This window comes from Vicia villosa, linkage group LG7 (genome assembly GCF_029867415.1).
Source record: "Vicia villosa cultivar HV-30 ecotype Madison, WI linkage group LG7, Vvil1.0, whole genome shotgun sequence".
NCBI lineage: Eukaryota > Viridiplantae > Streptophyta > Magnoliopsida > Fabales > Fabaceae > Vicia > Vicia villosa.
The window spans coordinates 92,852,738-92,923,128 of NC_081186.1; the positions used below are offsets into that span (position 1 = coordinate 92,852,738).

At 36.4% G+C, this 70,391-nt stretch overlaps 12 protein-coding genes and 1 pseudogene across 14 annotated transcripts; 6 read left to right on the top strand and 7 right to left on the bottom strand.

Moving 5' to 3' along the window:
* The first annotated feature begins 1,791 nt into the window (after positions 1-1,791).
* Positions 1,792-10,010, top strand: LOC131619709 (uncharacterized). Its single transcript, XM_058890776.1, has 5 exons — positions 1,792-1,864; positions 2,094-5,270; positions 6,589-6,879; positions 7,756-8,109; positions 9,766-10,010. Exons 1-5 carry the CDS (start codon positions 1,792-1,794, stop codon positions 10,008-10,010), a joined length of 4,140 nt encoding a protein of 1,379 aa, XP_058746759.1.
* Positions 10,011-23,774: 13,764 nt separating this feature from the next.
* On the bottom strand, positions 23,775-25,354 carry LOC131615869 (putative UDP-glucose flavonoid 3-O-glucosyltransferase 3). The gene has a single exon (XM_058887046.1). The coding sequence runs from the start codon at positions 24,573-24,575 to the stop codon at positions 23,919-23,921; it is 657 nt and encodes a 218-aa protein (XP_058743029.1). The 5' UTR covers positions 24,576-25,354; the 3' UTR covers positions 23,775-23,918.
* A 1,435-nt stretch (positions 25,355-26,789) lies between these two features.
* On the top strand, positions 26,790-28,613 carry LOC131615870 (anthocyanidin 3-O-glucosyltransferase 2-like). Its single transcript, XM_058887047.1, has one exon. The coding sequence runs from the start codon at positions 27,035-27,037 to the stop codon at positions 28,469-28,471; it is 1,437 nt and encodes a 478-aa protein (XP_058743030.1). The 5' UTR covers positions 26,790-27,034; the 3' UTR covers positions 28,472-28,613.
* A 1,057-nt stretch (positions 28,614-29,670) lies between these two features.
* On the top strand, positions 29,671-31,550 carry LOC131615873 (UDP-glucose flavonoid 3-O-glucosyltransferase 6-like). The gene has a single exon (XM_058887050.1). It carries the CDS (start codon positions 29,987-29,989, stop codon positions 31,424-31,426), a length of 1,440 nt encoding a protein of 479 aa, XP_058743033.1. The 5' UTR covers positions 29,671-29,986; the 3' UTR covers positions 31,427-31,550.
* A 3,787-nt stretch (positions 31,551-35,337) lies between these two features.
* LOC131615874 (UDP-glucose flavonoid 3-O-glucosyltransferase 6-like) lies at positions 35,338-37,105 on the top strand. The gene has a single exon (XM_058887051.1). The coding sequence runs from the start codon at positions 35,521-35,523 to the stop codon at positions 36,952-36,954; it is 1,434 nt and encodes a 477-aa protein (XP_058743034.1). The 5' UTR covers positions 35,338-35,520; the 3' UTR covers positions 36,955-37,105.
* Positions 37,106-37,251: 146 nt separating this feature from the next.
* On the top strand, positions 37,252-40,483 carry LOC131615871 (anthocyanidin 3-O-glucosyltransferase 6-like). The gene has a single exon (XM_058887048.1). The coding sequence runs from the start codon at positions 38,609-38,611 to the stop codon at positions 40,064-40,066; it is 1,458 nt and encodes a 485-aa protein (XP_058743031.1). The 5' UTR covers positions 37,252-38,608; the 3' UTR covers positions 40,067-40,483.
* Positions 40,484-40,608: 125 nt separating this feature from the next.
* LOC131615872 (anthocyanidin 3-O-glucosyltransferase 2-like) lies at positions 40,609-42,135 on the bottom strand. Its single transcript, XM_058887049.1, has one exon. The coding sequence runs from the start codon at positions 42,133-42,135 to the stop codon at positions 40,687-40,689; it is 1,449 nt and encodes a 482-aa protein (XP_058743032.1). The 3' UTR covers positions 40,609-40,686.
* Positions 42,136-44,884: 2,749 nt separating this feature from the next.
* LOC131615877 (anthocyanidin 3-O-glucosyltransferase 2-like) lies at positions 44,885-47,465 on the bottom strand (annotated as a pseudogene).
* A 251-nt stretch (positions 47,466-47,716) lies between these two features.
* Positions 47,717-50,017, bottom strand: LOC131615875 (UDP-glycosyltransferase 82A1). Its single transcript, XM_058887052.1, has 2 exons — positions 49,516-50,017; positions 47,717-49,117 (listed from the first exon to the last, which is right to left on the bottom strand). Exons 1-2 carry the CDS (start codon positions 49,985-49,987, stop codon positions 48,246-48,248), a joined length of 1,344 nt encoding a protein of 447 aa, XP_058743035.1. The 5' UTR covers positions 49,988-50,017; the 3' UTR covers positions 47,717-48,245.
* A 5,137-nt stretch (positions 50,018-55,154) lies between these two features.
* On the bottom strand, positions 55,155-56,812 carry LOC131615881 (anthocyanidin 3-O-glucosyltransferase 6-like). The gene has a single exon (XM_058887059.1). The coding sequence runs from the start codon at positions 56,721-56,723 to the stop codon at positions 55,293-55,295; it is 1,431 nt and encodes a 476-aa protein (XP_058743042.1). The 5' UTR covers positions 56,724-56,812; the 3' UTR covers positions 55,155-55,292.
* A 1,132-nt stretch (positions 56,813-57,944) lies between these two features.
* LOC131615880 (anthocyanidin 3-O-glucosyltransferase 6-like) lies at positions 57,945-59,711 on the bottom strand. The gene has a single exon (XM_058887058.1). The coding sequence runs from the start codon at positions 59,709-59,711 to the stop codon at positions 58,275-58,277; it is 1,437 nt and encodes a 478-aa protein (XP_058743041.1). The 3' UTR covers positions 57,945-58,274.
* Positions 59,602-67,146, top strand: LOC131615878 (protein NUCLEAR FUSION DEFECTIVE 4-like). Of its 3 annotated transcripts, XM_058887053.1 has the most exons (4): positions 59,602-59,741; positions 60,201-60,300; positions 64,153-64,911; positions 65,203-67,116. In XM_058887053.1, exons 3-4 carry the CDS (start codon positions 64,456-64,458, stop codon positions 66,322-66,324), a joined length of 1,578 nt encoding a protein of 525 aa, XP_058743036.1. In that variant the 5' UTR covers positions 59,602-59,741; positions 60,201-60,300; positions 64,153-64,455; the 3' UTR covers positions 66,325-67,116. The 3 variants fall into 3 exon arrangements, with proteins under 3 accessions (XP_058743036.1, XP_058743037.1, XP_058743039.1); XM_058887054.1 differs by lacking the exon at positions 64,153-64,911 and having other exon boundaries at positions 65,203-67,144; XM_058887056.1 differs by lacking the exons at positions 59,602-59,741; positions 64,153-64,911 and having other exon boundaries at positions 60,208-60,300; positions 65,203-67,146.
* LOC131615879 (anthocyanidin 3-O-glucosyltransferase 2-like) lies at positions 61,170-63,332 on the bottom strand. The gene has a single exon (XM_058887057.1). The coding sequence runs from the start codon at positions 62,911-62,913 to the stop codon at positions 61,471-61,473; it is 1,443 nt and encodes a 480-aa protein (XP_058743040.1). The 5' UTR covers positions 62,914-63,332; the 3' UTR covers positions 61,170-61,470.
* Positions 67,147-70,391: the final 3,245 nt, after the last annotated feature.

Consider the following 70,391-nt stretch of genomic DNA (forward strand, 5'->3'; position numbering starts at 1 on the left):
AAGACTTATGGCCACATTCTGCTTATGTTAACTACTCGTATTGATGAGTGGGGTCTCTATACTCTTCTTCAGTTTTATGATTCTGAGCTGCGCTGCTTTACCTTTCAAGATTACCAACTAGCCCCTACCCTCGAAGAGTATGCACACATTCTTCAAATCAAAGTTCAACATAAGGTTCCTTTCGTGTGTGCACCCGAGAAGCCCAAAATGGATCGCATTGCTGGTGCTCTTTATTTGAGCATGAAGGACGTTAAGGATAACTGGAAGCCTAATGGTGGGACCCATGGATTCTATGTGAAATTTCTGATGAGGGAAGCTGAAACCCTTGCTGATAAGGAAAAGTGGAAAGAATTCAATGCTCTCCTGGCCGTCATGATCTATGGATTAGTGATGTTCCCGAATATTCCAAATTTTGTTGATCTCACTGCCATTTGTCTCTTCATGGATCAAAATCCTGTACCCACTCTGTTGGCCGACACTTATTATGCCATCCATTCTAGGTATGGAAAAAAGGGATCAGTTGGGGGTTGTTTGCCAATACTGTACGAATGGTTTTCTTCACATCTGCCTAAAAGCGGAGCATTTGTCACTACAAGAGATTCACAGAAGTGGCCCCAAAGGATTATGGGACTTACTGCAAATGATATTGTTTGGTATCACCTCCGAACGGACATTGAGCAAGTTATAACCAGATGTGGAAGTTTTGGCAATGTTCCTCTCATAGGGACAAAAGGAGTTATCAACTATAATCCGAAGCTAGCACTGCGCCAGTTGGGTTTTGTACTGAAGGACAAGCCGTTGGATAAAGAGATATTTGAGTCCGTTTGCTTTGAAAAAGGAACCGATCCAGATGGTTTGGAGAAAGTAAGGAGTGCGTGGAACAAAATTCATACAGAAGACCGAACTACCTTGGGGGGAAAGAATGCTATTGCTAAGAAAGCTTATACTGAATGGGTTGAAGAAAGAGTTAAGGAGCGCCTGCTGCCTTTCCCGAAGGTTAGCCCTCTATATGAACAACCACCTGAGATTTTAACTGCCACTGTACCAGCTGAGGAGTACAACCAAGTACATGTGGAGAATATCAGGTTGCGAGAAAAAGGGGAATACGCTAAAATAAAGTACTTCTTGGTGGATCAGAAAAGGGCTGAATTAGCACATGAGGTTAAAATACTGAAAGGAGGATCTTCCAGAGTTCAAAAAAGGGCTAGAACTGAAAAGGGTGAAAGAGTTACCACTGTTCGTATTGAGGACCATCAAAGGGTTATAGAAGAAGCGGTAAAGAAAGCAGAAGAAAAGCTCAAGCAAGAGTACAGAGAAGATTTAAGGGCTCACAAGCTCAGAGTAGAGAAAGAGGCTAGGGCCGAGGTAAAGGGTTTGAAAAAGAAGCTTGAAGAGGAAACCACTCAGAGGGTAGCAATCAAGAAGAAGCTTGAAGAGGAAATTACTCAAAGGTTAGCCGTGGAGACACAACTCAAAGGTAGTCATCTCCGTTCCGCTCGACTAACAGAAGAGAATGCAAAGCTCAGAAACCAGATAGCAGAAATGGAAAGCACATCTGAAAAGAATACCCTCCCGGATTGCAAAGGATGTGAGAGCTTGGTGGCCCACTGTGATATGTTAGATGGGCAGTTGTTTCGTAAAGATGTGGTGATTCAAAGTTTTGTCAAAGGAAGAGATCGAGAAGTGACTAAGAAAATGTTTGATGAAACTAAGAAGTGGAGCGACGAGCACTTTAAACAAGGAGGACCTTTGTTTTACACCAAGATGGATTAGTGTTTGAGCTTGTATTTCATGACCACCACCAGGCTTGTTGGATGGGGTCCTTTGTCTTTTCTGTTGTTTGAACTATCTTGTCAATGTATGGGTATGCCCAAACTCAAAAAGAGATTATTAATGAAATTTGAGTCTTTTTTGTTTCCTCTTGATGCTTATCTTTTGTCACATTGTTAAACATTCTTGATTAATATTAAATATTTTGGATACTCTGAAAATGGCACCTCACATCATATGCACACATGCACCTCATGCACATCATGCACAAACAGGTACATCAGATGGTGTTCTTATCTGACTGATCAAGTTTTCCCTTTCAGCAATTGCACCTCCGCCTACACATCGCTACTACACAAGGGCTAATCACTCACTGCAAATGGATCAGTTAAGGGACGATCTTATCCAGATGAGAACTCAGGTTACTGCTCAGATGGCTCAGTTCATGGAAGTCATGCAAAACATGGCTGATCGACAAGAAGAGCTCAGGATCCGAATGGACACAGTTGCTCAGGTTGTTGCGGACCCCCCGCAAAGAAACCCTGCTGATATTCGTGTCAATGGTGAGCCTGTGATCGGAGGACCTGGTGTGATTCCTCCTGCTACTAATCAAGGTAATCCTTATGGGCCTCCCCAGCCCATTCCTGAAGGACAAGCCACACAACAAATCAGAAGAGCTGCTGCCATCCCCGTGTTGGAAGAGGATCGACATGAGGATCTGTTTCCTGAAAGTGAGTTGGGATTTCCACATGATGCTGGAAGGTTGTTCAGAGGACTGGAGGAAAGGATGAGGGCCATGGAAGGCCAAGGACTTGGTATGGACATTAATGACTTGGGTTTGGTTCCTGGGGTCCGCGTGCCGCCGAAATTCAAAGTGCCAGATTTTGAGAAGTACAAGGGGAATACTTGTCCCAAGACCCATGTTCGAGCTTACTACCGCAAGATGCATGTCTATTCTGAAGATGAGGGGCTGTTGATGCATTTCTTCCAAGATAGCCTAACTGGGGCATCCTTGGAATGGTATATGAGATTGGAGAGAGCTAATATCCGAAGTTGGAGGGACCTAGTTGATGCTTTCATAAAGCAGTATCAGTATAATGTTGACATGGCACCAAATCGCACTCAGTTACAGAATCTATCCCAGAAAGCTAATGAGTCCTTCAAAGAATATGCACAGAAGTGGCGCGAGTTGGCAGCTAGAGTCCAGCCACCTATGTTGGAAAGAGAAATGATGGATTTGTTCACCAACACTCTGGAGGGCCAATACTACTCCGCCTGCTCTGCATCCTCAAGTTTTGCCGAGTTGGTTATGATTGGTGAGCGAATTGAAAGTGGGATTAAGGCTGGTAGAATACAGAATCCAAGTACTGCTAGTTCCTCTTCTGGGGCAGGAGGGAAGAAACCATATAACGGATTTGCTAAGAAGAGAGAAGGTGAAACGAGTGCTGCTTACTATGGTAAAGGTAAAGGTCATGTTTATCAACAGGTAGCCGCTGTTACTATACCGAGTACTCCTCTTCAACAACAACCACAACAACAGCAGAGGCATCCCCCACGTCAGTATCAGCAAAAGTCGAGGCCACCAAGAATTTTTGATCCCATACCTATGACATATGCACAATTACTCGCTCATCTCTTACATGGGGACTTGGTGCAACTTCGTACCATGGGCCCTCCACCTGCTAAGCTTCCTCCTAACTATGATGCTAATGCCCACTGTGAGTTTCATTCTGGGGCTGCCGGGCATGATATTGAACATTACATAGGATTCATGCATAAAGTACAGGATCTGCTCGATTCAAAAGCTATTGAGTTCACCCCTACTCAAGGACCTAACGTTGTACAGAATCCTATGCCTTCCCATGGAACTCATGCCGCAAATGCCATCGATATTGTTGAAGACATTTACTTGGTCAGGGATGTTATCGAATTGGGATCGTTGTTGCCATTATTGAAAAAGGAATTATTGAGGATGAGACTATACGCTGGTTGTGGAGAATTCTGTACTGATTGCATGGTCACCTCCTTAGTTTGTGACAAGGTGAAAGATGGGATTCAACAGTTGATAGATAGTGGGTATCTACAGTTTGAGCATGTGCGACATCCAAAGTCAGTCAAGGATGAAATCAATGTGCTATCCATCCCGTATACTCCTACTAAGATCCCGATTCCTGCCAGAGCGCCGCCTTTGGTCATCACGTTGCCTGGTCCCATCCCATATACTAGTGAGAAAGCAATCCCATGGAATTATGGCGGAGAAGTTTTCTACCAAGGGGCCAAGTATGAGATTAAAGCACCAGTTGAGAAAGAAGATGTTGATAATGTTGTTGGCATTGGAAGAATGACAAGAAGTGGTCGTATTTTCAATCCTCCCCAGAATACTCGCGATGACAATGCAGAAGCTCTAGCTCAAGCAAAAGGGAAAAGAGTGGTAGAAGATACGGTAGATCCGGGGCAAAGCTCTAACTCTGAAGATACTGTGGCCAAAGAGATGGAAGAGTTCCTAAAGATCATCAAGAAAAGTGAGTATAAAGTGGTTGACCAATTGAGTCAAACTCAATCAAAGATTTCGATCTTGCAGTTGCTCTTGTGTTCGGAGACACATCGAAACGCTTTGCTGAGACTTTTAAGTACTGCTTTCGTCCCTCCAGAGATCTCAGTGAATCAACTTGAAGGGGTGGTGTCAAACATCAATGCTGGTAACGGATTGGGATTCACTGATGCAGACTTGCCCTCCGAAGGTAGAAACCATAATAGAGCTTTGCATATATCAGTGGAATGTAAAGGGACTATGTTATCTCGTGTTCTCGTGGATAATGGATCTTCTCTGAATGTATTACCGAAGTCGTCTTTGATGAGGCTGGATTACTCTGGTGTCGAGATAAGGCCGAGTGAATTGACAGTGCGAGCCTTTGATGGGTCAAAGAGATCAGTATTTGGGGAGGTTGACTTGCCAATAATGATAGGCCCTCAGCTTTTCACTATTACCTTCTTTGTGATGGATATCCACCCGTCTTACAGTTGTCTCCTGGGACGTCCATGGATCCATGCTGCTGGGGCCGTGACTTCCACATTGCATCAGAAACTCAAATTCGCGACTCAAGGAAAGATAGTCACAATATGTGGGGAGGAAGAACACGTGGTAAGCCATCTTGCGTCCTTCAGGTATATTGATGTGGAAGGAGAGGTCCATGAGACGCCGTGCCAAGCCTTTGAGGCTGTCCAAACTATCAAGATCCCTTATGTTGAAAAGAAGAAGTTGGAGGCTCCTATGTCTTCACTAAAGGAAGCCAAAGCTGTGGTTGAATCTGGTCATCCTGAAGGATGGGGCCGAGTCTTGGATCTACCAATCAAGCAGGATAAGTGTGGGATTGGATATCAGTTGGGGCAGAGTTCTTCTAATGGGTCCTTCAAGAAGCCCGGAACCTTCATTCCGATCAAGTTCTCTAGTGCTGGCATCGTCAAGGATCATATTTGCGCTGCTGATGATGATGTGGATAGTGATTATGACATTGAAGAATGGATCAAGCCGTGTGTCCCGGGACAGAAGCTTCTCAACTGGTCATCCGAAGACATCATCTCAATTGCTCTTGATCAAAAGTAATAATGTTTGTTTTTGTTTATCATGCAATAATTCCTGTGTTCTGCCCAAGACACAGTGAACATATGTAGGGCCTCATTTGTTGTTTTTCAATGTTAAAATCATTAATAAAAGGACGTTTTTGCATTCAAATATTTTGTTCCCTGTCTTTCGTTTTTACTTTTATATTTATAATTAATCAAAAAAAATGGCAACGTTTCTTATTCATCATCATCCCTCCATTCTAAAATAAAGCATAAATCATAATCCATGCAGATCCACTTCTCCTCCAGATTCTATTGACAACGATCTTGCTATGCCTCGTCATGACTTTGACAAACCTATCTACGCCGCTGAAGAAGGGGATGAAGAAGATTGTGAATTGCCCGATGAGTTGGCCAGATTGTTGAAACAAGAAGAGAAAGTGATCGAGCCACATCAAGAGCCTATTGAGACGGTGAATCTTGGCACCGAAGAGACGAGAAGGGAGGTTAAAATAGGGGCCTCTTTGAATGAGAATGTGAAAGAAAAGTTGATTGGAATGTTGAAGGAGTATTCTGATATCTTCGCATGGTCTTACGAAGATATGCCTGGATTAGATACTGATATTGTTGTGCACAGGCTACCCCTTAAAGAAAATTCTCCGCCCGTCAAACAGAAACTCAGGAGAACACGTCCTGATATGTCCAAGAAAATCCAAGAAGAGGTTCAGAAGCAGTTTGATGCAGGTTTTCTTGCTGTAACAGTTTATCCACCATGGGTCGCCAACATTGTACCTGTACCTAAAAAAGATGGGAAGGTACGAATGTGTGTCGACTATCGAGATCTGAATAGGGCGAGCCCGAAGGATGATTTCCCGCTTCCTCACATTGATGTATTGGTAGATAATACTGCTCAGTTCTCAGTTTTCTCCTTCATGGACGGTTTTTCTGGTTACAATCAAATAAAGATGGCACCCGAGGACATGGAAAAGACAACATTCATTACACCTTGGGGCACCTTTTGTTACAAGGTCATGCCATTTGGGTTGAAGAATGCTGGGGCAACCTATCAAAGAGCTATGGTGACTTTGTTTCACGACATGATTCATAAAGAGATTGAGGTCTATGTGGATGACATGATCGCAAAGTCCCATACAGAAGAGGAGCACCTTGTTCACCTGAAGAAATTGTTCGAAAGGTTAAGAAAGTTCAGGTTAAGGTTGAATCCCAATAAATGCACTTTCGGAGTGAGATCAGGAAAGTTGCTTGGTTTCATCGTAAGTGAAAGGGGTATCGAGGTCGATCCCGCCAAGGTAAAAGCTATACAAGAGATGCCTGAGCCGAGAACTGAGAAACAGGTTCGTGGATTCTTGGGAAGGTTAAATTATATTGCAAGGTTCATCTCACACCTTACCGCCACGTGTGAACCTATCTTCAAGCTATTGAGAAAGAATCAGGCAATAAAGTGGGATGACAATTGTCAAAAGGCGTTTGATAAGGTTAAAGAGTATTTGCAAGAGCCTTCAATCCTCATGCCTCCAGTGGAAGGTAGACCTTTGATTATGTACCTGACAGTCCTCGAGAATTCAATGGGGTGTGTGCTGGGTCAGCATGACGAGTCCGGTCGAAAAGAGCACGCAATTTATTACCTTAGCAAAAAGTTTACCGATTGTGAATCAAGATACTCACTACTCGAGAAAACTTGCTGTGCTTTGGCATCGGCTGCTCGCCGACTGAGACAGTATATGTTGACTCACACCACTTTATTGATTTCAAAGATGGACCCAATCAAATATATATTTGAGAAACCGGCATTGACAGGGAGGATTGCCCGTTGGCAAATGATCTTGACAGAATATGACATCCAATACACTACTCAGAAGGCCATTAAAAGTAGTGTAATTGCTGATTATCTTGCACATCAACCTGTGGACGATTACCAGTCTATGTACTTTGAGTTCCCTGATGAAGATATAATGTGCATGGCAGAAACTTCCAAAAGTCAAGATCAAGAGGAAGGACCTGAACCAGGGGCGCGATGGACGCTCGTGTTCGATGGTGCCTCTAATGCATTGGGTAATGGTATTGGGGCTGTGCTTACTTCTCCAACAGGTTTTCATATTCCATTTACGGCCAGGATTTGTTTTGATTGTACTAATAATGTGGCTGAATACGAGGCTTGCATATATGGTATTGAGGCAGCCATTGATTTGAGGATTAAAAATCTCGCAGTTTATGGAGATTCTGCTTTGGTGATTAGTCAGATCAACGGAGATTGGGAAACACGCCACCCCAACTTGATTCCCTATAGAGAACATGTGGTGAAATTGGCTCAATACTTTGATGAGATCACCTTCGATCACATCCCTCGAGAGGAAAATCACTTGGCTGATGCTTTGGCCACTTTAGCATCCATGTTCAAAGTCAAATGGGACAATGAAGCGCCGTCAATTGTGATCAAAAGGTTGGATGAACCTGCATTCTGTGGCGTCATTGATAATGTGCCTGATGAGAAACCATGGTTTTATGACATTAAGAAATTTCTGGAAACCCAAGAGTATCCTGAGGGTGCTTCCCTCACAGATAGGAAAACTCTGAAGAGACTATCTGCCAAGTTCTTCATTGCTGGAGGTGTGTTGTACAAAAGGAACTTTGATTCTGTGTTGCTCAGATGCGTGGATAGACACGAAGCAGCAAAGATCATGCAAGAGGTACACGAAGGATCCTTTGGTACACATGCAAGTGGGCACACCATGGCTAGAAAAATATTGAGAGCAGGTTATTATTGGTCGACCTTGGAACATGATTGTTTCAACCATGTGGTGGTATGTTACAAATGTCAAGTGTATGCGGATAGGGTTCACGTACCTCCAGTTCCTCTGAATGTGTTGACATCTCCTTGGCCATTTGCTATGTGGGGCATCGATATGATTGGGGAAATTAAGCCCACCGCCTCTAATGGACATCGTTTCATCCTCGTTGCTATTGACTACTTCACCAAGTGGGTTGAAGCTGCGTCTTATGCAAATGTCTCCAAGCAAGTAGTGACTCGCTTCATCAAGCACCATATAATTTGTCGTTATGGGGTTCCTGAGAGAATTATCACTGATAATGGATCCAACCTCAATAACAAGATGATGAAGGAATTATGCGAGAATTTCAAGATTACGCATCATAACTCCTCCCCGTATCGGCCAAAGATGAATGGCGCAGTTGAGGCGGCCAATAAAAACATCAAGAAGATTGTGCAAAAGATGGTGGTCACTTATAAGGATTGGCATGAGATGTTGCCCTTTGCTTTACATGGTTATCGTACCTCGGTGCGTACTTCCACAGGGGCAACTCCCTTCTCGTTAGTATATGGCATGGAAGCGATTCTTCCGGTTGAGGTTGAGATTCCTTCATTAAGGGTATTAACAGATGTGAAGCTCAGTGAAGCTGATTGGGTCCAGACCAGATTTGATCAACTGAACCTTATTGATGAAAAGAGACTAGCAGCCATATGCCACGGGCAAGCCTATCAAAAGAAGATGAAAAGAGCCTTCGACAAGAAGATTCGACCTCGACACTTTCAGGCCGGTGACCTCGTACTCAAGAAGATCCTGCCTATTCACAACGATCCTAGGGGAAAGTGGACTCCGAATTACGAAGGGCCTTATGTCGTAAAGAAAGTCTTCTCAGGTGGCGCCATGATCCTCTCAACTATGGATGGCGAAGACTTCCCACTTCCCGTGAATGCCGACGCAGTTAAAAAATACTTCGCATAAACCTGATCAAAAATAAAAATAAAAGAAAAGGAAAAGATCAGGAAAAAGAATGAAAAAGAAATAAAGTACACCCGCTAAGTTGAAAACCCGAAAGGGAGACTTAGGCAAAAAAGGGGTCCTGGTGGATTGAAAACCCGAAAGGGCGATCCAGGCAAAAGAGGGACAAAAAGCGAATGACTGCGTCGTGCATTGGATCTCTGATCATAACTAGTCAGCACAATTGGAGGCCTCAGAAGGGTAAAGGACCAATTCATTCATCCATTTTGGAAGGCAAAGCAGAAGGAATGTCGAAGATCTGCGAGGCATAGCAAGATTGGAACCCAATGGAATCTTTTCTTACGTTGTCATGTTTGTAAATGCTGTTTATTTTCCTTTTTGGTGGCCACCTCCTTAAGGGGCCGCTTCCTGGTGTACTCGCCTATGTTAGGCATTTCTTTTCATTAATAAAAAGATATTTCACTCAAAATTCCTACATTGTTTTATTTTTACTGTTTTGTTTACAAAAACGTCCAATTATTTTGGTAAGCATTGCATTTCTAACATCGAAGTCCTACAAAAAGAACATGAGCTAAAACAAATAGAATTGCTTAAAGATTTTGAGTACTTGGGATGGTGGATGAGGTAGAACTATCATACCTGGGGCATATTTGCTTGTTTTGTTTTGCAGGAATCTCCGATCATTCAGCACAGTCAGATGCCAGTACCTATGCTTCAAGAACCGAAAGGTCTCCTTTCCTTCAAATACCAGAGTTTATTTCTCTGGGGGACCCTCATCCAAGGTTCAAATGCTCCGCAGTGTCGATTAGATCCCCTTATTCTTCGACAAAGATGCAGAAGTTCAAAAGGGGAGGTGCAATCTTCAAGCTTCAAAACAAGATGACGGTATTCATTATTCCATTTTTCAGTTTCTAAATCATCTTCACATACTCACCTTTCGATTTCTCTCTTCACTCTCTCCAAGATCCCATTTTTCTCTCATCACTCTTCTTTCTCTAACCACCATGTAACTAACCTCCAACACCAATCTTCATCTTCTCCTTCAATCATCAACAATCTTCACCATCAATCTCGTCCATCGTCATCTTCATCAAACTTCAACAACATAAAGTTGTCAAGATCCAAGATCCTCATCAAATCTGAGTTCTCCATATTCATCATCATCAAAGAGCAAGGAAAGCCTTCGGAGTTTCTCTTCAAACCTTGATCAAAGACCTTTCAAGTAAGTATTCGGATCCCTTGCATTAGAAGCATATAGGCCTGGAACCCGTCATCAGGGATTGGGTTAGGAATTAGACCACCATGTTTTCAAATGTGTGTTGCATTTTGTATATTGCTACGATTCTTGGAACGAAAAGCTTGCTGTTTGAAGGTATTGGTTGCATATATGATTTCTACTTGGAATGAGGAGTATTTTAGTGTAATGATCTTGTGTTTTCATGGAGGTAATAGAAGTTAGGGTTTAGAGTGTGAGATTCGGTTTGCAATATAGAGCAAGTATTAGGGAAATCTAGGGGCAGATTTGAACTCAGCGTGGAAAACCGAGTGGGGACGGTGGTTTTTTTTCTTTTTCCGGGCGCCTTCGCGCCAGCGCCGCCGTGGCTTCCGAGCTGCTCGTCGGAGAAGAAAGGGAATAGTGTTCCCGTTTGTTTTTTTGTGTGCATGAAGAAGGATTTACGTGGCATATTCTGATTGGGGCATGTTCCCATTATTTGGCAACCTTTGTTTTACTTAAATGATTAATTGGTAAGGTGGCAGGATCTGATTTGCTGAGGCAATTTGTTGTCTTATTCTACTTAAAATGCATATGACCAATTGATGTGTTTACATTACATAAAAGCCATGTTATGTACGTCACTTATGTGCTATGATATAATAAAAACCATGCTATATTACAATAAGCCACATATAAGCTGTGTAGAAAATGTATATGCTGTATAGTAATGTGACGTCACGTATCATGGAAAAGAAGTGGAGAAGATATAATAAATGACATGATGATAATGGAAATGAAATGAGATAAAACCTGGGCCACGAGTTTGATTTAGGCTTTGGAATTTTCGTTTTCCCACCCCCTGTTATAAGCCCAATGTGCTGATTGAAAGAACGTAGTTCAGTTGCTGATTACTATTGCACCCCCAGGTCTAGACAGATTTACATTTTGTTTTAAAAATTGTTTTCATCCAACCTTTGCTTAATAATTCAATTTCCACTGGAATAAAAAATAAATAAAAATATGTTTTAAATAGAATAATGTGTGTAGAAATTTTTGATATTTTTGTTAGATTTTTAGAACTTAGTTTGTTGTTTTTAATAAATCATTTTCTTTAGTGTGTTCATTGTGTTTTTTAAGTTTGATCGGTTCTGCAAATTAATTTTGTTTAATACCTTAGGAGTAGAATTTGATTGTCATTTTTTGTGTGATATCAGTAGACTCATATACCATATTGTGTGAAAAAAATAAAAGTCTAATTCTATGTTTTGGTTAGGTTTTCATTAGATTTTCTATACCCGATTTATGTACGTTCCCAAACGGATAACCGTGTGAATTTGACCTATAATTTGCTTTGCCTTTATGCAATTGACTTAGTTTCTTTTGGTACATATAAGTAGGGATGTTTAGAGGTCCTAAGACCTGGAGTTGAATTTTTCAAGTCATGTTTTCTTATTTTACTTGATTTTTCCGTTCTTACATGTAAATAACTTGCTTTTGATTAACGATTGTATCGTAACTTGTCCAAATGACCTATAATTTTGTATGAAACTTCTTGACTTGTTTTGTGATTGCTTAGACACCTTTTAGAGGTCATTATCTACTGACTCATAGCATTTGATTACATCTTTCTAACTTCACTCCTAATTTGAATTCTATTAACTAGTTTTGACCTAGTTTTGTATAGTTTTGTTAGAACTTTGTTTGTTTCAAGTTAATTGATTAACATAGATTGGTATGAGGTCTTGGACCTATAAATGAACTAATTGCTACTGACTTTAAGCTTTGTTCATGGTTTCATTTGCTTTTTGTTTTGATTAATGGATGTTTGTTCGCTAATTGTTAAGTGACGATTTATGCGATACTTTGGTAACTCTTTGTGAATATTTTCGTGTAGTGTCATGATGCTTTTGTGTTTGATTTAGGACACTTATTTCCTTGGTTTGCTACTGCCCTAGGGCTCTCTTCTCATCTTGTTGGAGTTGTAACTCCATTCTATTGCCATGTTCCCTTAGACTCTTCCTTCTTTGTTAAGAGGAATTGAGATAGGTTAGGATAGTTATCCTTGACCTTAGGGCCATTAGACTTAGAATAGAATAACTTAGATTAGAGAATAGGTTAGTTCCCTTTTGTTCATTTCTTTTTCTTTTCAACATTAAAACACTAATAAATAAAGATGCGAATCACATTAAGAAAGTGATAGAGAAATGAGTGGGATTCATTCCCTAATCTGTTTCTCAATCACTTAGTGGCATAGAAATGAGTGGGATTCATTCCCTAATCTGTTTCTCGGTCACTACTTAATGGGAGAGAAATGAGTGGGATTCATTCCCTAATCTGTTTCTCAAACATTAACTAATGGGATAGAAATGAGTGGGATTCATTCCCTAATCTGTTTCTTGAACATTATATAATGAGATAGAAGTGAGTGGGATTCATTCCCTAATCTGCTTCTCGATCATTATACATTTTATGTGATTCTAATCGCAAAGTAAATTCCCTTAAAAAATACCCAACCAAAAACATCCAAAACACTTAATAAAGGCTCGAATTAAAACATAGTGACGAAGTGGTGCGAAACCTTGTATTGGGTTTTGTTCATCATGTAGTTACATAAAAAACACAAACCCAAGATTCTTTTCTTTTGCCTTGTTAGGCGCTTAAGAACAAGTTAAGTCCTTTCCAAAACTAGGCGTATAAGTCTCCAAAGGTCGAGCATCGTGGATTGTGACCTTAACCGCTGTTCAACTAAAAAACACAAAACAAATGGAAACTATGGAGCCGAACTACGGTCGTTCTGATTCCTGAAAAGGATACGTAGGCATTGGGTCGCGGGGCCTAAGCGAACACATTTGTAAATAATTCCTTCTTTTCCCCGTATTTCTTTTGCATGCATTCGCATTTAGGTTTTAGACATTAGACACCCTTTAGATAGAAACAAACATAGGTGGATACCATCGAGTACGATGGGCGTGAGGGGTGCTAGCACCTTCCCCTCGCGTAACCGACTCCCATACCCTATTCTCTGGTCGAAAGACCTTGTTCTTATTCCGAGTTAGGTTTCTGATATTCCTTTCCCGCGATGGGATGAATATATTAGTGGCGACTCTGATTCCATTTTTCGCGGTAGCGACAGGTGGGTCCCTTATATTACCTCTCTCTGGATAATTTCATTTCAAACCAATAAGAAGAAATTAATGATTTCTCTTTAACAGACTGTGTAGTTTCTTTCTTCTTCTTCCTTTCTTTAACAAATTTACTAACTCTCCTTATTTTCCATTCCAACCACTCCAACATGAACCTTCCTCTTCTCCTCTTGTTCTCCCCATCATCTCTCCCTCACTTATGATGGACTACAACTCTCACGGCTTTGCAGATCTGGATTTCAGAAACCACAACCAAAGCTCATCTCCATTACCTTTCTTTATTGTTGCAGCCATCATTGCTCTGTTTCTGGTGGCCGTTGCAGTAGCTTATTATGTGAAGAAGCGCCAAGGTCAAGTTAGCGCGAATAATCCTTCGACATCGACATAAACAAATATGGTGGATATTCAGCATCCCGAGGAAGTGAGCCACTTTGTAGGCCCTTTTTCTTCCTTTTCAAAATTAGAATGAAAAAGTATATTAAAGTATCTATTATTAGTTTGTATCTTCATCAATTCTCTGTTTTTAAAGCGTCAGTTAAAGTCATCAAAAAAATTACTAGTGTGTTAAGGAATTTTATGTGGCAAGGAGATGCTGACAAGAAGGGTATTACATGGATGACTTGGTCTTCTGTATGAAGAGGTAAAAGGGAAGGAGGCATGGGAACTAAGGATGTATATATCTATGCGCGCCGTGCCTAAACCCACATATGTTATGGACTAAATACTTTATATATACATATATATATATATATATATATATATATATATATATATATATATATATATATATATATATATATATATATATATATACACATGTTAACTTAGTCAACTTTCCTTTTGTAATATTAGACAGTTAGAGTTTGTTATATGTTGTTTAAAGTAGTTAGTGCTGAGTTGGACTATATAGTATAGGAGCCACTCATATATAGTGTGCTATTTCTTTGTAAACTCTAACTTTTACAATATTGGGTAAAATGGTAAACATCATATCGTCCATAATGTGTAAAATAAACTAACAAACATATCAATTATGTCCTTACTTTTAGGTCTGTAGGTCCTTTTCTTTCTCATTAAAAGGAGAATAAACCTGTTATCTTAAAGTATCTATTAATAGTTTGTTTGTTCATCAATTCTCTTTTTTTAAACCCGCAGTTAAAGACATCCAAAAAAGGTACTAGTGTGTTAAGGAATTTTATGTGGCAAGGAAATGCTCAATATAAGGGTATTACATGGATGACTTGGTCTTCTATTTGAAGATGTAAAAAAGAAGGAGGCCTGAGAATTAATGATGTATATATTTGTGTGTGTGTGTGCGCGCCTAAACCCACATATTTTATGTAGTTAATAGTTTGTTTATATATATATATATATATATATATGTATAGAGAGAGAGAGAGGGAAGAAATATATCAAGTAGGAGCATTTTTAAAATGAGAGATGAGAGAAACAAGCAGACATGCTTTATAGATTTTTTAAACATACTTTAGGTAAAGCTATTCTTGAGTGTTTATATATGGTTGAAAACTGAATTCTTTAGTGATGAGATTAGACGAGCGTCGGAAAGGAAAATTATTTTGCAACATCAATCATGGTGGTGCAGAAAATTCTTTAGTGTCTATATATGGTTGAAAACTGAATTATTCAGTGCAGGCTACGACTAGTTTTCTCTTTATGGATTATTTGGAAATGCAATAGTAAGTAGTTTTAGCTCAGTTAACCCCTATCTAAAGTGAATGAATTAGTGATTTTCTTTATGAATATGGAATGATTAGAAGTGATTTGGTTGTAATTGTGTTTGAGAATAAATGAGGTGAGTTTCTCTTACCATTTCCTATTAGTTTATTTAAGGCCATAGATCGATTTTTAGTGAAAAATAAATAGAAAGAAGAGAGAATAGTTGAAAGAGGCTCAGGTTGATGTGCATAAGGTATATTCTTATGCACAGTGCATAAGTGTCGTACGAGTAATATTTAAATTGTTCCGAGTAACATTTTAGTTAGAAACGAGTAATAATATCAAAATCCATGAATAATATATACATTATTTGTACACATTTAGTAATTATGAGTAATTATTAATTATGAGTAATAAGTACAAATGTAAAATTAACTTATGATCTTTAATACCTGTAATCTTAAAGTATCTATTCATAGTTTAATTTTTCATCAATTCTCTTTTTTTAAACCCGCAGTTAAATAAATCCGAAAAAGTACTAGTGTGTTAAGGAATTTTATGAGGCAAGGAGATGCTGAATTTAAGGGTATTACAGGGATGACTTGGCCTTCTATTTGAAGATGTAAAAAAGGAGGCCAGGGAATTAATGATGTATATATTTGTGTGTGCGCGCGCGCCAAACCCACATATTTTATGTACTTAATAGTTTGTTTATATACAAAAAACCTGAGCCTCTTTCAACTATTCTCTCTTCTTTCTATTTATTTTTCACTAAAAATCGATCTATGGCCTTAAATAAAGTAATAGGAAATGGTAAGAGAAACTCACCTCATTTATTCTCAAACACAATTACAACCAAATCACTTCTAATCATTCCTTATTCATAAAAGAAAACCACTCATTCTAAAACTACTTAATAATTCATGAAACATATTTACTGATAAAAGCTTCATTCTCCTGCTGAAGAGGAAGAAGAAGGGGGCCCTGCAGAGTGACTCACCTCATCCTGATGCTGAGTAGTCACCATCTCCGCCTCCATCTCCGCCGACGTCGAAGAACCATCCGCGGTAGCTTGACCTCGCCGTTTTTTCACATGGTAAACCACCCCAATGCCCACCAGAAGCAGAGCGATGATGATGGCTGCAGCTATAAATAGAGGTAATGCAGAGGAGCTGCTGTGGTGGTGGTCACTCAAGTCCGATTTCCCTAACTTGTGGGAGTGCCCGTCCGGCATTGGTGAGGGAGAGATAACGGGGGAGAAGGGGATGAAGGCAGGGAGGTTCATAATGGTTATGGAAGAGAAGTAAGAAACAAAGAAGAATGGTTATCGAAGAGAAGTAAGAATGAAGAAGAAGATGAAGAAGATGAAAGAAATGTAAATTCTTCAAAATAGAAATGGTTGACATTTAAAATTACCATTTATGAATTTAAAATTAATAATAATAATAATAATTTAAATTTAAGGGGTTATTATTTAATTAAGAGGATATTACTCAAAAAAATATTATAAAATAATCATAAATTTAATTAATAATAATAATTCTAATTTATTTATAAAAAAAAACTAGAATCTCATGTTAACTCTCGATTTAACTTAATTAAATCTTTGAATAAGTGTACAAATATAAAATTAACTTATATTTAATACATTTGAACATTAAATTTACTTTGAATTTGAATGATTTTAGAAAAGAGAAATGCTCCTACTTGATATATTTCCTCTCTCTCTCTCTCTCTCTCTCTATATATATATATATATATATATATATATATATATATATATATATATATATATATATATATATATATATAGGGGACATATCAAATGAGAACTTTGGCTATAATGAGAACTGAGAACTTTTAATAATAACCGTACGATTTAAAATCAATGACTCAGATTTTACTTAAATTTTAAGAAACAGTAATTAATAGATAGATTCTTATTTAAATACAAATCACATTAAAGCAAATCTAAACTTTGATTTTAAATACAAATCACATTAAATCATATGGTTATTATTAAAAGTTCTCATTTTCATTATAGCCAAAGAGAGAGAGGAAATATATCAAGTAGGAGCATTTTTAAGATGAGAGAAACAAGCAGACACGCTTTATAGATTTTTTAAATATAATTTAGGTAAATCTATTCTTGAGTGTTTATATATGGTTGAAAACTGAATTCTTTAGTGATGAGAAAAGACGAGCGTCGGAATGGAAAATTATTTTGCAACATCAATCATGGTGGTGCAGAAAATTATTTAGTGTTTATATATGGTTGAAAACTGAATTATTCAGTGTAGGCTACCACTTGTTTTTTTTCTTTATGGATTATTTGGAATTGCAATAGTAAGTAGTTTTAGCTCAGTTAACACATATCTAAAGTGAATGAATTAGTGGTTTTCTTTATGAATATGGAATGATTAGAAGTGATTTGGTTGTAATTGTGTTTGAGAATAAATGAGGTGAGTTTCTCTTACCATTTCCTATTACTTTATTTAAGGCCATAGATCGATTTTTAGTGAAAAATAAATAGAAAGAAGAGAGAATAGTTGAAAGAGGCTCAGGTTTATTTGCATAAGGTATATTCTTATGCACAGTGCATAAGTCTCGTACGAGTAATATTTAAATTGTTCCGAGTAACATTTTAGTTAGAAACGAATAATAATATCATAATCCATGAATAATATATATATATATATATATATAATATATATATATATATATATATATATATATATATATATATATATATATATATATATATATATATATATATATATATATATATATATATATATATATATATTATTTGTACACATCTATTAATTATGAGTAATTATTAATTGTGAGTAATAAGTACAAATGTAAAATTAACTTATGATCTTTAATACATTTGAATCTTAAATTTACCAAATTATATTAGCATAGAGAAATAAAAAATAAAAAGATATTATAATTGAAAAATATAATAATTTAATAATCTTAGCTTATTTTTAAATATAACAAATAAATTAATAATTTATTACATATATTCACTCTTTTTTCAGTCAAGATAATGTATTCCCTTTTTAATCAAATAATGTCTTTTGTAAAGTTAAGTAATACATTAATTTTTTTTTAAATTATATTGAAATTTTAATCTAATTCCTCATATTTCTTATTTTGTTTCTTTGAAAAAACCGGCCCCTTAAATTTATAAATTGTAAATTCAATTATCAACCATTTTTATATATAAGAATTTACATTATTACTAAGTTCCAAGTTTCTTTCATCTTCTTCTTCTTCGTCTTATTTACTAAGTTTCTCTTCCATAATGAACCTTCCCCCCTTCAATCCTTTCTCCCCCATCATCTGCTTCTGGTGGGCATTGGGGTAGTTTATCATGTAAAGAAACGCCGAGGTCAAGCTACCGCGGATGATTATTTGACATCGACGGAGATGGAGGCGGAGATGGTGACTACTCAACATCCCGACGAGGTGAGTCACTCTGCAGGCCCTTCTTCTTATTTCTCTTCAGCAGAAGAGTGAGGCTTTTATGAGTGATATTTATCAGTAAAATATGTTAAGAGTTACGTGTTTTTGAATTAGTCTTTCCAGTTGCTAATAAAGTTCTTGAATGATAGGAGTAGAAGTTTTTGTTTAGTTTGAATTAGTCATTTACTGTAATCCAGTATCTCCTAATTATAAGGAGAAGTTAGCTTTTCTTTTGCACTATCCGTTATTTGTAAGGCTATTTAAATCCATGGTTGATTTTGCTATCAATAACAAATGTCTTTTGCATCTTGCTGCAAATAGCTTATTGTATTCAATAGTTAAGTATATAATGTGTTTCATAAATTTTGTATTACACAATTAATATGTTTTTGCATTACATAATTAATATGCTTTTGAATTACATAATTAATATTCTTGTGCATTGTGTTTATCTAACTGATATAAATTGTATGTCATCAATTTAGAATATAATGCAAATTATATATAGCAAGTGCTATCTCTTTAACACGGTCCTCATCGAAAGAACCTTTGCTCTCGAAGTAGAGGAATACTACTGAGGAAAGAGGATGATCATTGAGCCACTTCATGATATCATCATAATCAATTATGTCCTTGCTTTTAGGTATGCATGTCCTTTTCTTTCTCTTCAGAAGGAGAATGAACCTGTTATCTTAAAGTATCTATTAATAGTTTGTTTGTTCATCAATTCTCTTTTTTTAAACCCGCAGTTAAATAAATCCAAAAAAGTACTTGTGTGTTAAGGAATTTTATGAGGCAAGAAGATGCTGAATTTAAGGGTATTACAGGGATGACTTGGCCTTCTATTTGAAGATGTAAAAAAGAAGGAGGCCAGGGAATTAATGATGTATATATTTGTGTGTGCGCGCGCGCCTAACCCACATATTTTATGTACTTAATAGTTTGTTTATATATATATATATATATATATATATATATATATATATATAGAGAGAGAGAGAGAGAGAGAGAGAGGAAATATATCAAGTAGGAGCATTTTTAAAATGAGAGATGAGAGAAACATGCTGACATGCTTTACAGATTTTTTAAACATACTTTAGGTAAATCTATTCTTGAGTGTTTATATATGGTTGAAAACTGAATTCTTTAGTGATGAGAAAAGACGAGCGTCGGAACGGAAAATTATTTTGCAACATCAATCATGGTAGTGCAAAAAATTATTTAGTGTTTATATATGCTTGAAAATTGAATTATTAAGTGTCGGCTACCACTTGCTTTTTTCTTTATGGATTATTTGGAATTGCAATAGTAAGTAGTTTTAGCTCAGTTAACACCTATCTAAAGTGAATGAATTAGTGGTTTTCTTTATGAATATGGAATGATTAGAAGTGATTTGGTTGTAATTGTGTTTGAGAATAAATGAGGTGACTTTCTCTTACCATTTACTATTAGTTTATTGAAGGCCATAGATTGATTTTTAGTGAAAAATAAATAGAAAGAAGAGAGAATAGTTGAAAGAGGCTCAGGTTTATTTGCATAAGGTATATTCTTATGCACAGTGCATAAGTCTCGTACGAGTAATATTTAAATTGTTTTGAGTAACATTTTAGTTAGAAACGAGTAATAATATCATAGTCCATGAATAATATATACATTATTTGTACACATCTATTAATTATGATTAATTATTAATTGTGAGTAATGAGTACACTATTATGAGTGATATTTACACCATTCTGAGTAATATCGAATTTAACTATTTTGAGTAATATATTCATTGTTCTAAGTAATATTTATACTATTTTGAGTAATTTGTATATTATTTTGAGTAATAAATATAATATTTTGAGTAATATAAATAATATTTAGGTATTTATGCACCGTGCATGAGAATATACCTTATGCACATTAACACTTTTCATTGAAAGACATAATTCTTTCATTCTAGGGGTGATCGTATCCGAACCAATCCGAAAGGAAAATCGGAAACCGAACCAATCCAAACCGAAAACCGCAAAAACCGCGTTTGGTTTGGATGGTTTTGGATGATTTTTGGACCAAACCGCACGGTTCGGTTCGGTTTGCGGTTTTCATTTCACAAAACCGAACCAAACCGAACCAAACCGCATATTTAACTAAATTTTTGAATTTCTATAATTAATTTATTATATTTCCAATCAAATTGCAATATTGTACACTCACGTCACGTCACGTGACTCACTATTCCTTCATTCTTCCTTCCTATTCAACATTTCAACTTCATTCTCTGATTTCTCTCTCACTCATTCTAGAGAAGCATTTGGTGTATATGTAGTACTGATAATATTTAGTCCTGAAGTTGTAATGTTGTATTAATATTTAGAACTGAAGTTATCTAATACTTGTATATTTAGTATGTAGTTTATTAGTTAGTATGTAGTTTATTGGTATGAAAAACTGTATATAGTATGTAGTATGAATAACTGAAGTTATATTAGCAATTTAGTATGTAGTATATGTAAAATACATAGTATGGTATTGTAAAATACATGATACACTTATATGGTAGTAATTTTGGTGTAAAATACATGTATGGAAGAATGAATTATTTTGGTGTAATTAGTATGAAAAACTTCTTTTTAATGGTACTATAATATATGTAATATATGCATGGATGAATGAATTATTATTTTTTATTTCAGTATATTTTTATTTTATGGTGTAAACCGCAGTCCACCGAACCGATCCTAACCGCATTGGTTTGGTTTGGTTTGGTTTGGATGACTTTTTAAAAATTAACCGAACCAAACCGAACCGCATGCATTTTTATCTCGCGGTTAGGATGACTTTTATACTCAAAACCTAACCAAACCGCACCGCAAACACCCCTTTTAGTTAGAAACGAGTAATGATATCATAGTCCATGAATAATATATACATTATTTGTACACATCTATTAATTATGATTAATTATTAATTGTGAGTAATGAGTTCACTATTATGAGTGATATTTACACCATTCTGAGTAATATCGAATTTAACTATTTTGAGTAATATATTCATTGTTCTAAGTAATATTTATACTATTTTGAGTAATTTGTATATTATTTTGAGTAATAAATATAATATTTTGAGTAATATAAATAATATTTAGGTATTTATGCACCGTGCATGAGAATATACCTTATGCACATTAACACTTTTCATTGAAAGACATAATTCTTTCATTCAATGCTTGGATTATGAGTTTTTGTTTGGATTATGAGTTTTTGCAAGACCTGAAATGTACATGCCTGATCTTACTATCATTTGAAGTATTGGATCACCCGATTTCTTGGATTACAAGTCATTGGCTTTGGGTCTTATTCAAGAATTTGAGGTGAAGACGGTGTATCTTGGATCATTGATAAGATTAAGGGGCTTTGACAAGAGCTTTGACTTTTGGTCAAAGTCAACCTTAAAAGGTTGACTTTTTCACCAAAGTCATCTTTAAACCACTTTGTAATTTTCATCTTATTCTAATGCTACTTGGTTCAAGAGTGATAGAATTTGAGAATTTGAAAATTCAAGTTTTGAATTCAAAAGGTGGAGGGAAAATGGAAAGTCATCATTTGAAGAAATAAGTCATTACAAGCCAAAGCATTACAAGTTACATTCAAAAGCCAATGCAAAATACAATTTGAAATCCATGTCCGATTCATTGCATGTACAAAGAAAATTACACGAAAAAAAATACATTTTTCATTAGTTGACTTTTTGGTCAACTGTTACCCTTTGACTTTTGACCAAGACTTCCATTGACTTCCTAAACCTCTTCACCTTTATGCTTTTTCTCCCAGTTGTACCATGTTATCTCCAATTTCCAAACCTGCATAATTGAAACACAAAATCATATCAAGGAGCTACTCATGTAGTGGGTTTGGAACAGTATGGTTATATTCACCAAGAAAAACTTACCAGAACAAGTTCACATAATACCAATCCCAAATGCAGTAGTCGTGTGCCAAGGCAGTTTGATATCATGTAACATAATAGTGCCAAATATAAGACATATCCACCCACATGGAAGAGGAGCCTTTTGGAAGCCTTTAAAGCTGCATCAACGGTCATCGATGTTGCCTCTGTTGTCGAAGTTTTGGGGAGCTATGTCTGCATTGATACTGAGACAAAAAATTTGTTAGTGGCAGATAAACAGAATCTAGTGAGAGATGTTGAAATATTATCTCGTCCCGATGACATTCAAGACATACGCAACATTAGTCATTCGTAAACTCAAAGCAACATACCGAAACAAAAGCAAACTACATTCCTGCTCAGCCTGCTACATCATACAAACTCAGTTCAACATTTTGATCAAATGCGTGTATCATAACCCTGCAGCAAATCCAATCCAATTCAAACACATTTTGACATTTCAAGACAGTACCACATTCAATACGCAACTTGCCCGTGCCTGCATATATACACAATTAAAATTCAGCAACTTCACATACACAAACCACTTAGCCTTCAAGTAACACTAGATCCTAACATCTAACCAACAACAAGTCCACAACTAATCTAACAAGCATTGTTTCTAAGTCTAAGGGCCAAGATAATATGACTAGCACCAAAATAATATTTCTAAGAAGTTTTTATTTATATATGTGTACTGCAGCAATGAAAGCTAGCTTATTAGTTAAAGATGAACTTTTGTTTTTGTCAAATACTATTTATTTGTATGTTGTAAATTTGTAAGCAGACTAGAGGCATAAGCTTCATAATATGGTTGAAATTTCTTAATTTTAGAAACAGTCCTCTAAATGAAATTTCTCCACCTCATCACAAATGTACATAGTTATATAGGTTGATAAGTTAATCAAAACCTCTGAAGTAAGGAGGATTTCAATCTAATAATCATACATCATCAGGTGAGAAACATCAGGACTAGAAGAAGCAGAGTCAACTTTACTAATATTGTTTCTCTTGTATTCAAAAAACTTCAATTGAAAAGCAGCAGAACTTGAGTACAAAATCAAAATTTACAAACTAGCCCAACTCTAGGATAACAATCTAAGATTAACCTAATGTTTCTAAGTTCCATTTTTGAAAGTTTCAATAGCATACTAGATTATCATCAGTAGAACACTGCAACTGAGTGCTAGGATAATTTAACTTCAAACCTGATTCATAATATAATCAACCAAACGACCTAAATAAGCGTAGGAAGATCCACCCTTTAACAAAGCTGTCCTACTTTTTTCACTAATCTCTTTCACTTTCTTCCTTACTTCTCCATCCTTATCCAACACATTCCTTATTCCTCTCTCAATCTTATCAGCAGTTACAAAATAGTTAGGACTCATTAAACTGCACACTATAGTCTAACACAATCTCCACACCTATCTTCAACTCGCACACCAATTCAAAAGCATTTGTTTGTTGTTCAGCAAAGAGCGGCCACGTAGCAATAGGAACCAAGTTGGCGAAACTCAGGACAGCCAACTCATTGAGTTGCAGCAATTGAGTCGAGTCGAAGCTGTCTCTTTCAAAGAGAGTGTGAATATGAAGATTCAAACCAAGGAAAGCAACACCAGAAGTGAAGAAGACTATCGTAGGGACAGAGAATTCTTTAGCAACATCGATCATGGTGGTGCAGAACATGTCCACAACGAAAGCAGCAAGGTGTCCGTGTTTTTGTTCTACGGTGGTTAGATTAGAGACGGCTTGTTTGACGTTTGGTTTTTGAGCTTCGAGGAGAGCGGACATGGAGTAAGTTGGATCGGAGTTTGGAGAAAGAGAACATTCTGGAAGGTTGATGATGCTGAGTGAATCTGTGATGGGAAGGGATTTAGTATAGAGATCGGTTTCTGTGGCGAGTGGAAATTTCATAATCAAGACGGTTATTCGGAGACGGTTGTCACGGTTGATTAGAAGTTTTGCGAACTCGAGGGTTGAGACTATATGACCTACAAAGGGTGAAGGGATAAGCACCACCTGTGTTTTTTTCATATTTGAGTTTCTGTTGGCTGAATTGTTGTTTGATATAGATAGGATATAGGAATTGGAAAGCAAACAGCCAATTTCTGTAGGTTGAATTGGTATGATTTTTGAAGAGATATTTAGTGTTTATATATGGTTGAAAACTGAAATATTCAGTGCAGGCTACCACTTGTTTTTGTCTTTATGGATTGTTTGGAATTGCAATATTAAGTAACTTTAACTCCCTCAGATAACACCTTCCTAAAGAAAATAGATCATTTAGCAGCAGCCCAAAACCTTACTGTTAACTGATATGCACTTTGACTAAAGGCTTGGTTATTCACTTTTTTTCTATATTGTTGAATTGATTAATTATGCACTTGTTATGGGCCAACTTTATGGTGAATGATGGTGGGATTTTTGAGAAACTGATTTAGCTATTGGGGGATACTACTTTGCCTTTCTCCATGATTACTTTAAAATCAACAATTTAGACAAATTCAAATGCTTTCTTAGTATTGAAGTTACTGATTCAAAGCCAAAAATCTACACTTACCAAAAGAATTACTACTTGGATCTCATCTATTTCATCTATTGACACAAATAATAAAGTGAATGAATGAGTGGTTTTCTCTATGAATAAGGAATGATTAGAAGTGATTTGGTTGTAATTGTGTTTGTGAATAAATGAGGTGAGTTTCTCTTACCATTTCCTATTAGTTTGTTTAAGGCCATAGATGGATATTTAGTGAAAAATAAATAGAAAGAAGAAGAGAGAATAGTTGAAAGCATGAGAGAAATGATTCTTTTCAAAAATATGGTGTTATGGAATGAGCAGATGTCTCAATTATATAGGAAATAATTTGGTTAAAAAAATAATAATTTATGGATCAAATTAAATCACTATATAGTGTGTGTTTGACAAAGCAGTGATCCACCGCCACCTCGCATTTAGACTTTTTTTTACAGTAATTTTCTGAAGCAACTATTTGTAGCCTCCACCTAACGCACAGTTACACTATGACTTTTCACAAATCTCAAACATAGGCTTAATCGATTAAGGCACTCCAAAAGACAACAACCCTAATCCAAAATAGAAAATCCTAAACTACTTTAATCGATTAAAAGTGTTTCTAATCGATTAAGAATTCATTTACCTTACTCTAATTGATTAAACCATGTCCTTAATAGATTTGACAGTATAAAAAAATTCTAATTAATTAAAAATACTTTTTAATCAATCTCACACAAGCCTTGATAGGTTTTTAAGAGATTTTGAACAATAAAGAGAGATTTTAAGAGTTTTTTTTTTGTGTATGTGTGTATAACTGCCTTAGATCACTTACAATGGGGGTGTTGAATAATTTTTTCAATAGTTGAGTACCTTTTACAATAAACTGATCACTGTATGACCAAACAAACTTTCACATTTTATCTCTTTCACGACTCTAAAGCTTCAAGTCTCTTTGCTAGATTATCATACACTTAGCACTTCATATGGAACTTTGAATCTTGTAATTTATGAGGCTTGAGATATTTTCAAGATCGAATGACGTCATCAGAGTTTGTTGCTTAGATTCATCAAAGATTTCACTGAACGCCGTTTAATCATTTTGATTTTTGATGAGTAAAGACTTCAATGAATATTGTTTGACATAAAGAGTTATCATTATCAAAACCAACACGATTAAACAACAATTGCATACAATTGTACTTGCAAGCACATAGATTCGTATTCTTCTCATTTTTATGATGATAACACATCTTTCAAAGAGGTGGTAAAAGCATAAACAGCTAGATAAATATTACCTTTTACCCTTGATTATTTCTTAAATCAAACTCAATTTTCTTTGTAGTTCTCAAAATCGAGAGGCAATAATTATGTAATTTATTCTTTTTTACTGAGATTATATTCCAAAAATATTTCTTCAATTATAAAATTATTTCTTCTTAAAAAATTATCGCTTTTCCATGTGATCCTTCTTCATCTTGTTAATGAAGAACTTTTGAATTTCTCATTCCTCTGTCTCATTGATGAAGCAATCCATAACTTTCACTAATAAGGTTACATTGATGTTTTCATATGATAACTTAGTGAAGAGTATAAATGCAAAATGAAAACTTCAGTTTCTCTCACGAATTCAAGTAACTAGTAATAGCCTAAAGATTTTAGCACAAAATTTATTTTTTATTACACAATACCAACAAAAAATATATATAACTCGGCAATTGCCATGCATCCCACCATGTAACTTCAATCCACAACATGGTCATCCCATCCAGCAAAGCCATGACATCACTCACCTAATGTTTCCTTTTACTTTTCCAGTTTTCCTTCTTGGAAATATCCTCGAAGAATTGTATTTCTAACAAGGACATACAACAAACACCAATTATCATCCTAATTTTCTATTCTATACTATTCCTATTCCTGTATAAATAAAAATCACAGGATTATCAGAAAACAATTCAAACATAGTACCTCCAAGATGAAGAAAGCACAAGTTGTGTTTATCCCTTCTTCTGGTTTGAGCCATCTAGTTTCCACCCTTGAGTTTGCCAACCTTCTAATCAACCGTGATAACCGTCTCCGAATAACCGTTTTACTTATGAAACTCCCAAACACCTCAGAGGGTGAGTCATACATAGATTCCCTTACCATCCCTGATTCTCTTCACCTTATCAACCTTCCAGAAAGCTCTCTTCCTCCCAGCACGGATCCGGCTTCCGCCATGACCGCTCTCCTCGAAGCTCAAAAACCATACGTTAAACAAGCAGTCTCCAACCTCACTGCTGAAGAACAACAACATGGACCCCTGGCTGCCGTCGTTGTTGACATGTTCTGCACCACCATGATTGATGTTGCTAAAGACTTTTCCGTCCCTGCGCTCATATTCTACACTGCCGGTGTTGCTTCTCTTGGTCTAATGCTTCATCTTCACACTCTGTTTGAGCGAGATAACTTCGATTCCACTCAGTTACAGAAGCAAAATGAGTTAGCAGTTCCTTGTTTTGCCAACTCAGTTCCTGTAAACTCGCTGCCTAGTTTTATGCTAGACAAGGGATTTGAGTCGTTTTTTATGAGCTTTGTAGGAGGCCTCAAGAAGACAAATGGCATTATAGTAAATTCATTTGAAGAGCTTGAATCACATGCGGTCCACTCCTTTTTCTCTCATCCTGATCTAGCAGGCTTACCAACTATATATCCGGTCGGACCCTTATTAAACCCTGAGCCCAAAACAAAGAGTATAGTTGATTCAGACGATATCATCAAATGGCTTGATGATCAACCTCATTCCTCGGTAGTTTTCCTATGCTTTGGGACAAGAGGTGCTTTCTATGCAGATCAAATCCAAGAGATAGCACATGCTATTGAGAATAGTGGAGTTCGTTTCGTGTGGTCTCTACGCAAACCCTCACCAGAAGGTTTTATGTCCGCACCCTCTGATTATCCACTTTCAGATTTGATTTCACTTTTACCCGAAGGATTTTTAGATAGGACGGCTGAATTTGGAAAGGTCGTTGGTTGGGCTCCACAAGCTCAAATACTTGCCCACCAAGCTATCGGAGGATTTGTTTCGCATTGTGGATGGAATTCTATATTGGAGAGCATGTATCTTGGTGTGCCTATTGCGGCTTGGCCTCTTTATGCGGAACAACAGGCAAATGCTTTTGAGTTGGTATGTGAGTTGAAGTTGGGTGTGGAGATTGCATTGGACTATCGGGTAGAATTTAATGGTGCGCATAATTATGTTGTAACTGCAGAAAAGATTGAGAGAGGAATAAAGAGTGTCTTGGATAAGGATGGAGAGGTAAGGAAGAAAGTGAAAAAGATGAGCGAAAAAAGTAAAAAGACCTTGTTAGAGGGAGGGTCTTCCTACTCTTGTTTAGGTAATTTAATTGATTATATTATGAATCACGCTTGAAATTAAACATTTTTCCTCTATGAGTAGAACATATGAATGATTCACTTGTGCATTTGAATTGTTATTGTACTTGAAAAATATACATAACAGTATGTAACTCTATAAATTGCGGAATCAATAAAGCATGGTGTATTTGTTTGAATCCTTCTTCACGTCCTAACTCTTGACGTTTAATCTCTCGTTCCACTCTCCCATATGTTTATGATAGTTTACCTTATTTATGTCCATTAATGTTGTTGACCATCCTTTTAAGCTCAATGACTATAACGACAATTAACTATTGTCTCCATGTTAAGGAATAACATCAATAATGATCATTTAACAATTGTCTCATGTATTCCTAATTTATCATGAACGTTACTCATGTGCTATGGATGAAATGACATCAGCTTGCCATCACGCTTTTAGTTTAAGCCCATTATGAGACAAGACGAAGTGATCCATACTTACAACTCATTAATGTCGAATTGGTGTTTGGCCACTAGTTTAATCTGGGTACGAGCCAAATGCTCTTTCCGTTCACCATTACAGCGGGCACTTATAGACGTCGATCATTGATGAAGGTCGTAATGTTTCATGATTTTATGAAAGAACGTCGTAACGGAGAAATCATAATTTCATAACCGGTGAATGACTTTTGCATCCTTAGTTGTTACGGATGGGTGACCATCCCGACATAGGCATCGACCGGTCCTAATACCTATCTCGGCTATCCTAATCTTCTCGATGCTTGGTTTAACGATTCTAAACCTTAATCCGATCATAAGAATAAAATTCGAAATGTGTACGAAACTTGTCGTCCGACCTCATACTCTTATAAAAGAAAAACTCTATAAAAATATATATATATATATATATATATATATATATATATATATATATATATATATATATATATATATATATATATATATATATATAAATCATACAGGAATGCATTAATTTTATTTTAAATATTTATACATAATTTTTTTTATTTTAAATGTTATTTGTAATTTTAAGAAAATACGAAAAAAAATTTATTAGGGCCAAAATATTTTTATAATTGGAACAATATCTCCAAATTTCCAGAGACTATATATAAACAGTTTCCATGCATCACGCATCCCTCCATCTATCGTTTCTTTTTCCCAAGATACAAAACATATAAATAATCTCACTTCATTTTCACTCCACAAAGTGGTCATCCCATCCAGCAAAGCCATGACATCATTCCTCACATGATAAATCCTTACTTTTACTTCTTGGAAGTATTCTTCTTGGAAATATCCTGAAAATTGTACGCATACAATATTTCATTAAAAGTAGTCTTTTGCTAAATCTGGTGGCACCGAAGGCTCGTTGTAATTCCACTAATTTGGGTTGTACTTCCGACAAGGAGGTTTAAGTAACACAAGATTCATCCAAATTTTCTACACTATTATTCCTATATAAATAAGAATCAGAGGAATATCAAATACAACTCAAAACACTACTACTCATACTCTCATACTGAGTAACTGTATATCCATATCCATGATGAAGAAAGCACAAGTTGTGTTTATCCCTTCTTCTGGTCTGAGTCATCTAGTTTCCACCCTTGAGTTCGCCAAGCTTTTAATCAACCGAGATAACCGTCTCCGAATAACCGTTTTACTTATGAAATCCCCAAACACCTCTGAAGCTGATGTCTACATAATTGATTCCCTTTCCATCTCCGATTCTCTTCACATCATCAAACTTCCAGAAACTTCTCTTCCTCCAAACATGGATCGAGCTTCCGCCATGACAGCTTTTCTCGAAGCTCAAAAACCATACCTTAAACAAGCTGTCTCTAACCTTATTACTGAAGAAGAACAACACGGACCCCTAGCCGCTGTCGTTGTTGACATGTTCTGCACCACCATGATTGATGTTGCTAAAGAATTTTCCGTCCCTGCCCTCATCTTCTTCACTTCCGGCGTTGCTTCCCTTGGTCTAATGCTTCATCTTCACACTCTGTTAGAAAAAGACAATTTTGATGCGGCACAGTTACAGCAGAAGAACGAGTTAGCAGTTCCGAGTTTTGCCAACTTGGTTCCTGTAAACTCGTTGCCTAGTTTTATTCTTCACAAAGAATGGGAGTCGTTTTTTAAGAGCTATGTAGGAGGCCTCAAGAAACCAGATGGTATTATAGTAAATTCATTTGAAGAGCTTGAATCACATGCGGTTCAATCCTTTTTCTCTCATACTGATCTAGCAGCTTTACCTATATATCCGGTTGGGCCCTTATTAAATCCTGAGCCCAAAACAAAGAGCAGTGTTGATTCAGATGATATCATTAAATGGCTTGATGATCAACCTCCTTCTTCGGTAGTTTTCCTCTGCTTCGGGACTAGGGGTTCTTTTTATGAAAACCAAATCCAGGAGATAGCACATGCTATTGAGAATAGTGGAGTACGTTTCATTTGGTCTCTACGTAAACCTTCACTAAAAGGCACTATGCCCGCGCCTTCTGATTATCCACTTTCAGATTTGGTTACGCTCTTACCAGAAGGATTCTTAGATCGCACGACTGAAATTGGAAAGGTCGTTGGTTGGACCTCACAGGCTCAAATACTTGCTCACCATGCCATTGGAGGATTTGTTTCGCATTGTGGCTGGAATTCCATACTAGAGAGCATGTATTTTGGTGTGCCTATTGCGGCGTGGCCTCTTTTTGCAGAACAACAGACAAATGCTTTTGAATTGGTGTGTGAGCTGAAGTTGGGTGTGGCGATTGCATTGGACTATCGGGTGGCATTTAATGGTGAGCATAACTATGTTGTAACTGCAGAAAAGATTGAGAGAGGAATAAAGAGTGTGTTGGATAAAGATGGAGCAGTAAGAAAAAATGTGAAAGAGATGAGCGAAAAGAGTAAGAAGACTTTGTTAAAGGACGGATCTTCCTACATTTATTTAGGTAATTTAATTGATTATATTATAAATCAAGTGTGAAATTAAATTGTCTTAGTACCCATATCCAAAAATTCAAGAGTTATTGGATTACTTATCAATAGTAATAATTGTAATAAGGATTGATCACTTTCTCTAATATACTTTGGTTAGCAGACTTACAAAATTCTTGACTAAGAGGTTTTATTTTTGAACTTTTTGCATCTATAGATAGAACAGATGAATGATTCACTTGTTCATTTTAATTGTTCTTGTACTTGAAAAATTTACACATCAACATATAACTATGCTAAATACAAAATAGGTAGAGCATATTATGTGTTTCGGTCACAAATCCTTCTTCATGTCCTACCTCTCGGCCTTTTATCTCTCGCTCCACTCTCCCATTTGTTTATGACTATTTACCTTATTTATATACAATAATGTTGTTGTCTCTCCTTCTAGGTGTAACGGCCGTAACGGCCAATAACTATTGTCTATTTTTTTAGGAATAGTAGCCATAACGATCATTTGACTGTTGTCCCATGTATAGTTGATTTATCATGATCGTTACATATGAAGTATGAATGAAATGACATCGACTTGACATCATACTTTTAGCAATGGACAAACATGTATGCATCCCACCATCTATCATTCTCTCTTCCCCTTCGAACATTTAAATCGTCACTGAAATCTTTAAAAGAGAACATGCTCGATGAAGAGGCTTGTGAAAAAGGAACAAAGGTTTAATCAAGATCTTTCGCAAGTAGGACAGATTGATATGTGGAGCTTCCCTGAGTTGTAGGAGGTTAATCCTAACCCTCCAAATGACCCCTGTAGTTGAATATGATCGGATGACTCCCCACATAACATGCTAGATTAGACGGTGGAGGATCGCATTTTGAGGATCGCATTCTAATTAAGGATCGCATTTTGAAAACAAATTAAGTCCTAATCGATACTTAAAGCGTTCTCGCTCTCTTTAGGATTGAAGCCTAGTTTTTACTATCTGGTTCGACCCCCACGCTCTCGTAGTGTCGGTTCGAACTTTAATAGATTTCTCACTCTCGTGACGAAATCATGGTAAGTAAACTCTCACTCTCGTGACAAGGTTACCTAAATTAATATTAAAAACTAAAACCAAAACATAATTTAATAACATCTAACAAGCCAACAAAATAACCGAGTCCTGTCGAAACGAAGATCTTCACATACCGGGCTCTAACATATTTAGCCGGACATGGTTTTCGTAGAATTAATTTTAAACATGAATATAACTAAGGAAAAATATATGGAAGTAGAGATGAAGAGCATACAATAATACTTAATACTTAAAGAATATGCAATTAAAGAAACTTGGGAAAAACTGAATAGATGAAAACACTTGATCTCAGTGTACAATTTGCGTCTACAATTCGTCAGCGCTTTGCTAATACATTCCAAGATATCATCTCACTAATATCCTAGTCATATATATAGTGTTACAGTGTAAAGCCAATACAAAAATCGTGTGCCATATAGTTGAGAAAAATAAGGAAAGTAGGGGAAGAATGGGTCAGCTTCTATTTCTCTCAAATTCTGTCTCCGAGCAAAATGGCGACCACCATTCCTCTGACAGCGACCACCGTCTCAGCATATCTTCAATTTTTCTGCATTTTCTTTGTTCTTTATGCTCGTTTCCATTTCCGATGCGCGTTTCTTCTCGAACACGCAAAGTACCTGAAACACAATAGAAACATTAATAAAACATGATAACTATGCGAAATAAAACATTGATAACATGTGAATCAAGTCGTAAAATGTGATACGTTTTCAAGTTATCAAACTCCCCCATACTTAGACAATTGCTTGTCCTCAAGCAATCAACCAACTCATTAGCATTTAAAACTCGGGTTTGAAACATATTCAAAACAAAAATTCTTATCAAACATGTCTGCTAAGCTTTTGTTTAGTCGATAGGTACTAAAGGACGATACTAAGAATATCGTAATGACACAAGTCTCCGCTTTTACGGTCGAAATCTCCCTTCCTATGCAAATCAATCTGAATCATGTTATCATGGCTCAACCTATTTCCTATGTCTCGTTTTACCCTTTTTCATTCAAGCGCAATCACATCAAGCTCATTATCCTTGCACACTCATAGTAAAGAGACCGGTTAACAACTATGATCCTTCTTGCTTTAGGGGCTCTGGTACTACATTATTACTCTATTTATCCTTACTGCAAATGTGGGGGATCGGACCGTAATCCGCCATATCAAGTCCAGAACCAGTGACCTCTGGACCAACTAACAAGAGGTAATTAATAAGCTCTTTTGTAGGTTCAACAGGCGTTAGGCTAAATGACCGGGTGAAGGTCACCTAACTTAGAAGGCGCATTCCCTAATTTATCAGCGTTCCCAATCGATGCAGATCGATTATGCTACTCGAACACGTTTGGGTAATTTGTGACGGTGTTTCTTAGGGAGAAAGACTATGATGCGATGACTATGGAACTTTGACGATTCGAAACATATCTCGATCACGGATTCTGGTGGTTGTGTGGTAACATATGAACATGGGAATATCGGTTGTAGCCAGATCGGTGTCGGGTTTTTGACGTTATTTGATCCGGCGACCTAGTTTTGTCAACAAGTAGATCGCCCTAAGAGAACTATTTTTTATTTAACGAGATTTGGAATTGCTACAATTCTAATTCTGATTTGGTTAAGGTGAGAGGTGCATCTGTCACAAGTTTGCTTCGTGTTTCAGCTTAGATTATTGTTCTAGTAGCGGATGATCATTCCTTATGGCACTGTTAATCATTTGAAGTGGAATGTATCGTTGCCAATAGATACTAGAGGAGATCATGATCAGAGCGGAATTTACTTTTTGATCAAATTAATTGATCGTCACACTGTTATTGATTGGGAACCATGTGTGGCCTTGGAAAAATGGATGTTTGATAGGTATGGTTTGTGTGGTCCAGGAAAGTTTTAACGAGCCCCACAGTGGAAGCCAAATATTCTTTCTAAAAAAACATCAATTGGTTAGTTCTCTTAATGTTGGTTAGGAAGAACCACAAATGTTTAAAGTTTTAGTGAGACTCATTATCTTTAGGAAGGATGAAGGAATAACCACCATTTTTTGGTTCCTTGATTCTTTTACACGTATATTGCTCACTCCCTATTTCCTTGCTTTTGCCTCATATTTATATTGTTATTCTCCTTTTGTCTGAATTCCAAGAGATTCACATAATTATTTTTAATGACCACAGGTAGTATTTTGACAGTTATTAGTAGAACGACAGTTATAGCCGCCCATCATTGATGAAGGTCGTAATGTTCCATGATTTTATGGAAGAACGTTGTAACGAACAAATCATAATTCCATAACTGGTGAATGACATTTGGCTATCCTTAGATGTTATGGATGGTTGAATATCCTGACATAGGCATCAACTGGTCCTAATACTATCTCTGCTATCCTAATCATCCCAGTGCTTGGTTCCATTCCGAACCTTACCCCAATCATAAAAATACAATCCAAAATGTGTACGAAACTTCTCGTCCGACCTCATACTCTTATAAAAGAAGAACTCTATATAAAAAAATATATAAAAATCATACTTGAATGCATTAATTTCATTTTAAATATTTATACATAATTTTTTTAATTTTAAAAATTATTTATATTTTTAATAAAATACGATTTTTTTTTTTATGTTTTTTAATTAGGGCCAAAATATTTTTAAAATGAGAACAATACCTCCAAATTTTCAGAGACTAAATATAAACAATTTCCATGCATGCACTCACTTCACTTTCACTCCACAAAATGGTCATCCCAATCCATCCAGCAAAGCCATGACATCATTCCTCACATGATAAATCCTTACTTTTACTTCTTGGAAGTATTCTTCTTGGAAATATCCTGAAAAGTATACACTTATAATATTTCATTAAAAGCAGTCTTTGCTAAATCTAGTGGCGCCGAAGGATCCTTGTAATTCCACTAATTTGGGTTGTACTTCCGACAAGGAGGTTTAACTAACACAAGTTTCATCCTAATTTTTTACACTATTATTCATATATAAATAAAAATCAGAGGAATATCAAATACAACTCAAAACACTACTACTCATACTCTCATACTGAGTAAGCGTATACCCAAGATGAAGAAAGCACAAGTTGTGTTTATCCCTTTTCCTGGTATGAGCCATTTAGTTTCAACTCTCGAGTTCGCGAAGCTTCTAATCAACCGCAATAACCGTCTCCGAATAACCGTTTTAGTTATGAAATTCCCACACACCACAGATACAGATGTCTACACTAAATCCCTTCCCATCTCCGATTCACTCCAAGTCATCAACCTTCCAGAATGTTCTCTTCCTCCAAACACTGATCGAGCTTCCGCCATGACCACTCTCGTCGAATCTCAAAAACCACATGTTAAACAAGCCGTCTCTAACCTCACTGCCGAAGAAGAACAACATGGACCCCTTGCTGCCTTTATCGTTGACATGTTCTGCACCACCATGATTGATGTTGCTAAAGAATTTTCCGTCCCTGGGCTCATGTTCTTCACTTCCGGCGTTGCTTCACTTGGTTTGATTCTTCATCTTCACACTCTGTTAGAACAAGATAATTTCGATGTGACACAGTTACAGCAGAAGAACGAGTTAGCAGTTCCGAGTTTTGCCAACATGGTTCCTGTAAACACGTTGCCTAGTTTTATTCTTCACAAGGAATGGGAGTCGTTTTTTAAGAGCTATGGAGGAGGCCTCAAGAAACCAGATGGTATTATAGTAAATTCATTTGAAGAGCTTGAATCACATGCGGTTCAATCCTTTTTCTCTCATACTGATCTAGCAGCTTTACCTATATATCCGGTTGGGCCCTTATTAAATCCTGAGCCCAAAACAAAGAGCAGTGTTGATTCAGATGATATCATCAAATGGCTCGATGATCAACCTCCTTCTTCGGTAGTTTTCCTCTGCTTCGGGACTAGGGGTTCTTTTTATGAAAACCAAATCCAGGAGATAGCACATGCTATTGAGAATAGTGGAGTACGTTTCATTTGGTCTCTACGTAAACCTTCACCAAAAGGCACTATGCCGGCGCCTTCTGATTATCCACTGTCAGAGTTGGTTTCGCTTTTACCCGAAGGATTCTTAGATTGCACGACTGAAATTGGAAAGGTTGTTGGTTGGACCTCACAGGCTCAAATACTTGCCCACCGTGCCATTGGAGGATTTGTTTCGCATTGTGGCTGGAATTCCATACTAGAGAGCATGTATTTTGGTGTGCCTATTGCGGCGTGGCCTCTTTTTGCAGAACAACAGACAAATGCTTTTGAATTGGTGTGTGAGCTGAAGTTGGGTGTGGAGATAGCATTGGACTATCGGGTGGGATTTAATGGTGAGCATAACTATGTTGTAACTGCGGAAAAGATTGAGAGAGGAATAAAGAGTGTGTTGGATAAAGATGGAGCGGTAAGAAAAAATGTGAAAGAGATGAGCAAAAAGAGTAAGAAGACTTTGTTAAAGGACGGATCTTCCTACATTTATTTAGGTAATTTAATAGATTATATTATGAATCAGGTGTGAAGTTAAATTGTCTTAGTACCAATATCCAAAAGTCTGAGAGTTATTGGATTACTTGTCAACATTAATAATTGTAAGAAGGATTAATCACTTTCTCTAATATACTTTGGTTAGAAGGCCTACAAAACTCCTGACTAAAAGGTTTTATTTTTTACCTTTTGGAATCTATAGATAGAACAGATGAATGATTCACTTGTTCATTTTAATTGTTCTTGTACTTGAAAAATTTACACATCAACATGTAACTCTACTAATTACAAAATAAGTAGAGCCTATTAGATGTGTTTCGGTCTCAAATCCTTCTCCGTGTCCTACCTCTGGGCCTTTTATCTCTAGCTCCAGTCCCTCATTTGTTTATGACTATTTACCTTATTTATATCCATTAATGTTGTTATCCTTCCATCTAGGTGTAAGGGCTATAACGGCCAATAACTATTGTCTATTTTTTTAGGAATAGTAGCCATGACAACTGTTGTCCCATGTATCGTTGATTTATCATGATCGTTATGAATGAAATGACATCGGCTTGGCACCACACTTTTACCATAAGCCATTTGCGAGACTGGAAGAGCTCATCCAGGCTTGCAAACCATCAGTGTTGAACTGGTGTTTGGCCACTAGTTTAAGTTGCTAACCAGCCATGCTCTCTTCCCCGTTCACCGTAACATCAAACTCTTGTGAGTCTAGCTTGACCTTGCCCTTCCCCCTCAAGACACCTTTCAGGCTCCTCCTTTTCACTGTCTTACTTAGCATTTCACATGCAAGCTCCTCCTTTTCACTGTCTTACTTAGCATTTCACATGCAAGAGTAAAGTTATTGTCCAACATTCATTTTTTCCTTTCCTCTTTTCAATTCCCTTTTACAAATAGAAGGGAATGACAAGGCCATTAGAGAAGAGATCAACCTTTTATAAGAAAAGAGGATTCTGGCCGTCTTCACCAAGCTGTCGCCAAGCAAACCACTGCCTCCAGGTATAACCGTCGCGTCCGACCAAGAGAATTTCAGAGTCAAATTGCAATCACAATTAAAATATCAGTAATCAAATTGCAATCACATACTAACTAATACTACTAACAAATCAACTACAAATACCATAATAATTGAATAACTGAATAGAATAGGAGAAAGTGAGAGAAATGGAGGAACTTTTTCCAAGATACAAAACCAAAACTTACAAAACACATACTTGCAGTAATCAAATTACAGAACCTTTTGTAGTTATTTATTATGATCCAACAAATAGCCATAAACCAATACCATTTCTCATCACTATTTTTTTTTAATTCAACTCTCACTTAAAATTTAACAATGTCTCAAAAACAATATTCATAGTAATTAAAAACTAAAGAATCAAATCCCAAATTTTTTCTCAGTAGAAAAATTAGCAATAGACAAACATGTACGCATCCCACCATCTATTATTTCTTTCTCCTAAGATAGGAAGACAAAAACATTTCAATCCACAACGTGGTCAACCCATCCAGCAAAGCCATGACATCACGCACATGAATCCGTTTACTTTTTGTTATTAAAATACAACAAACAAACAAACACCAATTATCCTCCTAATTTTCTACACTATTGCTATTCGAATATATAAAATAAAAATCACAGGAATATCAAAGAACTATCACAGTATCTCACAAACTCAGTGTATATGAGTATATCCATGATGAAGAAAGCACAAGTGGTGTTTATCCCTTCTTCTAGTTTGAGCCATTTAGTTTCCACCCTTGAGTTCGCCAAGCTTTTAATCAACCGTGATAACCGTTTCCGATTAAACGTTTTAGTTATGAAACTCCCAAACAACTCAGAAGCTGAGTCATACATTGATTCCCTTCCCATCTCCGATTCACTCCATGTCATCAACCTTCCAGAAACTTCTCTTCCTCCAAACACCGATCGAGCTTCCGCCATGATGGCTCTCATCGATTCTCAAAAACCAAACGTCAAACAAGCCGTCTCTAACCTCACTGCCCAAGAACAACAACATGGACCTCTCGCTGCCTTCATCGTTGACATGTCCTGCACCACCATGATTGATGTTGCTAAAGAATTTTCAGTCCCTTCGTTTGTCTTCTTCACTTCCGGTGTTGCTTCCCTTGGTTTGATGCTTCATCTTCACACTCTTTTTGAACGAGACAACTTTGATTCGACTCAGTTACTGCAGAAGAACGAGTTAGCCGTTCCGAGTTTTGTCAACTCGGTTCCTATAAACTCGTTTCCTAGTTCTATGCTACAAAAAGAACGGGAGTCGTTTTTTATGAGCTATGTAGGAGGTCTTAAGAAACCAAATGGAATTATAGTAAATTCATTTGAAGAGCTTGAATCACATGTGGTTCACTCCTTTTTCTCTCATCCTGATCTAGCAGGCTTACCAACTATATATCCGGTCGGACCATTATTAAACCCTGAGCCGAAAACAAAGAGCACTGCTGATTCAGACGATATCATCATATGGTTAGATGATCAACCTCCTTCCTCAGTAGTTTTCCTCTGCTTCGGGACTAGGGGTTCTTTCTATGCAGACCAAATTCAGGAGATAGCACATGCTATTGAGAATAGTGGAGTTCGTTTCATTTGGTCTCTTCGTAAGCCCTCATCGAAAGGCTTTATACCCGCGCCCTCAGATTATCCACTTTCTGATTTGGATTCACTTTTACCTAATGGATTTTTAGATCGGACGGCTGAAATTGGAAAGGTCGTTGGTTGGGCTCCACAGTCTCAAATACTTGCCCACCAAGCCACAGGAGGATTTGTTTCGCATTGTGGTTGGAATTCGATACTCGAGAGCATATATTTTGGTGTGCCGATTGCTACATGGCCTCTTTGTGCCGAACAACAAACAAATGCTTTTGAATTGGTGAGTGAGCTAAAAATAGCTGTCGAGATTGCATTGGATTATAGGGTGGAGTTAAATGGTGAGCATAGCTATCTTTTAAGAGCAGATAAGATTGAGAGAGGAATAAAGAGTGTGTTGGATAAAAATGGAGAGGTAAGGAAAAAAGTGAAAGAAATGAGTGAAAAGAGTAAGAAGACTTTGTTAGAAGGAGGATCTTCTTACACTTATTTAGGCAATTTGATTGATTATATCATGAATCAGGTATCAGATTAAATTATTCTAGAACCCATTTGCAACAAAGTCATGGGATATGAGTTTAATTTTCAACATTAATAGTACTTGGTTTTGGCCTTTTGGGTTTGAGAATTTTTCTGTTTTGTATTACTTTAGTCTTATATCTTGTTTTGAATTACTTTGGGAGTATAGATGATAGTTAGAAGTCCCGTAATAATCCTAAAAAATTGTTACATGATGAAGCTTGGATGAGAAACTGAGACTGTCATGAGACCAAGATACAGTGTTATTTTCCAAATATAATCAGAAAATTAAGTCATAAAATGAACTAAATTTTTTTAAGTATTAAGCACAAATTTTGCTATATATTAACATAGTGAATTTTGCGGAGTGGTCTTCATCAAGAAACTGCAGAATAACAATGCAGTTTCTATATTACTGCAGCCACAGTTATCTGCAGTGTGCAGGCCCAACCTCTGTTGGACAGTTCTCCCCGAGCGAGTACTAGTAGGCAAGCAGCACCGACAAATACACCATAACTTAAATGTTAGAATGGTATAATAAAACATTTAAAATGAAAATATATTAAGGACATTGCTTCCATTCAAAAACATGTTGAGTACATCAAACACATTCAAAATAAAAAAGGATAATTCAATTTATACTTGATTCACAATATAATCAATCAAACGACCTAAGTAAATGTAGGAAGATCCTCCCTCTAAAAGAGTCTTCCTACTCTTTTCACTCATCTCTTTCACTTTCTTTCTTACCTCTCCATCCTTATCCAACACACTCCTTATTCCTCTCTCAATTTTATCAGCAGCAACAAAATAGCTATGTCCGCTATAAACCTCCTCCACCCTATAATCCAACACAATCTCCACGCCCATTTTCAATTCACACACCAATTCAAAAGCATTTGCCTGTTGTTCAGCATAGAGCGGCCAGGTGGCTATGGGCACACCAAAGTATATACTCTCCAGAGTTGAATTCCAACCACAATGTGAAACGAATCCTCCTATGGCTTGGTGAGCAAGTATCTGAGCTTGTGGAGCCCATCCAATTACCATTCCAATCTCTTTGGTCCGATCTAAAAAGCCTTCGGGTAAAACCGAATCCAAGTCAGAAAGAGGGTAATCAGAAGGCGAAGCCATAGTGCCCTTCGATGGCGGTTTACGGAGAGACCATACGAAGCGGGCCCCACTATTCTCAATAGCAAGTGCAATCTCCTTAACCTGATCCTCATCGAAAGAACCCCTGCTCCCGAAGCAGAGGAAAACTACAGAGGAAGGAGGTTGATCATCAAGCCATTTGTTGATATCATTAGAATCAACTGTACCCTTGGTTTTGGGTTCAGGGTTTAATATGGGTCCAACCGGATATATCGGCAAACCAACAAAATCAGGATGGGATGCAAACGAGTGAACCGCATAGGATTCAAGCTCTTCAAATGAATTTACTATAATGCCATCAGCATTCTTCAGGCCTTTCTCATAGTTCATAATAAACGACTCCCATTCTTTTTGTAGCACAATAGTTGGCAAAGATTTGGAAGGAACCGAGTTAGCAAAACTTGGGACAGACAACTCAGTGAGTTGCAGCAACTTATCCGAATCTACATTGTCTCGTTCACGGAGAGTATGAAGATGAAGCATCAAACCAAGGAAAGCAACACCGGAAGTGTAGAAGACAAGTGTAGGGACGGAGAATTCTTTAGCTACATCAATCATAGTGGTGCAGAACATGTCAACAACGAAAGCAGCAAGGACTCCATTTTCGCCTCGTTCAGTAGTGAGGTTAGTGACGGCTTGTTTGACGTTTGATTTTTGAGCTTCGAGGAGAGCAGTCGTGGAGGAAGTTGGAGCAATGTTTGGAGGAAGAGAACATTCTGGAAGGTTGATAACGTTGAGTGAATCGGAGATGGGAAGGGATTTAGTGTAGACTTCAGTTTCTGAGGTGTGTGGGAAATTCATCACCAGGATGGTTATTCGGAGACGGTTATCACGGTTAATTAGAAGCTTCGCGAACTCGAGAGTTGAAACTATATGGCCTACGTCAGGATAAGGGATAAAAACCACGTCTGCTTTCTTCATCTTGGAGCACATTTTATACTATGCACTTATTTTATGTGAGTGACTTTGTTATTTTGTAGTAGTATATATGAACAGGAATAGGATTAATTAGTGTATAGAATTAGTATCATCTATCATTTATATATGTGAGATACATAATCATATACAGTATATTATCACATTTAATCACCTGTATTTTCTACATTAATACTGGTATGTGATAATGAAAGTGAGGTGAGATTGTGATAATGAAAGTGAGGTTGAAATGCTTGTAAAATGAATGGTGGGGGATTTTTGGCTATTTAGTGTTTACTGTTATCATGTATATATGGACCATGGAACTTTATATGGTGAAGAAGAATTTGTAAAATTGAATGGTTATTGTCTATATATTGTTGGAGTTATATTTAATAACTCATAATATGTGGTGTGTGGGAATACCTAAGAAAATGACAGTGCAGGCAATTTTTTTTTTTTTTGAAAAGCCAATAAAATTATATTAAACAAAAAGGCAAAGGCATAAGAAATGCCAACAAATGACATGTCTCTAACATCAATCCAAAGCCACCCAAATCTTTACCTGAACTACTCATTACCATCCCAAGCCAAACTCCTATGCTACAAAGCCACCCAAATCTTTACCTACCTGAACTACACATTACCATCCCAAGCCAAACTCCTATGCTACAAAGCCACCCAAATGTTTACCTTAACTACACATTACCATCCCAAGCCAAACTCCTATGCTACAGACACCCCTGAAAACAAAAGAATCCTACTGCTAGACAAAACAGCAAGGATTTAACAAAACTGATTAGCAAAAAACCAACATCACCTACCTAAGTTGTTGACAAGAACTCGCACCAAACTGTACCATAACTAACAAAAACTATAGCTAAATTTAGAACTTCTTCGCCGCACTCCTCCAAGTCGAACAGATTGGAAATCTGAAATTGTTCTGGCCTATTCTCTGAATACCATCAGCCGTATAAGCATTCAGTTGGTTTTAATATCCAATTAACAAGAGGATAAATAAAACCACGTGACTTACACTTTAACCAATTCCAGGACAAAACTTGAATTGATTCAAGTCGCTCTTCGACTGAGGTATTTTTGTTCCTGAACACCATATCGTTCCGACCTTTCCAAATCGACCAAACACAAGCAAACCTTTAGAATTGCTTACAATAATATCCTCTCTAGTTCAATCTTATGGTTCTAGCTTCTTATAATATATGTTTTGTTTTCTAGTTATGTAAAATGAAATTCATAAATGGCTTAGAATTTAGTTTTGAAATGCAAATCATCTCAAAATCTTAACCTCTTAAAAGAAGATTGTCTCAGAAGTTTTAGATAGCGGCCGGGAAAGTTGGGATAGGGGGTTGCGGGAGCGGAGCGCTTCCCGCCCTGAAGCGGTTTTTCTGCTTTTAAGGCTTTTTTGGAATGAGAAAAGACCTTTTAACCCTTAAAAAAATTTAAAATTGGAAAATTTATTATAGTCGTTCGTGTTTTCTCTTCTCTCATTCGCATTTTCTTTCTCCATTGTGTTTCTTTTGCTTGCTGCTTCTCTTGCCCATACTCTTCCCCTGCCTCAACTGCTTCAAGCTTCTCTCTATTCTTCTTCTTCTCTACTTCTTTTTTCTGCTTTTCTATTTTGTTCTCTGTCCTATTCTTCTCTATTCATTGTATTTTTATTCGTTTTCAAGTTGTTTTTTCTTTCATATCATTGTTTTTCTTTCCTTTCTTTTAAAATATATTGATTCTGGGATCAATATACGTAGATTACTCATATAATTAGTCCAAAAAGTTATTTAATCTACATTAAATATATTGGTTATTCATATAATTAGTCCAAAAAATTATTCTGTTATCTGCTATCCCATTTTTGGGATCAGCAACTCTGCTTTGCTATCTGAGATTAATAATTCCGATGACTACTAATTGTCATATCCTTATTCTATTTAAAACATACTTAATAACATAAATTGAGTGTAATTACTTGGGCTTTTGGCTTTACGGCATAGTATAAACAAACTTGATCGGAGGCCTACTAACATATTGTCTCAGGAGTCTGCAACTAGAACAACACTTACTTTGGCACAAAATTTAGACAAAATTTCATTAGCTTGGTTGTAGTAGTCATGAAAGTTATATAGAGGCTTCTCTTTGTTAACACAACGAATTATGTCTAATCGTCTTCGTCAAGAAGCTGCAGAATGTCAGACACAATTTCAACAATATTGATGCCTCTGTCAAGTGTGTGTACTGCTAGAACTGTTAAAGAAAATGCGTGTACTGTGATCCAATCCAAGTATGAAGCACAAATTTGAAACTAGTTACATATGTGGCTGATCAAGCAAGAACATGAGCTACTTGATTGGCTTATCGTAAATTAAATTTTACACGAGTTTGTAGAAAGGAAGGGAATAAGCAACCACAATCACATATAATAGCACCAAATTCAGTTACTGTCATTCTTACTATTGCTATGGAAATAATCAACAACTTTTTTGAGTCAAGTTCAAAATCCACATTACCGAGTTGGAAATGATACACCCAACTCATAGCTACAGGTAAATCTGTTGCTCTATATTAACACAGTGAATTTTGCGGAGTGGCCTTCAACAAGAAGCCGCAGAATAACAATGCAATTTCTATATTACGGCGGCCACGGTTATCTGCAGTGTGCAGGCCCAACCTCTATTGGACAGTTTTCCCCGAGCGAGTACTAGTAGGCAAGCAGCACCGACAAATACACCATAACTTATTTGTTAGAATGGTATAAATAAAACATCACAAATGAAAAAGTATTAAGGACTTTGCTTCCATGAAAAAAGTTGAGTACATCAAACAGAGTCAAAATCAAAAAGGATAATTTAATTTGACATTTGATTCACAATATATTCAACCAAACGGCTTAAATAAATGTAAGAAGATCCTCCCTGTAACAAAGTCTTCCTACTCTTTTCACTCATCTCTTTCACTTTCTTTCTGAACTCTCCATCCTTATCCAACACACTCCTTATTCCTCTCTCAATTTTATCAGCAGTTACAAAATAGTTAGGCCTGCTATTATCCTCCACCCTATAATCCAACACAATCTCCACACCCATTTTCAATTCACACACCAATTCAAAAGCATTACTTTGTTGTTCAGCATAGAGCGGCCACGTAGCAATAGGCACACCAAAATATATACTCTTCAGAGTTGAATTCCAACCACAATGTGAAACGAATCCTCCTATGGCTTGGTGAGCAAGTATTTGAGCTTGCGGGGCCCATCCAATTACCATTCCAGTCTCTCTCGTCCTATCTAAAAAGCCTTCGGGTAAAACCAAATCCAAGTCAGAGAGTAATCAGAAGGCGGAGCCATTGTGCCCTTCGTGTGAATAGGAATTAGTTTAAATGTAATTATTTAGTGTAATTACCGATATAGCCCTGTAACCTTTATATATACGAGAAATAATAATGAGAAAAGTATCAAGGCAAGAATTATTGACATGGTATCAGTAGGTTTTCGATCAAACCTGTGAGTTTTAGGTTAATCTTGGCCTTATTCAGCGTCACCCCACTGGGTCGCTCTTGAAATCGTCTCGGTAGATCTCGTTTCTCGGTAATTGAAATCATCTCGGTTCTCGGTAATCTCTTCCAAGATTGCGATTCTAATCTCGGGTGCTTACAAATCGTGTTTGCTTTGATCGTGTTATCGTATCGGTGTCGGCAAGTATTCTGAATTAGGGTTTTGACTCGGTGTCGGCAAGTATTCTGAATTAGGGTTTTGACTTGGTGTCGGCGAGTATCCTGAATTGGGGTGTTGATTTGGTGTCGGCAAGTATTTTCTTCAGTGTTCCGTTGGTGTTTTTTGTTTCACGTTAACAAAATTGTTACGTTAACAAAATTGTTCTTAAGTCATCTCTGATATTATGGCTTTCGAAGAAGAGATAGATCATATTTGTGTTCGTTTTACCGGAAAGAATTATCTTGTTTGGGAATTTCAGTTTCGGATGTATGTTAAAGGGAAAGGATTATGGAGTCACTTGGACGATGTCTCTTTGGCACCGTTAGAGACAACTGACTTAGATGCATGGGAAATAGAAGATGCTCAGATTATCACTTGGATTCTCGGTACTATTGATCCTCACATGATTAATAATTTGCGATCTTTTTCCACTGCCCAAGAAATGTGGAACTACTTGAAGCGTATCTATAACCTAGACAACGCGGCCAAACGTTTTCAGTTTGAGCTAGACATTGCCTCGATGGTGGTTTACGGAGAGACCATACAAAACGGGCACCACTATTCTCAATAGCAAGCGCGATCTCCTTAACCTGATCCTCGTCGAAAGAACCTCTACTCCCGAAGCAGAGGAAAACTACTGAGGAAAGAGGTTGATCATCAAGCCATCTGATGACATCAACAGAATCAATTGTACCCGTGGTTTTGGGTTCAGGGTTTAATATTGGTCCAACCGGATATATAGGTAAATTGAATAAACTAGGATGAGATAAAAACGATTGAACTGCATAGGATTCTAGCTCTTCAATCGAATTTACTATAATGCCATCAGCGTTCTTGAGGCCATTCGCATAGCTCATAAAAAACAACTCTGTGTCCTTACGTAGAGCAGCAGTAGGTAACGGTTTTGAAGGAACAGAGTTAGCGAAACTCGGGACAGTCAACTCAGTGAGTTGCAGCAACTGATCCGAATCTACGTTGTCTCGTTCATGGAGAGTATGAAGATGAAGCGCTAAACCAAGGAAAGCAGCACCTGAAGTGTAGAAGACTAGCATAGGGACGGAGAATTCCTTGGCAACATCAATCATGGTGGTGCAGAACATGTCAACAACGAAAGCAGCTAGGACTCCGTTTTCGCCTAGTTCAGTAGTGAGGTTAGTGACTGCTTGTTTGACGTTTGGTTTTTGAGCTTGGATGAGAGCTGTCATGGAGGAAGTTATATTGGAGGTTGGTGGAAGAGAACATTCTGGAAGGTTGATGACGCGCAGTGAATCTGATATGGGAAGGGATTTAGTGTACACATCAGCTTCTGAGGTGTTTGGGAAATTCATCACCAGGATGGTTATTCTGAGACGGTTATCACGGTTGATTAGAAGCTTTGCGAACTCGAGGGTTGAAACTAAATGGCCCACACCAGGAGAAGGGATAAAAACCACGTCTGCTTTCTTCATCTCGGAGCACAGGTTATATATACTATACACTTGTTTTATGTGAGAGATACTTTGTTGTGAACTGTTTCTTTGATATACATGTTATTTATAGTAGTATATAGGAACATGACTAGGAACAAACACCAAATTTCAATAAGATTAATTAGTATAGAGAATTAGTATCATCTATCATTATATTACATTGTTAACTTGTATGAGATCATGAAAGTGAGGTTTAATTGAAATGTTTGTAAAATGGATGATGGGAGCTAATTGGCTATTTGATGCTTGTTGTTATGATGTGTATATGGACCATGAAAATTTATGTGGTGAAGAAGGATTTGTAAAACTTAATGGTTATTATCTATATCTTGTTGAGGTTATTAATACTTCATTCATAATATGTGGTTTGTGGGCATGCCTATGAGAATGAATATGAAAATGACAATGCTGTGTAAGGCTACCTTTTGAATTGTTTACAATAATATCCTATATAGTTCAATCTTATGGTTCTAGCTTCTTATAATATATGTTTTGTTTTCTATATATGTAAAATGAAATTCATAAATGGCTTAGAAATTAGTTTTGAAGTGTAAATCATCTCAAAATCTTAATCCCTTAAAAGAAGATTGTCTCAGAAGTTTGCAACTAGAGTAACACTTACTTGGTAACTGCTGTATGCAATAGCAGTTACATAGAAATGTCTTAATGCAATAGAAATTATTATAGACACAGACACAGCAATATTGGTAACTTCCAATTCAAAGGAAATAACCAACACAATAATAACAAACCTCTAGGAATTATAGAGCCTAGTCTCTCCCTTGATCAAACCACAATTAACAACTATTCGATGACCAGAATTATTAATAGCGGCACCTCCAGACGCTATCCCAGGATTCTCCCCCGGTGCGGCAACCCTCAAGTATCATACAACGTAATATAATTATTAATGGTGGAAAATCATGAATGATGATTTAACAAGAATTTTCATGAATTATAGAAGCTTTCTTAAGCATTTCTTTCAAAAGAAAATGTCCACTCCTATTATCACATGCATGTATTTCCATGAACCTTTCATATAACGTATCTAATCGGTTACTCATTTCCTTATCTTCCATCACCTTTTCAACTCCTTCTTCAACATCCTTTAAACCAAGCCCATTCAATCTTAAACCAACTCTCCATACCTCAACAATATACGCACAGTTCAGAAACTGGTCTCCGGCCAAAGGGTAGCACAACAACTTTTTTCGAAACTGTAAAGCCTCCAACGTAGAATTCCAACCGCAATGTGTGATAAAACAACCAACTGAAACATGTTTTAAGATCTTTGTTTGTGGTGCCCAAGAAACAACCATGCCTTTCCCTTGCTTGAAAACTCTCTCCGAAAACCCAATTGGTAACCATTGGTGCCAAGTGGACTTCAAGACCCAAATGAAAGGCCTCATTGTAGCCTCAAGAGCTAGTGCTAGTTTCTTCAAACTGGATTCTCCTATTGGATTGAACAAACTTCCAAATGAGATATAAACAACTGAATTAGCCTTTTGATTTGTTAGCCACTTCAAACAAGTCAAATCTTCTTCCCAAAAACTTAGAGTTTTGGTGAACTCTTGAGGCCTGCAAATAGGGCCTATAAATAGTACATTTTGCTGCTTAACTTTGGTTTCAAAGGGAAAGGAATTCACTAAGATCCATTTAAGGTCTTTTGATCTTTCTAAAGTTCTCATCCAAAACTTAAATCTTGCTCTTCTTGCATCAGTTGTTCCTATAAGCCATGGTAAATCATTGGTTGAAACTAAGGGCAATGTAGGTACAAAGGTAATATTTCCTTCATGTTGTGGAAGTCCTGCAAATATATACATAACAACTGTTGTCATTAACTTATAATTATGACTGTTGAAAAAAAATAATCAAAAACTAAACCGAACTATTAAACTGCACCAAAAAGAAATGAAATGTGATTGATAGTTTACGAACTAAATTCAACTAATACAATATGGAAGGACAAGCTTTTTTCTTGATATTCGGCCTTGAGGCCGACTAAGCTAAGAGGATCAATCTCACCGTCTACTAGCAGATGTCCATTTAAAGACAGTGTTACGCTCTATATGGACTAATCCAACAAAGTGATTGTTAGCACCTAACGTGATTCGAAACAACACACTCTCAGGTCTCAAGTTTTCACCACTAGACCAATATCTGGGGTTATGGAAGAAAGATTTGATGTTAGAGGAGAAAACAAACCTGTATCAGATATCAATCCAGTCCTAAGCATCTGAGGTATGGCTGCAATCAAAAGATAAGATGCAAGCATGGCTGGCCAAAACCCAACAGTAGTGATCCCAAACTTCTCACCCACTTGTATGGCCCAAGATGCCAACAAATCAACAACCATCAAACACACTTCACCTAGCCTTTCATTATTTTGAAGAAACTCTTCCAAATGTTTTGGCATTGTGTTCTCCATGGATGACTCAATGGCAAAGAAATCAGGTGTTGTTGTTTCCTCTTCAATCCCATCTTCTAAACCAACACACTTAACAATCTTACCATTATCATCATCAACATTAATCTTCTTATGAACATGTTGAGGGAGGATTATCAAAGTTTCAAATCCTTGAGCTAAAAAAGATGAGGCTAGATTTTGCATGGGATTAACATGTCCCTGTGCAGGATAAGGAACCAAAAGGATTATTGGCTTATTTTTCATATTCATTAGTTAATAAGGTATACTTCTAATTCCCTTCTAAGGGACAATATATATACTAGTACTCAAGGTTTTAAATAATTGTCACGGCTTTACGTTCGCATAAAGACTTTCGCGATTTCGATCAGTACAGGTGTTGTGATACTGATTGTAGTTGTTGCAGTGTGAATTCTCATACCGTTTTGTCGCCGCCGTTTTTGTGATAACTTATGGTTTTTTAAAACTTTGCTAGTACTATACAAACATGTTTAAATGCATGTGTCCCTATAGAGTATATTCAATTGGAGGATGACCTGTGATATTTAGTTCACACATAGCAATTGAGCTGTTTGTGCCTAATTCATCATAGTGGGAGTTTGCCGGAAATTATACTCAATTGGTTGTACAAAAAAAATGCACGTGTTAATCATGCAACTACTCGCTTCTTCTTAGTAGTAGGGCACACTAATCCTTCCTCTTCCACTTGCTCCAAAATAAAGCGCAAGTGGGAACCCTTTATTCTTCTTGTGTCTAGATATAAATACTTTTTATTTATTTCATTCTTTTTAAAAATAATTGATAGGTAATCTTTCCATTTCTTATGATTTTTAGTCGTATTCAAAGATATTTAGAGTATTAATTAGAGGTTTGTTGAAAATAAATAAGTAAATGTATTTAATAATTTAAAAAAAATTGTTTATATTTAAAGATAATTTTTTGTCAAATTGGTACTTATATCAAGACAGAGAAAATATATTTTAAGAAAAATGCTACTTTCTTCATCTAATTTTATGTCTAGTATGAATTTGAGCAATAATTAAAAAATTCAATCTTCTAGATCTTCCATAATCATGTTCATCTTCAGATGGAGACATGCTCTTTAAAGTACATGTTGTGGAGTTTAAAAGCTTTATTGATTTTAGCAGAAGGTTCATCAGATTCGGCTTTTGACAGAGTTTTAGAATCTAATGTTTATCATTCAAAGCTTTGATTGAGCAGAACTTTTCAGAAAAGTCCCCAGTTGACTTAAGATCATTCTTCTAATGATCTTATTTTTGAATAAGATAGAGACCAATGGTTACAGACTTGACGAGCTGTGAATAGTCAAAATTGCACTTGGCCATTGTTTGTGCAATGTCTAAGTATAAGCATAAAGCAATGACATTTCTTCCTTATTATCACAATCCTTTTAAGATTTTATAGTGTTTGCAGACTGAGTTAGACGACAACTGTTTGTTTGTAAGACACTATTTGATGATAGTCTCCATGAGATAGAAGATCACTCTGAATCAAAGAATGGAAGGTTCAACTTTCCTTCAGGGATCATGACAACTGTTTTGTCATTTACCTTAGTTTCTGCATATGGATCTAGAACTCTTTGGTTTAGGTTTCCTTACAACCTTTTGACTTAGAGATCTTTAGGTTCTGAATTCCTTTCACCATGAGACCAAAAGATCACAATGTTTATCTTTTCCGAAACTACTGACTTTGAAATCTCATCTTTTATTTTGATTAAAACCTTTTGACTTACCTGTCATTGATTATGACGGATTTAGAATCATGCTACTTTCAACAGCTGATAAACTAAGCTCTTCTTCTTTGATCTTGCTTTTCCATGGAAGCAAGATTTGATCCTATTAAAACTTAGTACAAAGAGTATTTGAAAAGATGTCTCGTGCATACTCAAAGGTTCATCAGACACCTTTCTAAATTGAGCAACAGAATTACATTCTTATCTTCATCTGAGCCAGACTCTTACCTAGTTTCAGAATGTGAGTCCTTAGTGCAAGATTGACTCCTTCGGTTTCCCTGTCTAAATTTTCTTTTAAACATGAGAAACTATTTGCATAACATTTTGCAAACAGTTTGAGTCACGATGCAGGAGTTTTCCCTTCCTTTTTTTATTCAATCTTGCTTTCTTCAGTTATCTCAACAAGCAAATCAAGATTGAACATTGATATCTTCAACAATAACACTTGCTCCACAAGTCCGCCTTAAAGATTAAAAATCTTTTCATACTCACAAAGAAATTGACTTAATATAGATAAAGGTTCCTTGATTTCTTTAGTAAGTACACTTACCCCACAAGTCAGTCTTACAAAATTAAAAATCCTTTTATACTCACAAAGCAAATGACTTAAAGAAGAAAAAAGTTTCTTGACCTGAAGACAGTTGACTGAAATTTCTCTAGATGATTATTCATGGATTCTTTTCAAGTCATATACTTGTGTGTACACTTTGCATATCATTAGTTTGACTTTCTCCATATCATGTTTCTTCAGCTTATGTAGTTTCTATCTTTTGTCAATAGATATGAATATGCATAGAAGACTGAAGAATGTGTTGTATAGTTTTTCTCATTGTATCTCTTGACTGTACCACTGTTAAGTGTTATGCACAGTTAGACTCTGATACCAACTGAAGGTGAGAAAAATATACACAAGAAGGGAGGTTGAATTTTGTATACCAAAGCTTACTTCTTTTCGAATTTTGATTCTGAAATAAGTAGATGGTATCATATTCTGTATCAAGAAGAACTAAGTCAGATCAGAGTCTGACTTCAATGTTCGATACACAACAAAATAATTGCATGCAGAAGTAAATAAAGACACATGCAATATATTGTTGCTCCTCCCAAAGTGAGAGTAGTCCAGTCCCCTTGCAGCACATGGGATGTTCACTATAATCTTTCTGATTATATTTGCTTAATCAAACTAAAAAGAGACTTCATTACTCAAGCATGCAGTCAAAAGACTTCTTTGCCTAAACCTATAGTTCAGGACTTTCTGCTCAAACCCTCAAACAAGAGACTTACTGCCCAAACATATTGTCCATGACTTCTTCTTGATCTACCTAATTAAAAATTCCTTGCCCAAACATATTGTCCAGGACTTCTGCTTAATCTACCTAATCATGACATCCTTGCCTAAACCAATTATTTAAGACATATGCTTAATCAATCTGATCAAGACTTCCTTGCCCAAACTACATGTTCAGGACTTCTACTCAAGTCCTTAGATAAGAGACTTCCTTGCCTAAACCTCATTTCAGGATTTTTTGCTCAATCAAACTGAAAGAGACTTATGCTCAAGCATAAATGCTAGAGACTCCAGATTGTCTTGTCAAGGGAATCTGTTGTAAACCTCTGTGTTAAATTGCGTGCTTCTTGGTTAAGCAGATTCATAAAGGTATTATACTTGGAGCATGATATAAGTTGAGTAGCTTCCAAGTGTATAAGAATGGATTCATCATTCTTTTTCTCTTCTTCTTCTTCTTCTTCTTCTGTACAGATGATATTCATTTGTTGTGTTTCGTTGTTCTGTTGATCTGCTGATCATATTCATATGTTCATTATTTTGACTCTCTTAGTTAGATGTGAATATGTCTTTCTCTGCTCTCTTAACACACAATAACTCTTCTGAGAAGGTTACTTTCTTGAATAGACATGAAGTACTTGTACATTTGTCACAAGATCCTCTAAAGATAACTTATGACTAGAGACTTCTTGTTGACATTTGTTAAAGCTTCAAGATAGATTATAACTATTTTACTATTCACTTACTCAATAAGGATTCAAAGATTACAAGTGAACAACAACAATCAATATCTCTCAACAACTTGAGAGAACTAGACTATTTATAGACTACTAGACTAACTTAGGCTACAAGCTAAGTTAAACAACTAAGCTAAACAAACAAGCCCAATTTGACATGCTAACAAACCTAGCATTATCGACTACAGTATGCAGGACTTCGACATCACCGTGTGAACCGATTTTGACAACATTCTTAAACTCAGTCAAACCAAGAAGTTATCCTTGTCGAGATACTGGAGTTCAATCCAATATATCACAACAATTGTCACAAATATAAATATCAATATAGTCAAACAATGAGGGAAAACATGCATTGAATTCATCAAAGCACTCATTAGTGTGCTTATAATCAATTAAATCAACAAATAACTCTAGTTATAAAAGAGAATGCTCTTTCATTATCGAAAAGATTAAATTCAACAATGTTACACCGAAATTCTATTTAAAACGCCATGCATTTACATCAATTTTATTATGACAGTTTTCAGAAATAGTCCGCACAAAAAAAGAGATGTCTTGCTGACACTTTGCTTCTCTATGTGCATGTGTGTCAATTTTTCATTAGTTTTTAATGGCAGAAAAGTTATTAAACCTTTTGACTAAATTCTACACAAAAATGATAAGAAAAAACCTTGTTAACTTATATTTCCTCTGTTTTTTTATTAGAAGTCGATTTGATAACATAAATTATACCAATTTATAAGTGGTTTTATAATATTAATGAATCATTAATGTTATTTATCTAAATATACTCTTAAACATTTTGATCTTACCGGTTGATCAGAACTAGAAGGTGGGTCAGCGTCTCTAAGCACAATATTGGTGATAAAGAGGATGAGGTGTACCTGCAAGGCACTCCGATGATCAAGTAAGTAGGAGCACAAAACGTTTTAGTGTTTTAGGGTTTTAAAAATATGTTACCCGACCCTCTCAAATGAGAGGGTTTTTATATTGCCCCAACGCTTGGCCATTGACCCACGTTTTGAGCTGGATCGCGCATCCAAGTCCAAAACACGTGACTCCCAGGATTCTAGAAGTATGTTTAGGAATCCTGGAAGGCTGCCCGAAACTAGTCGTTGATCGGACAGAGATATATCTCTAGTCAGTAGAGATGTCCAGCGAGCAGAGGGCTATTTGTCCCCGATGGGGGAGTAGAGGGGATGCCTTGTTGTTGGCGCAGGGGTAGGTCTGGCCGAGGACAACGAGGATGTGTTGTTCTCGGTCCATAGGAGGAGTTTCCTCGACAAATGGGCAGGAGAAGAGGGGCTTCCTTTGCCTCTGGATGATTGAGCCAAAGCTATCGGGCCACCCTGAGAGTAGATGTGGATTGGGTCATGCGAGTCCTTGGGCTAGTCCAGAACACATTTATTATCTCTCCTCTTTCTATCCTTTAAATTTATCTTTCACATCCAATTAATGAAGAACAATTTGGTAATTTTTTTGTACTTTGTCTTTTTCATACAATAATAATTATATTTTTTTCATATGTGCAAAAATGTCAAAGCGACTTGTTTTTTGAAAGGGGAACAAATAAATTTAAAAAATTAAAGAAGGAAGACTAGAACTGCATTTAAGCCAAAACAAAAACAATATTGATTAATGTTGAATATTAAACCATTACCATGATTTTTTTTTATGAATTCTCACATTCTGAATAAAATCTTATTTATGACATTGTTAAGATATTAAATGTCGACATCTTTGATCTTTTTTGAAAGTGGGTACAAGAATAATTTGATTTCATATTTGATTCACAATATAATCAATCAAACGACCTAAATAAGTGTAAGAAGATCCACCTTCTAACATTGTCTTCCTACTTTTCTCACTCATCTCTTTCACTTTCTTTCTGAACTCTCCATCAATATCCAACACATTTCTTATTCCTTTTTCAATCTTGTCAGCAGTTAAAAGATAGTTAGGTCCACCCATTAACTCCACTTTATAATCTAATGCAATCTCCACAGCCATCTTCAACTCACGCACCAATTGAAAAGCATTAGTTTGTTGTTCAGCAAAAAGTGGCCATGTGGCAATGGGTACACCAAAATATACACTCTCGAGTATAGAATTCCAGCCACAGTGCGAAACAAATCCTCCCGTAGCTGGGTGGGCTAGTATTTGAGTCTGCGGAGCCCACCCTACTACCCTTCCAATCTCCTTCGTTCGATCTAAAAATCCTTCTGGTAAAAGCTTAACCAAATCTGAAATAGAATAGTCTGAGGGCATTGCCATGTCACCCTTCGGTTGAGGTTTACGCAGAGACCATACAAAGCGAGCCTCACTTTTCTCAATAGCATGTGCAATCTCGTTAACCTGATCCTCGTCAAAAGAACCCCTAGTCCCAAAACAAATAAAAACTACCGATGAAAGAGGTTGATCGTCAAGCCACTTGATGATATCATTTGAATCCACAGATATGGACTCAAGGGTTAATATGGGTCCCACTGGATATATAGTTGTTAAACTAGCTAGATCAGGATGAGATGCAAACGAGTGAACCGCATAGGATTCTAGCTCTTCAAATGAATTTACTATAATACCATCAGCTTTCTTGAGTCCTCTTACATAGTAGTCCATGAAAAACGCTTCCCATTTCTTGCTTACCACAAAATCGGGAAACGAGTATAAAGGAACCGAGTTTTCGAAACTCGGAATCTCCAACTCAGTGAGTTCCTGCAACCGATTCACATCGACGATGTCTCGTTCACGGAGAGTGTGAAGATGAATATTCAAACCAAGGGAAGCAGCGCCAGAAGTGAAGAAAACGAGCGTCGGAACTGAAAATTCTTTGGCAACATCAATCATATTGGTGCAGAACATGTCAACAACGAAGGCGGCGAGGACTCCGGTTTCTCCTCTTTCGGCAGTGAGGTTAGCGACGGCTTGTTTGACGTTTGGTTTCTGAGCTTCTATGAGAGCATTCATGGCGGAAGGTGGAGCGGTGTTTGGAGGAAGAGAACATTCTGGAAGGTTGATAATGTTGAGTGAGTCGGTGATTGGAAGGGATTTAGTGTAGACATCTGTTTCTGAGGAGTGTGGGAGTTTCATGAGAAGGATTGTTATTCGGAGACGATTTTCGCGGTTGATTAGAAGATTCGCGAACTCGAGAGTGGAAACAATATGACTCGGAACGGGGAGAGGGATAAACACCACTTCTGCTTTCTTCATCTTGAAGCACAGGATGTACAGTTATTCACTGTAAGTTAGTTACTGTGTTTTGAATTGTTCTTTGATACTACTGTTCTTTTATATAGGATTTGGAATAGGAAGCCTCCAATTTCATTTATTATTAATTAGTTTAAGTTTATGTTTAGATTGACAATTACATTGGTGAAATTACAGCATATACTAAACTGAGTTAAGCAAAAAGTATATTCTAGAATATCTACAGAATCAGATAGGCGTAGTGATTTAGTCCATTAATTTAAATTTAAAGTTTGACTGAGTTTGAGATTGGAATATAAGTGATGTCATTGCTTTGCTGGGTGGTATGGAAAATATGGAATGAGAGTAATCTGAGGTTGATATGTTTGTCTTTATATTTATGGAAGAAAGAATGGATGGTGGGGGCTATTGGCTACTTTTCTTTGCTTTTTTTGGTATTAGTTCTTTACTATGGTCCTACATGTGGACTTTTGAGAAATGATGTGGTAAACAAGGATTTGAATAGTTATTATATTGTTGGAATTAGTCATTATTCAAAGAACGTGGTTTGTGGGAATGCCTATTACATAGGAATTGAAGGCTGTCAAAATCGGGATCTTGCATAAGATCGGGAGGGATGGTAAGATCGTAAAATATAATATCGTAACTAAGATCGGAAGATTCTACTCAATTATTTTCTGTAAGATCGTAAAATTCTAAGATTTAGATCGTGATTTTGATAACTATTATAGGACAATATAGTGAAGACTACCACTTTTTTTAAAAAAATTATATTCTGGATTGTTTTGGAGCTTTTGTAGATCTGATTTTGTTACAATTATATCCGCTGGACTGAAATTTTATGGTTCAAGCTTATTATAATATCAGTGTTATCAAATATCCGCAATGACTGAAATTTGGGCTCTCCGCAATAGTAAATATTGACCGATATTGCGGGTTTTTCTGCTGTAATCCACTATAATGGCGCTGCAAAGCGGCCAGTAAGGCGGGATTTTGGCCCTCTGCTATCGACTACTCAAACATATAATATATGTTTGAGGTTTTTTAGGTCATAGAAAGACATGATTTACTTTTCAACTGCAAATTATATCAAATATTCAATCCCTTGAAAATTGAAAGGCCGTGTCAGGAATCTGAAACTAACAGATTAATTGAACATATATCAGAACAAGAACCTATTTTAAAAAGCATATGAAAATGAAAGTATTGCAATAAGTGTGAAAATTGTATCAAAATGCTTTCATGAGTATTGTATTTGAGTTTCTATTACAGTAGTGGAGGTTGAGACGGATGTGAGTGTAGGGACATAGGAAAAGGAATGATTTTATGGCTTGTTGTAGTAGTTGTAGATGTGAAGTTGTGGATCTATACATTGTTTTGGTTTGCTGCATAATTTTGGTTTCATTGGTCTTGAGTTGCTTTGGTTGCTACCCTTTAATTTCGATCATGTTTATTAGATACGCTAAATACGTTGGCAAGCTGTTTGGACATTGTTAAGATACTAAATGTGGACATCTTTGATATTTTTTATGTAGGTACAAGGATAATTTGATTTCATACATGATTCATAATATAATCAATCAAACGACCTAAATGAGTGTAAGAAGATCCACCTTCTAACATCGTCTTCCTACTTTTCTCACTCAACTTTTTCACTCTCTTTCTGAACTCTCCATCCATATCCAACACATTTCTTATTCCTTTTTCAATCTTGTCCGAAGTTAAAAGATAGTTAGGTCCACCCATTAACTCCACTTTATAATCTAATGCAATCTCCACAGCTATCTTCAACTCACACACCAATTGAAAAGCATTAGTTTGTTGTTCAGCAAAAAGTGGCCATGTGGCAATGGGTACACCAAAATATATACTCTCGAGTATAGAATTCCAGCCACAGTGCGAAACAAATCCTCCCGTGGCTGGGTGGGCTAGTATTTGAGTCTGTGGAGCCCACCCTATTATCCTTCCAGTCTCTTTCGTTCGATCTAAAAATCCTTCGGGTAAAAACTTAACCAAATCTGAATTAGAATAGTCCAAGGGCATTTTCATGACACCCTTCGGTTGAGGTTTACGCAAAGACCACACAAAGCGGGCTCCACTATTCTCAATAGCATGTGCGATCTCGTTAGCCTGATCCTCATCAAAAGAACCCCTGGTCCCAAAACAAATGAAAACCACTGAGGAGGGAGGCTGATCGTCAAGCCACTTGATGATATCATCCGAATCAACGGTACCCTTGGATTTGGGCTCTGGGTTTAAAATGGGCCCCACCGGGTATATTGTTGGTAAAGCAGCTAGATCAGGATGAGAGAAAAATGAGTGAACCGCATAGGATTCTAGCTCTTCAAATGAATTTACAATAATACCATCAACGTTCTTGAGACCTCTTACATAGTTCATGAACATCGATTCCCATTCCTTGCTTACCACAGAATTGGGAAACGAGTATAACGGAACCGAGTTTGCGAAACTTGGGATATCCAACTCAGTGAGTTCTTGCAACTGAGGCACACCGACGTTGTCTCGTTCACGGAGAGTGTGAAGATGAAGATTCAAACCAAGGGAAGCAACACCGGAAGTGAAGAAAACAAGCGTAGGAATGGAAAATTCTTTGGCAATATCAATCATATTGGTGCAGAACATGTCAACAACAAAGGCAGTGAGGTGTCCATGTTTTCCTTCTCCAGCGACGAGGTCGGAGACGGCTTGTTTGATGTTTGGTTTCTGAGCTTCTATGAGAGCAACCATGGCGGAACTGGGAGCAGTATTTGGAGGAAGAGAACATTCTGGAAGGTTGATGATGCTGATTGAATCAGTGATTGGAAGGGATTTAATATATACATCGGTTTCTGGGGCTAGCGGGAGTTTCATTACTAAGACTGTTATTCGGAGACTGTTGTCACGGTTGATTAGAAGATTGGCGAACTCGAGAGTTGAAACTATATGACTCATAATGGGAAAAGGGATAAACACCACTTCTACTTTCTTCATCTTGGAGCACAGGATATACAATTACTCACTGTAAGTTAGTTACTGTGTTTTGAATTGTTCTGTGATTCTGCTGGGATTGAAATTATATATATATAATCACTTCTTGAAGAAGAGAGAATATTTATATATATAATCACTTCTTGAAGAAGAGAGAATATAAATATAATTCAGGGTAAGTTACGTGTTTTGATTTGTTCTTTGATACTACTGTTTTTTTTATATAGGAATTGGAATAGGAAACCCCCAATTTCAGTAGGTTTAATTAGTATGATGTGTAGAACTGATTTTGAAAGTGATGTTTGGGTGCTCTCAATTAGAATTGATTATGATTTTCAGAATTGATTATGCTCTAAACGTGGTTTTAACCCTAAAATTAACTAAAGTTCAACTCCCTTTTACAAGAATTTATCAAAGCATATATTGCTTTACCTTTCAATTCACTTTTAGCCAGAAATAATTCACTCAGACTCAATTTTTTTCCCACTGCAGAACCAAAGACATGCTTTGAAATTAAACTAAGTTTGAAATTGAAATGAATGTGATGTCATTGCTTTGCTGGCTGGTATGGAAAATGTGGAATGAAAGTGAGGTGAGATTGATATGTTTGTCTTTATATTTATGGAAGAATGAATGGATGGTGGGGCTATTGGCTAATTTTCTTTGCTTTTGGTATTAGTTATTTACTATGGTCTTACATGTGGACTTTTGAAAAATAATGTGGTAAGCAAGGATTCAGTTTGAATAGTTATTATATTGTTGGAATTATTCATTATTCAATGAATCATAATATGTGGTTTGTGAGCATGCGTATTACATAGGACAATATAGTGAAGAATACCACTTTTTCTATTATATTTTGGATTGTTTTGGAACTTTTGTAAACCTGAGTTTTTTACAATAATATCCTCCGGAGTGCAATTTTATGGTTCTAGCTTCTTATAATATATGTTTGAGGTTTTCTAGTTTAGCAAAAGTTAGGATTTACTTTCCAACTGCAAATCATATAAAATACTCAATCAATCCCTTGAAAATTGTGTTAGGTAATCCGTAACTAACAGATTAATTGAACATATATCAGAACAAGAACCTATATTAAAAAGCGTATGAAAAGAAAAGTATTGTAATAAGTGTGAAAATTGTATCAAAATACTTTTTGTGTGAGTATTGTATTTGAGTTTCTATTACAGTAGTGGAGGTTGAGAGGGATGTGAGTGTAGGGACATAGGAATAGTGATGGTTTTATGGGCATGGCTTGTGGCAATGGTTGTATTGCATAATTTTGGCTTCATTGGTCTCTAGTTGCTAGCTTCCAATTTCGATCATGTTTGTTGGATATGCTATGGATGTTGGCAAGCTGTTTGGAAATTTTGACAGTTGTGTTAAATATAACAGTTTTTAAACTTTCAAGATAATATTTTTTTTTTATTTGTTGCATGTTTGGATTATAATATGCTATGAAAAAACAAATAATAAAGTGTTAGTCACCAGTAGTCATAGCATTAAAGATGTGTAATTATTCAGATGTATAATAGCATAAAAGATAGTAACCAATCCTCTTGACACTCTAAAATTGACCTAATGCTTCTAATTTTGATCTTTGACAGTCAAAAATAGATCTGATCACCAACAGTTACAAACTGTATCAGTAATGGGTCATTATCTGAAAGCTTTGAAATTTATAAAATTTCAATTTTATGTTGATAACTAAGCTAATAGCCTCTAGCTTTTCTGAAATCTTGTACTAGCTTACTAGGATGATTTAATTTGATACTTGATTTACAATATAATCAATCAACCGGCTTACATAAATATAGGAAGATCCACCTTCTAACAGAGTCTTCTTACTTTTTTCGCTCATCTCTTTCACTTTCTTCTTTACCTCTCCATCCTTATCCAACACATTCCTTATTCCTCTCTCAATCTTATCAGCAGTTACAAGGTAGTTAGACTCACCGCTAAGCACCACCTTGTAATCCAATGCAATCTCCACACCCATCTTCAGCTCATACACCAATTGAAAAGCATTACTTGGTTGTTCAGCATAGAGCGGCCATGCGGCAATAGGCACGCCAAAATTTATGCTTTCGAGTGTGGAATTCCATCCACAATGTGAGACAAATCCTCCTGTGGCTGGGTGAGCTAGTATTTCGGTCTGTGGGGCCCAACTGATGATCTTTCCAATATCTATTGTACGATCTAAGAACCCTTTGGGTAAAACCGAATTCAAATCTGAAAGAGGGTAGTCAGAGGGTGCAACCATGGTGCCCTTCGGCGAAGGTTTACGGACAGACCATATAAAGCGGGTCCCACTATTCTCAATAGCAAGTGCGATCTCCTTTATCTGATCGTCATGGAAAGAACCCCTAGTTCCGAAACAGAGGAAAACTACCGAGGAAGGAGGTTGATCGTCAAGCCACTTGATGATATCATCATAATCAAGATTTCCCTTGGATTCAGGCTTCTTTGGGTTTAACATGGGTCCCACTGGATATATTGGTAAAGCTGCTAGATCAGGATGAGAGAAAAAGGAGTGAACCGCATGAGACTCTAGTTCTTCAAATGAATTAACTATAATGCCATTGGCTTTCTTGAGGCCTTTTGCAAAGTTCATGAAAAATGACTCCCTTTCCTTATATATTACAGCTTCTGGCAACGAGTTTATAGGAACCAAGTTGGCAAAAGTCGGGATGGCTAACTCGTTTTGCTGCAGCAGCTGAGTCGAATCGATGTTGTCTTGTTCACGGAGAGTGTGAAGATGAAGGAACAAACCAAGGGAAGCAATGCCGGAAGTGAAGAAGACAAACGCAGGGACAGAAAATTCTTTGGCAACATCAATCATGGTGGTGCAAAACATGTCAACAATAAAGGCTGCGAGGTGTCCATGTTTTCCTTCTCCGGTTGTGATGTTGGAGATGGCTTGTTTGACATTTGGTTTTTGAGCTTCGAGGAGATCGTTCATGGCGGAACGTGGATTGGTGTTTGAAGGAAGAGGACATTCTGGAAGGTTGATGATGTGGAGTGAATCAGTAATGGGAAGGGATTTAGTGAATACATCGGTTTCTGCTGTGTTTGGGAATTTGATAACTAACACAGTTACTCGGAGACGGTTGTCACGGTTGATTAGAAGCTTCGCAAACTCGAGGGTGGAAACTAGATGGCTCAAACCGGGAAAAGGGATAAACACCACCTCTGCTTTGTTCATCTTGGAGCACAGGATATATACAATTACTGTGAGTTTCTGTTTTTTGAATTGTTCTTTGATACACTTTTCTTTATTTATAGGGTATAGGAATATGAAACACCAAAAGGATGAATTAGTATAGAGATTCTAGAGAATTAGTATGATTATTGAACACGTTACATTTCATTTGAGTTTCAACAAAATGACATTGGTGTTGTAATGTCATGGGAGTGATGTAAGAGGGATTTAGAGAGTTATGTCATGGCTTTGCTGGCTGCTATGAGATTACAAACTATGTTGAATAAAAGTGAGGTGAGATTGAAATGCGTCTCTCTATCATGTGGAAATTTGATGTATAGTGGAGACTATTGAATAGTTATCTTTGCTTTTGGATGGTGGATTGTATATATGGACTTTGAAAAATTATGTGGTAAACAAGGATTATGTTTGAATAGATATTATCTTGTTGGAATTACTCAATAATTCATAATATATGATTTGTGGGCATGCGTATAACAAAGGAAAGTGCAGTGCAAGCTTCCTCGTTTTTTAATATATATTTTTGTGTTTTTCTAATTAAAATGAAGTTCATAAAGGGTCAAGGTTTAATTTTTAAGTGGAAATCATCTCAGTTTTGAACATGAAAGTATTGAAAATGAAAGTATTGTAGTAAGTGTGGCAGGTCTATAAACGTGGAAGTGAGCTCATGGACATAGGCTGTGTAAGATAGTGTATAGGCTGGCTATATATGAAAGTACTGTATTATAGTAAGTGACAGGTCTATATGTTAAAAGATTGTGTATTCTCCCTTTGTTTTAAAAAAAAAAGTGTCTGCATAAGGTTTTTCATTCAATAATATTGTCATAAAACATTGTATTTTTACTAAATTAATCTTATTATTTAATGTGTTAGAAATAGTGTACAGTGTAATAATTAAACACAATTAAAAAAATAGTAATCATTAATTTTTTTCTTTTAGCGGCGGAAAATAGAAAATCACGATAAAAAATCATGCTACTAGCTTATTGCAAAAACACGGCAAAAAATTATGTTAATGCGTAAACTTAACATATATTTGGAAACACAGTTCATTGTTGCCACCGCATGATCGGAGCTTTTCCACTATAATTTTCTGAAGCTACTATTAGTAGTTTTTATCCACCATAATTTTTATAAACAATATTGGTAGCTTTTACCCACTGTAATTTTCTACCGTAGATTTTAATAAATTCTAAACATAGACTAGCTTTTGGTTTTCAGACCAAAGGTGCGGTGGCGGTGGAAAAACTAACCCAAACATGCATCATTAAATACAGAGATAATTTTGTATATCCCAAATGGGTCCCACAGCTACAATGGGACAAAATGGATTTAAAGTCCAGCTATGTAACCACGTCACCATTCCAAATTAAAAAGTGGAGAGGAACAACCATTGTTACACGTGGCTAATTAACAGTATCAAAAGTACACATGTCATTACACGAGCAAATCCAACAGTTTAATACGAGAAAACAAAAGAAAAATGAATGCATATGGATATTGATTTGAACAATCTTAACAACAATGAACTATTTCTACCTAAACAACTCAAAGTGGGTATCAACAGTAGCAAGCATATGGATTCAATGCAGCAGTGGATCACTCTACACTTTCTCAATCTACTCCCAAACTCTCAAGTCAACGCAGCACTACGATCAGTCAACGCTCGACACCGTTTCTGTTTCCAAAGACATAGGAGCCAACATCAGTGTCCTGTCTGGTCTCTTGTACGATTTCCTTGCAACCAGAACATCAAATGGGCCGTGGATTGTTCATTTATTGGGCTCAGCCCAATGCTTCTTGGGCTATTTTCTCATGTGGGCTGCTGTCTCCGGTCTCCTTCCGCCGGTGCCTCTGCCGCTCATGTGCCTCTTTATGCTTGTGGCGGCTCATGGTCAGAGTTTCTTTAACACTTCTAATGTTGTCACTGGTGTTCATAACTTCCCTAATTATAGTGGAACCATCGTTGGTATCTTGAAGGTGCTCTTCTTTCCCTAAATATTGAGTTTCATTTTGCTTCTTAATTTTCATGATTTTTAACTATATGAAGCACAAACTCCGACAAAAACACGAACACAGACATGTAACACTGACATGACATGAGTCGTACGAGTGTCATATAAATGTCAGGCACTGACACGCGTCATGTCAGATCCTGCAACACCACTAATTCTAGAGTTGTATATGCTTCAAAGATTTTAAATATACAAAATGTTGAAGAGCTATGGAAATAATTTGTTGTTAATGTTTGGTGTTTTGCATTGTTGATAGGGATTTCTTGGTCTAAGTGGAGCAATATTAATTCAAGTGTATAGAACAATATTCAACAACAACCCTGTGTCATACCTGCTTATGCTATCACTCTTACCACCTATCAACACTTTGATGCTTATGTGGTTTGTAAGAATCCATAACACTCATCATGAGGGAGAATCAGAAAAGAAGTATCTCAACATATTTTCTTTGATGTCTCTAGTTATTGCTGCATATCTTATGATTGTTATAATCCTGGAGAATATCCTTAGTCTACAATTATCGATCCACATTCTTACATTCGTCGTGCTTATGGTGTTACTGGCCTCACTTCTTTTCGTCGCATTTAATGCAAATGAAAATAGGGCTTTCAATAATGCTTCAGAAAGTTTTCTTGCTGAAGGGTCTAATAACCCTTTATTAGTCGGCGATACAAACAATCGAAGGAGAGTGCAACAGGGAGAAAACCTGAATCTTTTCGAAGCAGTGAAAACGGTGAACTTTTGGATTTTGTTTATTTCTATGGCATGTGGTATGGGATCAGGACTCACAACCGTTAACAATATCAGCCAAATAGGAGAGTCCCTTGGCTATTCAACTGTCGAAACAGGTTCATTGGTTGCTTTGTGGAGTATTTGGAATTTTCTTGGCCGCTTTGGAGCTGGTTATGTGTCGGATTATTTCTTACACGCGAAAGGATGTGCAAGACCATTTTTTATGGTGATCACTTTGATGGTTATGAGCATTGGTCATGTCGTAATTGCTTATGGACTTCCAGGCGCTCTATATGTCGGTTCGATATTGATCGGTATTTGTTATGGCTCTCAGTGGTCCCTAATGCCTACAATCGCTTTTGAGATATTTGGTGTAAGACATATGGGCAGCATATTCAACACCATTACTATGGCAAGTCCAGTGGGGTCTTATATATTCTCTGTAAGAGTTCTTGGTTATATGTATGATAAAGAAGCATCAGAAGAAGGAAATATCTGTGTTGGGACCCATTGTTTTATGTTTCCTTTTCTCATCATGGCTTCTGCCACTATTTTGGGTTCTCTGATAGCTTTGTGTTTGTTTTTGCGGACTCGAAGCTTTTATGGTCTAGTTGTTCTTAGAAGAATTCAGAATACTGTGCGATGAAGTTGCGAGTAATGTATTCGCTTAAGGAGTATTGAACTTGTTGGTATTCAGCGGCCTAACGATAATGTATGTGCAGTGTTTCCTTCACTTTTATGTGTTGGCATGCTTTCTTGTGTATTTCACTCATTGAAACACTGACACACTCACCGGACACAACACTGATATTGATACGTCGATATCACTAATAATTTGATAAAACAAAATATTTGATATGTTGAACATCAGACATACCTTCAATATAAAATGACGATGCTACATAGGGTATGGCTCACATTCAATCTGATATGACAGTTTTTCATAGAGTATGGCTTCCTGAGATTGTGTCCATTCTTAAGATACATATTTATAACCAACGTTATACATTATACATCTGTTTAGATTACTACTTAGTGTGATGTGTCTATTCCAAGACATGTTGCATGGTATGGCCAAATGGGAATAGCAGAACATGAAGTGTGGAAACTTTTATGGATATTAACATTGGTTCTTCTCATGTCAAATGGATCAAAAGTAATATAGAACAACAAATTGTTCAGTTGTGTTCACGCTGAGAAAACAATTCAGTAGACTGTGGCAGTGTTTATTTGTTAGAGCCAAATTTCCAGTTCCGATTCTTGTAAAATGAAAATAACAAAAATTATCATTTATATTTCCAGATTCAGTTTATGCAGTAGCGTGTTTATGCCCTTGTAATGTAATGGGCAGCATACCTTGTATAAAAGATTTGACAACATTTATATGGCTGCATCACTTCACACGGCAAGCATGTCTATCATAAGATATGATATAATAATAGTTTATTATATACTTTATATTTTGTCCTTATTCTGATCCTCACTTAAGAGTAAAAATAAAAATGCTATACTGATACCAAATTTTGAATCCTAGTGTATGTTACTATTTACCATATTTATAAATATTGTGAATAGTGACATTTTTAATTTTAACTTTTTAATATTAATTAATATGTGCTTTGAAATTAAAAAGTAGTATTAATTTAGAAAATAAAGTTGGTTGATTAGTAACTTGGTTATTGAGTTTCATGACTTCTAAAGAAAAAAAAGTTTTACTTGTTGTGATTCAATTTTGGATAATACTATATATAAGGTTGGTAATACAATATAAATAAAAAATAAAGTTTTATTCTACTAGGTGGAGTCGATTATAGGGAACTTTTGTCATAATGGTCTTTTTAGGACCATACTTCTATCTAAATTATTAATCTAGAGATCTTTGTTAATAATTTTTCTTATAGTATTTTTGGGTCTTTCTCAAATTGTTTGTCGTCTCTCTATCTCATTTACTCTCATTATTATAGAATGTACAGGTCTTCTCTCTACATGTTCAAACCATCAAAATCTATTTTCTATCATCTTCTCTACCATAGGCGGTACCCCAACACTCTCTAATATTTTTATTTTTAATTTTATCCTGTCGAGTCTTACAACACATCCACCGCAACATCTTCATCTCTGCTACACTTTATTTTTGTGTTGATTTTTTACCGTCCAACATTCTGTTGCATACAAAATCGAAGGTCTTACCGCGGTTTGATAAAACTTTCTCTTCATCTTTAGAGGTACTTTTACATAGCATAAAATATCTAATGCATTTCTTCATTTCAACCACTTAGCTTGAATTTGATGGCTTACATCTCTTTCTATTTCTCCATTATTCTATATTACGGACCCAACATATTTAAACTGTGTGATTTGAAGGATAATATACTCTACAACTTTCACCTCTAGGTTAGAAACACTTATTCTTTTGTTGAACTTATGTTCCATATACTTTATCTTACTTCTTCTTAGGCAAAAAATATGCATTTCTAAAACTCATATTCAAGTTTCTAACCTCTCATTTAAATTCTCTTTTGACTCTCCAAGAAGGACTATATCATCTATAAAAAGCGTACATTTCGGTGCTAGCTCTTGGATGTGTTTCCTGAGTACATCTAAAATTAAGATAAATAATAGGGGCTTAGGGTTTAACCTTGATGCAAACTAATTATAACGAGAAAATTGTCTGTCTTTCTGCCCTGTGTCAGAACACTAGTTGATACCCCTTCATACATATCTTGGATAACTCGAATATATGCAATCGTAACCTCTTTCTTTTCTAGGGTTTTCCACACAAAAATTTTAGGCACTTTATCATACGCCTTCTCCAAGTCAATAAAAATTAAGTGCATATCTTATTGGTCCATTTGATACTGCTTCATCACACGCCATAATAGATAAATTGCTTCCATGGTCGATCTTCCCGACATTATACCAAATGGTTTCTCAGTGACTTGAGTTTCTTTTCTTAATCTATGTTCAATCACTCTTTTCCATAACTTCATGGTATGACTCGTAAGCTTAATCTCCCTATAGTTTGCGCAATTTTATATATCACCCTTATTCTTATAGATTGGAACTAAATTGATTCTTCTTCATTCTTCCGACATGCATTTTGACCTCATAATTCTATTAAAGAGTTTGGTGACTCACTCAATACCTCTATCACCAATAATTTTCAACACTTCAATAGGTACGTTGTCGGGCACAACCGCCTTAATGCTACTCATTCTTTTCAATGCTTCCCTTACCTCCTATTTCTGAATTTGACGATAGTAATTATAGTTCAGATACTCACCCCTAATGCCGAGTATGCTAGAGTCTAGTGAGATGTCATATCCTTCATTAAATAAATTGTAGAAATACATCTTCCATCTATCCTTTATATCTTTTTCCTGAACAAAGACTTTGCCTTCTTCATCTTTAACACACTTCACTTGATCCAAATCTCTAGTCTTTCTTTCTCTTCCCTTAGCAAGCACATATAAAAAAATTATCCCTCCTTGGTTTCAAGAGATTGGTATAATTCGTCAAAAGTTTGAGTTCTTGCTTCACTCGCCGCCTTCTTAGTCTCATTCTTAGCCTTCTTGTACTTTTCCCATGTTTCAGAATTTTTACACCTATACCACTTTTTAAAACAATCATTTTTTACTTTAACTTTATTCTGGACACTTTCATTCCACCACCATGATTCTTTACTCCCCGGTCCAAAATCTTTTAATTCACCCAATGTCTCTTTTACCACTTTTCGAAACTGAGATTGGATGACAATGAGAAAGGTTGGAAAACAACTTGGGAAACTACAATTTTCATAAGACTGACAAGACCTTATGTAGCAACAAGGAACAAAAACGGTGAAAGGAGATCGATCCCCTTGGAGAATTCCACGCGATGCACAAAAATTCTTCGTTGGGCTACCGCTAATGAGGAATTCTTCGTTGGGCTACCATCTATTGCCGAAATTCAACTGCTTAAGAATGTAAAACAAATTGTCCAAAGATATGGAATCAAAGGCTTTCTCGAAATCAACCTTAAAGAGAAAAAGTTGTTTCTTTCTTCTTCTGGCATTATCTACCAGCTCGTTTAAGACTAAGACACCATCTAAGATATCGCTGTTAGAAACGATTGTTGGAATGAGTCTGCCTATGACCAACTTCAACCTTCCTGTCAATAACTTTGAATTAATACGATATAAGCTTCCCACGAGACATATATGCCTAAAGTCGTTAAGATCTTGAGGATTAGGTTTCTTCAAAATTAAAGCGAGAAAATATGGGGAAATAGCCTTATGGAGATAACCTGCAAGAAAAAACTCGTTAATATAATTAAACATATCCATCTTGATGATATCCCAAGTTGCTTTGTAGAAGCCCATTGTGAAACCATTTGGACCAGGGTTTTTCTCCGAAGCAGAATGCCAAATGACATCTTTTATGTCAAAAAGAGTAAAAGGTGCTTCCAACATATGTCTTCCAAATTCAGACGGTTAAAGTTAACACCTTCTTAAAAAGGAAAAAAAAAAGTTAACACCTTCTAGCATTGGCATTGAAAAGTTTGATTCTTGAAATTCGGAAATGAAATGATCAAACACATAATCTTTATTCCCCTCAACATCTTCAATAAATAAAGCATCCTTCCTTAAAACCGATATGCTGTTGTGTCTGTGCCTTGCCTTCAAATAAGCTGTAAGCATGAAAGAACTTTTAATTTCGGTCTCCCTCTTTAAAT

Bases quoted from the DNA above. Each gene is read 5' to 3' on its own strand.
- LOC131619709 (XM_058890776.1), top strand. From the start codon at position 1,792: ATGACCACCACCAGGCTTGTTGGATGGGGTCCTTTGTCTTTTCTGTTG. The intron at 1,865-2,093 runs GTATGCCCAAAC...TTTCCCTTTCAG, and splicing joins ACTATCTTGTCAATGTATGG to CAATTGCACCTCCGCCTACA. The intron at 5,271-6,588 runs GTGATTATGACA...GAGTGAGATCAG, and splicing joins TGCTGATGATGATGTGGATA to GAAAGTTGCTTGGTTTCATC.
- LOC131615869 (XM_058887046.1), bottom strand. From the start codon at position 24,575: ATGAAAAAAACACAGGTGGTGCTTATCCCTTCACCCTTTGTAGGTCAT.
- LOC131615870 (XM_058887047.1), top strand. From the start codon at position 27,035: ATGAAGAAAGCACAAGTTGTGTTTATCCCTTCTTCTGGTTTGAGCCAT.
- LOC131615873 (XM_058887050.1), top strand. From the start codon at position 29,987: ATGATGAAGAAAGCACAAGTTGTGTTTATCCCTTCTTCTGGTCTGAGT.
- LOC131615874 (XM_058887051.1), top strand. From the start codon at position 35,521: ATGAAGAAAGCACAAGTTGTGTTTATCCCTTTTCCTGGTATGAGCCAT.
- LOC131615871 (XM_058887048.1), top strand. From the start codon at position 38,609: ATGAGTATATCCATGATGAAGAAAGCACAAGTGGTGTTTATCCCTTCT.
- LOC131615872 (XM_058887049.1), bottom strand. From the start codon at position 42,135: ATGTGCTCCAAGATGAAGAAAGCAGACGTGGTTTTTATCCCTTATCCT.
- LOC131615875 (XM_058887052.1), bottom strand. From the start codon at position 49,987: ATGAATATGAAAAATAAGCCAATAATCCTTTTGGTTCCTTATCCTGCA. The intron at 49,118-49,515 runs GTTTGTTTTCTC...ATATATTTGCAG, and splicing joins TGGATTGATATCTGATACAG to GACTTCCACAACATGAAGGA.
- LOC131615881 (XM_058887059.1), bottom strand. From the start codon at position 56,723: ATGAAGAAAGCAGAAGTGGTGTTTATCCCTCTCCCCGTTCCGAGTCAT.
- LOC131615880 (XM_058887058.1), bottom strand. From the start codon at position 59,711: ATGAAGAAAGTAGAAGTGGTGTTTATCCCTTTTCCCATTATGAGTCAT.
- LOC131615879 (XM_058887057.1), bottom strand. From the start codon at position 62,913: ATGAACAAAGCAGAGGTGGTGTTTATCCCTTTTCCCGGTTTGAGCCAT.
- LOC131615878 (XM_058887053.1), top strand. From the start codon at position 64,456: ATGAACTATTTCTACCTAAACAACTCAAAGTGGGTATCAACAGTAGCA. The intron at 64,912-65,202 runs GTGCTCTTCTTT...CATTGTTGATAG, and splicing joins CCATCGTTGGTATCTTGAAG to GGATTTCTTGGTCTAAGTGG.